This window comes from Capsicum annuum, unplaced genomic scaffold (assembly GCF_002878395.1).
Source record: "Capsicum annuum cultivar UCD-10X-F1 unplaced genomic scaffold, UCD10Xv1.1 ctg1715, whole genome shotgun sequence".
Classification (NCBI taxonomy): domain Eukaryota; kingdom Viridiplantae; phylum Streptophyta; class Magnoliopsida; order Solanales; family Solanaceae; genus Capsicum; species Capsicum annuum.
Window position 1 is genome coordinate 1 of NW_025822796.1, and position 72,089 is coordinate 72,089.

Genomic DNA, 72,089 nt, shown 5'->3' on the forward strand with positions numbered 1-72,089 from the left:
ATATTATCCCCTCTCATGAACACTATCTGTACTGAAGGAATAATGAGAAATTATAATGCATATCTAATTCTATCTCAACTGGACAACTCATAAGGATGAGGACATAACTTTCAACTTAAGGGACTTAACACACTAGGGAGCTCCTCACAAGCCCCTTTGTGTGACTTCTGAAGTTTCTGCTACCAAATCTGAGAGCATTACCTGGGAGAAATTAGAACTGGCTAATTATGTTACCTCAAGAATAATACATAGATAAGGAATTTTTAGGTAACATATGAATAGACAGAAGATCCTGAGAAAACAAATTTCCTGCACGATCTAGAGTAGGAAAGAAAGAAAACTTTTCTTAAATGCCTCATAGCCTCTCGAAGAGAAGTACAGACGCCTCTGTACCATCATTTCAAAAGACTCTACTAGACATGGCTTCACAGACACCCTAGGACACTTGAACCTTGTGCTTTGATACCAAGTTTGTAAAGCCCCAAAAATCTTTCCCGAGATGTCACACAGTGCTTTGGACCACAAGTGATCCCAAGCTAACCCTTTTACTAGCATAACTCATAAGCAACTGAATGATATGCATAAAACAACTGAGTTTACTGTGTGGAAATAGAATAATGGTTGAACCTGGACATAAAAACAATATCAATACAACTTTTACATTCTAATAAAGTCTGAAAGAGGGACTAAAAATACATAACTGACTCTAACTGACATCTGTAGAGCTTCTACTATACTGACTATAGATAGCTAGGATGTGACCCCAACTATCAATAATCAATACATGAGAGTAAGGAAGTAAAGTACATAAATAACATCTAACTAAAGTCCCTTAAGTAGGAGGACTCATCATCCGCTGGCTGAAATCTGCAAACTGTCTGAATATGGTATGCGTGTTGCAACTCGTACCTACATTATGAGACAATGTAGCACATAGACATATATATGGATCGGTAATTTGAGGATGTACTGAGTATATGGATGTGAATGCATAAGTAAAACATAATATCAGTCATCATAATTTGTAAAATGATGCATGCTAAATGTAAATGACTCACATAAGATGGAATATCTGAAATACTAAAATATATAACAATAGGAAGCAAAACATACTTTATAAATCTTGTGATCCATAACATTTAGTTCTAAAAATTATACTTGTATTCTCCCTTTAAATCATTCTGACTAAGTGTAGAAGGACTCACTACTGAATCTGAAATCTAAAAGCTGAAATTTGTAGCTATTATCTTTTATGTAAGGTATAATCTGAGTAAAACTTGTGAGCCTTTACACTTAGATTTCTAAAAGCTTTTCTGGTCTTCTTTTACTATTAAGGAGAATACTGTATCTCTTATCTGAAAGGAAATACTTTAAAACTATTCTGAAAACTATTACTTTTATTAGTAGGGAGGTTCTCTTAAGCAACATAAACCATGTGAGCTAACATAGAGTCCAACATTTTGCCCTCCTAAGAAAGAAACCTCACGTTGAAGAGAGGTGTCATACTCTTGTCAGGGAGTATGTGATCGATCACAAGCTAAATCTGTCATCCATATAAATGGGAATAATCTGAATCTGTACCTACGTTGGCTACGTAGTTCTGTGGAAGTAGGATGCGCTAAACCTACACTTCCCTCTCGGTGCTAAATACTACTCTCTTTTTATTTGCTACGCTCATTCTGTTAGAAATCCATTTTAAAACTAGCATAAGGGTTTATCTAAAACGAATTATGCAATCATCTGAGTAGATCTTTAAAGAAAGCTATATTGAGTTCTATAATCTGTAATAATCTGTAAAGTGGATTTCATAGCTAATATGATGATTGAAAGATCAAAGTTTTACTAAAAATCTATGAAATAATCTGATAATAGGAAGTTTAAAGCAACATTTTTTTTCAAAATCTCAACATATAATCTTGGGACTTAAAACCCACATAGCAAAGTCATGTCAAAATATCATAGTAATCATGCTTGATAATAATGTCAATGATAATTCATCTCAAATCTGGAAATTTCTGAATTAAGCATGAAAATATGAACATAAACATGTAATTCAACTTTTAAATCATGGGAAATCTCATAATCTTGCAAATAATGATAATGGGTATAAACCCTAACTTGAAAATCATGGGAAATCAAATAAATTGCAGTAAATTTGTAATAAAAAAAAAGTTTTGGGCACAAGGATGAAAGATTTATACTTTTTCAAACCCCACATACCTTGTTGGATGAACTAGATGCTAGAACTTGAATCTTGGATCCCTATTGATGCTTTGGAGATGAATTATTGGAGTTCTTGACTTGGCGATTCCAAATCTTGAGTTTCCTTGAAAGGTTAATGGAGGAATTTGAGTTTCTTAGGGAGAAAGCTTGATGATCTAGGGTTTTGTTTGAGAGAAATTTGATGAAAATTGAACGTAAGGTGCTTTGGAGGGGTTTAATTCAATGTTTAAGACAGACTAGGGGCTGGGAGGATGACCAAAATACCCTCATTAAACCCCCAAACAAAACTAAAAAATTCAACATTTTGCAAAATGGGTGGCCACCGCGACACGCTACTATTGCGATGGCTCACTGGAAATCGACAAACGGGAACTAGGCAGACTCCGCAATACGGAGCCATCACGGTGCCCCTTTGGAATGCCATTTTGGCACATGGCACAATGCGCCATTATCACGTAGGTCCACTGGAAATTGACAATCGTCATTTAAATCTTCTCCGCGACGCGCTAGTGACCGAAATGACGGTGTTTTACGACTAGAACTTAAAATAGCCATAACTCCTTCACCGAGTGTCAGATTTAGGTAAATTTGGTATCGATGGAAATCTTATTCAATTTTCCACACAATAAAAAGTCAAAATCTTGAAAATACCGCATAAAATAAATAGTATTCATTTTTGAAGAAATATTTTGACATTCTGGGGATGATTTTAAGCTAGGAAAAGTATGGGGTATTATAATATCTCTATTTTGGGAACATTCATCCTCGAATGTGGCTAATTAGACTGAAATTACTGAGGAATCATAGGTTATAAGCTATCATGCACAATTGAAATAAACTATGTGACTGAATCTCAACGTAGTGGGCTACTAAACTGATCTGTGAGTGTATGAACTTTCATGAAAATAGCTATATGGCTTAGATCGAAGCGATAGAGTAAACTTAGGGATAACAATTTCTTTAGGCTAGATCTGATTTTGTCAGAAAAGAATGAGAGATTTATGACATGTAAACTTCATGAAACTCGGGGCATCACATTATCTTGGGATCACTTGTGGTTCCAAGCATCGTGTGACGACTTGGGGGTAGTCTCGGATCGTTACAAGAATTTTTCTCAACCATTTATCACGAATAACGTTCAAGAGACAAATTCAGATTTTTGACTTTATGAGCTTTGAATTTTAGAACTGTAACTTCAAGTTCTAATAACTTTATTTTAAAATTCATATATAAGAACATTGAATGAATTTATTAAAAATACACTAATTGAGAAATTGATACACAAATTTGGAATTCTACCTCTATCCTCGATCAATTTCTTGAAAAGGATAATTCATCACCTTGAGGTTTTTTAACTTTGCTACTTATGCTTCTGCTTTTTTGTGTCTAGCACTGTTATTCCGTTTGCTATTTCTAATATTCTATCTATAACCACATGTCAACACTTCTTTGATACTATGAAATCTTTACCAACACGTCCTGACGGTCACAGTGAGGTATGGTTGTCTACATAAAGTTGTTGGAAGTCATAGGTTAACACATTGTTGCTGCAACATTTCTTAAGTGTTTCTCTCACAAAAAGCTAAGGTTTTAATCTGATGCTGAATCACCGATGGAAAAGTAGAGACTATGATTAAGAGTAAAAAAAATACTAGAATTCTATTGAATTGGCTAAACTTCTCATAGTCCTTATTTACAATAATTGTACTCCTTGAATAGAATTTTGTTAAGAAAAAAATAGGATAGTGGCCCACTAACTTCTACTATCACTCAACTAGATAATAAATTCAAAAATTCTACTACTTTCATTCAACAAACTACTTACTTGATAAAATTTGATTAACTAAAATGCTAACAACTGAAATATAAAAATAATAAAACACAACATTGATTACAAGTATCGTAGCGAGTAAAAATTAATCATATATTGCATTCAATAATTATTTTTCAAGCTTTTGCCTCTTTTAGCATGTATCAACTGAAAATTCATTACAAGCTGAAAAAATTAACAACACCAACATTGTCATATATATGAAAGGATTTTAAAAGAAGATTGTTCAACTTTTTATCACGATAATCTCAAGTGACTACATACAAAAAATATTCAAGGAGGAGAAGTTTTGTTCAACTTTTATCATAGTAGAGACAACATAAGTAACACTGTATTTAGTGGACATTTTCTTACTAATATTTTTTCGATGCAGCACGACTATTGTAATTAATATAAAGGCTATGATAGGAGTTCTTGAGTTCATTGCATATCCATCAAGGATGTTGGTCTTAAAAATCTTTAAAGCACCCTGCGATAGCGAGCTTTTAAATAAAAATATCTTTTATCCTAAAGTATGATTTTACCCTCATTTTGATTTCAAAATTCATTGTATCTATCCCAAATTAATCAATCAATTCTGATTAAAAAATTTAGATTAATTAATCATATCAGTTATGAATTTCACACCTATATTTATTTCGTGCGACACAAATGCGGCACTCGACATGAAAATTTTTTGCAACTTAAAATAGTACTATAGCAGACCTTAATTCTTTTAATATTATTCTTACTTCATTGTTAAGTTGCAATTTAAATAGAATTATTAATAAAGTTCTTATATCAGAATAGTATCCTATCAAAGAATATGCTTATGGTTATTAGTAAATTTATCTGCTATGATTTTCACCCTCACACTCTTTGTTCTAATTCTATTTGAAAGCACAACGTTCCCTTAAAAGAATACTTAAAAAGAACTAAAATATCCATATCATTACTTTGAGTGTTAAAGACACCAAATACTATGATCAAATAATTATCTGATAGAAATATGTAAAAGGAAAAACAGATAAAAAAAAAATCTTCAAGAAGATGTTCTGTAAAGATACATGAAACATATGCAAACTCTTATTCTATAATTAACAAATTAAAGAAACATAAAAATATCTAAGGTGAAATCCTTACTAATCATTAACTATAACATTATCATTTGATTGAGCTTCTGCAACCTCTATTCTTGATGTGTTCTTGGTTCGTTTTGTACAAGAGGACAAACTAGGCAACTAATGTGGACGTTTGATGCACTATTGAAACAAAACTTAGGAATAATTGTATATCTAATCGATTCATTCTCTAAATTGTATATCGTGAAAGTTGATCTGGTCACAATTAATATTTCACCTTTATTTTATACGCATAATGTTGGAGAAAAATAGAAGTAAACGAACTCTCCTCAAGACCAACAGGATATTTAATGGTATACATTTATGTCTAAGATATTTTAACCTCATAATCTTTTATAACCAACTTATTTGCATGAATTTTTTGGTAATTCGAGAACACAAAAAGGATCACCTTCCAACACTCCCGCCAATGAAAGATTACTTTTTTATATCGGAGTATCTTCATCTTTTCTAATTTTTTATTAGTCAAATAGAAAAAATAATGTAGCTGTCATCGCATGTATTAAGATTATCAGCAATAGCAAGCCAATAAAATTTTTCATTCACAAACTTATCTCTGAAATTCTGAACAGCCCCTAAATTGGGCAACTATTAATACATTTTCAAAACTCACTATTTAAACTATATAGGTGAATCTCGACTTGATCTAAACTTGTAGTATTTAAAATATACACTACGTTATAATTATCATGAAATTCATCATATTAAAATTAATTATGTGCAAATCCAGCCTCACTGATATAGGTCTAGGAATAAAAAATTTCTTGAACTTTCTAATTAATGAATTTCATGTAACATGTTAGTGGATGCAATAGCAAGATAAATCAACACATTTATTGAGTCACTAATCAAACATGTGTGCAGGCATTATTCAAAGGATAATCCAAGTTATATCCCTCATAACAAAGTTATTGAATAAGGTACTAACAGAATAATTCGTAAGAAAGTATTGATATACATTACTAGATAAGTAGTTGTGTTTGACAAACACAAGAATATGGTGTGTGTTATCTTTATTATCAGTATTTACACAATGAAGATTCTTGATAAATTCAAGACTAGAAATTAAAGTAAGTTAATATTTTGATACATAATTAAATCTCAAGAGGGGTATCAGTATTTGACAAACACAAAAATATGGTGTGCATTATCTTTATTATCAGCACTTACACAATGACGATTATAGATAAATTCAAGACTAGAAATCAAAGTAAGTTAAGATAGTGATACATAACTAAATCTCAAGAGGGGTATCACTCAAAGCCTTAAAAGAATTTCTCTGATAATTTTTTATGACAGAACAGGAATTTTCAATATTGAATTTGCTGATAGAATTTGAGCATGGATAATGAATTTACTTTATTTTAAGTGCTGATGAAAAATTTGAACTTCCTCAAATTTTATTTTGACAGTATAAAGTTGAGCACTTTAAGGCAACTTCAGCTATGGAGGCAACAATATTACCACAGTTGAATTTAAAGGATGACAGTAATAATTTGGGCCTTCTGGTCCTGAATTCTTGTTTGATGTCTGTACAACTAAATATTTTACAAATTAGACAATTTATCCATATGTTAGTGTTGTTTTTAAATTCAAGGCTATATTTGAATCCATATTTCAAAGCTATATATCAAAATCATGTGAAAATATAAATAAATTAGCTAATTTATAAAATATATACCAGCAAAGACATCAAACAAGAAATCATGATTAAAAGATCCAAATAATATTGCTCCCCTTTAAATTAAATTTTGGTAAAATTGTTGCCTCCATAACAGAATTTACATCAAAAATTCAACTTTGTGTTGTCAAAATTTAATGTGAGGAAGCTCAAGTCTTCCATAAACAGCTAAAACAAAGTAAATTCACTGCTCATTCTCAAATTCCATCAATAGATTCAATCTTGAAATATCTACTTTGCCATCAAAACTTGTCACTGAAATAAGGCTTTCGGTGGAATCTCTCTTAAAATTTAGATAGGTATAGAAACCTTGACTTACTTTGATATCTAGCCTTGAATTTATCAAGAATCATCTTTACGTAACTATTGATAATACATATTACACACCATAGTCTTGTGTTTGCCCAAGACATGACTTATTTGATTATGAATATCAATAATTTTTAAAAAATCTTCTGCTAGTTCCTTATCCAATAACTTTGTTATAGAGAAATATTGCTTGGATTATCCTTGAATGATGTCCATACACATGTTTGAATTGTAGGTTCAATTAATGAATTGATTTATCTTGAAAATGAATCTACTAACATGATTATACGAATTACATCAAAAGGAAGTCTAAGAAATTACCTAATCCTAGATCTACATTAGTGAAGCTTGATTTGCACATAATTGATTTTGAATTTGATGAATTCCACTATAATTATAAAATAGTGTGCATTTCAATACTAGAAATTCAAATCAAGTTGAGATCCACTTATATAGTTAAACAATGATTCTTGAAAAAGGTGTTGATGGTAAGAGGCAATTAAGTATTTCAGGTAAGTTTGTGAATGAAAAGCTTTATTGACCTGCTATTGTTAATGGTCTTAATACATATGAGGGCTCGTACAAAAAAAAAAATTAATTGGGCTAATGAAAAAAAGGAAAAATAGAGATGTTCTACTATGAAAAAGGTAGTCTTTCACTGGTGCGATTGTTGAAAATATTCTTTTTGCATTTTTTATTTGTCAAAAAGTCATACAAATGTGTGGATTATAAAACATATAGGGTTAAAACTTCATAGACAAAAATATATAATCATCAAATATCCTATTGATCTTGAGGTTGGTTCATTTACTTCTGCTATTTCTCCAACACAATGCATGTCAAATAAATTAAAGGTGAAATATTGATTATAGCTAGATCAACTTTTATAATACACAACCCAGAAGATGAATTGATCAGATATACAGCAGTTCCTAAGTTTCATTTTAATATTGCATCAAACATCTACATTAAAACTCAATTTGTTCTATTTTACAAAATAAATCAAGAACACATCAAGAATAAAAGTTGCAGAAACTCAATCAAATGCTAATATTATAACTAATGACCTGTAAAAACTACGGCTTAAATACTTTTAAGTTTCTTTAGTTTGTTAATTATAGAATAAGACTATTCATATGTTACATGCATCTTTACATTATATCAGTTCGGAGATCTTCTTTATCTTTTTTGTTTTTGCAATTTTTCATGAGACAACTATTTGATTATAGTGCTTGGTGTCTTCAACACCCTAAGTGAATAACATTGATAGTTTATCTATGTTTTAGCATTATTTTAAGAGGACATTACACCTCTAGATTGAATTTGAATAAAAAATGTAAAGGACATGAAAATTATAGGTGATAAATGTGCTAATAACATTAGGTATATCTGTTGGTAGGATTGTTGTTTGATACAAGGCTTTCATGAATAATTTACTTCAAATTGAAACTTAATAAGGAAATATGAATAATGTTAATAGAGTTAAGGTCTAATATAATACTATCCTAAGTTGGTCGACTCTTTATATATGGTGATGTACCAGTGTTAACATAACATATGTGTAGATGTAGAATTTGTGTATGGTTATGATTTAATCAATTTGAATACTTAGACCAAAATTGATCCAGAATTCAAGACAAATAATATGATTTTTGGAATCAAACTAAAAGCTAGGGTGAATTCATAATTTAGGCCTATGCTTTTTATTAATAAAAGATATTTATTTTAAAAAGTCTACCACTAGAAGTTTCTTTAAGGATATTTAAAGATCAACATCACTACTAAACGTGCAATGAACTTAAGAAGCCAATCATGACCTTTATATTATTTACAATTGTCATGTTGCTCCAAAAAAGTAGTAAGGAGATGTATTTGTACTTAGTTACAGATCCTTTAGCAATGTAGCCACTAATGAATCTACGATAATAGTTAGCAAATCCAAGAAAATATCTAAACTTAGTCACCTTCATGGATGCCTCCTATTCTTAAATAGCCCGCACCTTGTCCTCGTTCAGACGTAATCACACCTGGCTAATGACATGACCCAAGGAGGGTACCTCATGTTGGGAAAACGCACATTTCTCTCATTTAATGTAAAGCTCATTCTCTCACAAAACCTGAAAACCCTTTTTTCAAGTGCTCAATATTCTCCTCCAAGCCCTTTTTGTAGAAAACTATGTCCTCTAGGTACACTACCATGAACTGGTCTAAATAGGGATGAAAAACCTTGCTCACTAGTGTGAAAGAGGTAGTGGGTGCATTGGTTAAGCCGAAGGGCACCACCAATCACTCGTAGGCTCCATATTTTATTATAGATGTTGTCTTTGATTCATTCCCTTTTGTTATACATACTTTGTAGTAACCCTTTTCAAGATCCATCTTGGTAAAGTATTTAGCACATCTAAGTCTATCAAATAGGCGATCAATAAGCAGTATAAGGCGTTTGTTCTTCATTCTTACTTTGTTGAGTTCCCTATAGTCTATGTATAGTCCCATCCTTCTTTTTTTGAAATAAGACTTGCGTTGTATAGGGGATTTTGATGGCTGAATTTGACCATCTTTGCACAACTCTTTCACTTGTTTTCTTAGTTCATCCAACTTAGGTAGAGCCATATAAAATGTTCCTAGCTTCGATCGTACCTCGAGCATAACATCATTATTCTCTGGTGGCATTTCTTATTGGGCATTATTGTCTTTACCCAATCTTGCAATAGTGACTATAACATCGACCCCCCCTTCTTAAGGCCCTTCATAAGCTGCACGACCGATAATTTTACTTGTCCTTCCATTTTTGAAAGCTTAAACATGGGTGACATATAAGATCGTTCTCACTGCATAACCAAGAGTTGTAGGGGGTATGAATAGATCATAGTATGACTTCTTTGGAAGAAATCCTATTTAAGAATTATGTCAAAGATATCTATAGAAGTGACGGTGAAGTTGGTTTTGCCTTGTCACTTGCTCAATATGATGCATACTCATTTAGAAACTTTGTACACTAGAGTTAGTGGTACATTGACTGTATTGAGGTGACCATTGCTTGGATTTGAACTCAACCACAACTATGTTGTTGTTGCCTTGGTCATGATCTTGGCTTCCGCACCTAAGTCGATCATAGCCCGAGCAGATAGATCATCGATGGTGATGTCCACACATTGGATGTTGTATTCTTTCGGCCTTTATAAATGCTTTGAGATATTGTCACATAGCCCACTCGAGCCTAATTGTATAGTTCCCCACCTTGTTTTTGGTGTTGTGCATCTTTTTATTTTCGTTTAAGTAATATGACACCAAAGGTCTTTATTTTGGGTCACCTTGCATAGCCATGCAGCACACCGCATATGTGGCTGGCATTTTTCTTCATTATATGTACCTTTCTCTTGGTATAGTTTTGACATCCAAACATCTTGCCATCACCATTGATGTCGTGATTCTTGGGGTACGGTTGTTTCTCCTTGTTTTTGCCATGATCTTCTCCATCTTTGTTATGACTTCTTCTTGTTTCCTTGTCTGTACCTTTGTTATATTTGTCATGCTTAAAGTTTGTCAAAGATTCAGTATGATGGCTTCATTAGTAGTATTAATATGTCGACTTTCTACTCTGCCTTGGCCTAATTTTGTAGCCCAACTATGAAGTGGAACAACATATCTCATCTATAAGGGTAAGAATTTTAAGTGTGAGAGCGGTGCACTCCTTTACGTATGATTGTATGTTGTCAGTCTATTTCAACTTTGAAAACTTGCGCTTCACCTCATAAGGCATTATTGGGTAAGAAAGTCATTCTGAACTCACTCAAAATTATTCCCATATATAGATGGTGCAAAGCTCTTTCTCCATCTCAGGTTCCTTTTGTTTTCACCATAGCATGGCCATCTCCAAGCTTTTTTCTCATCACTCTTAACCTTGTTGAACTTTAAATAATTCTCCAAATCACAGAAATTTCTCTACCTCTTGTGCATCATGAGCGCCTTTGAACATGGGTGGCTTTACAGCCTCAACCATGGCCTCTCTCTCTTTGTTGTATATCGCGAACCCTCCAGCTTCAATTGGCCAATTGAGTGCCTCTATGTTGGCCTTCATGGTCTCAATAGTGCTTAATGCTTCCATGAGCTCTCACTCCAAGGTAGTGATAGTTTCTCGCATCTCTAATTCTGAATTTTTGTGCCTCCCTCCAATTCTTTTCAGATGTTTTCATTCTCCTTAAAGAGTCTTGAGTTGGTTGTCGATCTTGTTTAGAAATTGTTTAGAAATCTCCACAGTCTTCCTCGTTGTATCAACCCTTATGATCCACTTTAATCCCAACGTGACGTCTTGGGACACCTCCTCTTTTTTGTCCTTACTCGCTTAGCGGTCGAATGTGAGTAAGATGTTAGCGCTTCACTTGGTGTAGGGTCAAACAATAGTTTCTTACTCTTCATATGATTATTTCTCCCTTTTTGGTGCTTCTCCACAGTATTCTGTTTAACATTGGTGGTGCTAGCAGCATTAATGTCTCCCCTTTTTTTCATTTTCCTAGTATTAATATTTGCTTTGATACCACGTTGTCACGGACATAGACCCCTACTAAGTATCTCTTTGATACTTGAAAACTTGCTTACGAATTTTTCACGATCTTACAAACTCCAGTAAGACTTTTTGACACTAAATCGCTAAGAGAATGCTAATTTCAAGAAAGATACAAGAGAATTTCTGAAGGAAGCTTTTATATTACTCAAGAATTGAAAGACTTTTGCTTGATGGTTTTACAAATGAATATCCCTCTATTTATGCTGTCAAGAATTGGAAGACTTTTGCTTGATGGTTTTATAAATGAATATCTCTCTATTTATGCTATTTACCTAATGACTAAAATGCAAATAATAATTATCCTACAAGTCGCTCATGTTTATAAAATAGTCCTCTCTCTAGAGTTTTCTACAATGCTACAAAATTTCAAGAACTTTTCATGCAAATCTAAGGAATTCTAGAATTTTTCATGGAAAATTTTCATATTTTTCTAGAGTATACCATTAAGGGACTAGCTTTCTTTCCATGTAAGCTTTCCACATAAGCATCTTTATGCCATGTGGCACCTACATGACATGAATGTAGTGGGTCATCACAATTGGCTTTTAATAGAAGTGATAAAGTAGTTACAAAAGCTATATATTTAAACATAGCAAATCAACTTAGGACTATAAACTGAGTAATGAATGTTGGGTTTAACAGATCTCATAATTTTTCATGGTGATCACCTAATTGTCACTAGTTATGTATAAAGTTTTCTGCACTTAAGTGAATTAAAAATTTTATGTAACAAAATTTAGAGTCCTTGAGAAGCAAGCAATCATATCAAGAATATTATGAATATACTGTTGGGACTAATTTTAGAGATAAATCTTTTCCCAAAATCAATTAATGCCGATTTATCAAAAATATAATGCTAGATGCGGAAGCATACCTGAGTTTATAAGCGCCATAGCGATTCTTCATTTGGTGGTTATCGATCTTCCAAATTAAGACATGAGCCGCCACTCTCATTTTAACAATGGCTATCATAAACAAAACCTACTTTTTGATTTGGGACAATAACTTTATTTTTATAAAAAAGTAGGTTTAAGTAATTCTAATTTAGTCCATAATTAATTTAAAAATTACATCCGGATATTTATACATAAGACCCCATACTTAATGAGGGATTCCTTTAGGCCCATTAAGTTTAAACCTTAATATAACTTTAATTTTTGTCAGTCGTTTACTGATATACAGCAGTCAACATACAATTTTTCTCCATATATGCAGGTCCATAAAAGTTCTAACATATCCAAATTAATACAAAGTAGTTGTAAAAGTTTTGAAATCTTACCCATTCAAAAAGAACAATTATATAAGCCGTCTAATATACTTGGAGAAGTAGAAAGTCAGCTTGATATTCAGAGAAAAGCGAGAGAGCAAGATGAATTTTGAATGAGGAAAAAAAAAAAATAAGACTTGTAAGCAAAGTCTATAAGATAAATAGTCATGATATTTACAAAAAAAAAAAAAAAAAAATTAAACCTCATTTATACAAAGAAATGAAGCCTAAATAGAATTCTAGCCTTCTTTAATTACTGATTATCCAAGGTTTTAGTCATTGAATATGGAGTCTTTTTATGGTACTCATTCCAAGTCGCATAAATAAGTAATCTATGCAGAGAAGTTGACAAAAGTTTCTCAATGCATCACTTTTTTTCCATAAAGACTTTTGACTACCAATAACATGTGTTTAATAAAAACCAAAATCTCCAATTTCATAGAACAACTACTGTATTAGGCAGTATTTCAAGATATAATATTAGGTTTGGATTAAACAGAACATTTCTAACAAATGGTTGAAAAAAAAAAAGACAATAATTTCCATAAAAGCATATGGAATCATTCTATAACTCCTCCAACTCTAAGCAAGGATCAAAATGTGGTTTGTATCCCTCATCTTTCATTAGCTTACTTAACTTCCATAACTCTTTGCGTACATGTATGATTTGTGGATGCAACTGATCTCCAACAACAAATACATGAAACTGACTCTTCAGCTCAATCCAGCTACATCCAGGCTCTTTGCTTACTCCACGGAGATTCATCAATCTTCTCACGCGTTCAACATCCTCCAATCTTCCCAGAGCTGAATAAATACTAGAGAGTAGCACATACGCTGAGGACTCTTGTGAACCCAATTCTATTAACTTCTCTCCAGCGTATGCACCTAATTCATAGTTTCTATAGTTCCTGCAAGCACTTAGCAAGATACGCCACAAACACAGACCATGGTCAACTTGACTTGCTGCTGATACGATAAATTCCTTTGCTTCGTAGAGTTTTCCAGCACGACCAAACATATCTACCATACACGCAAAATGCTCTAGCCTAGGTTCTATCCCAAACTCATTAGACATCATCTTGAAAATACTCCACCCTCTCTCAACCAAACCTATGTGGCTACAAGCGGAGAGAATATTTACAAAAGTAACATAATCTGGTTTTGTTCCCTCAAGAAGCATTTCCTCGAAAAGTTCAAGGGCATCAGTGCCGCAGCCATTCTGAGAAAGACCTGACATCATTGAGTTCCATGACACTAAGTCCCTAGCAGGCATCCGTCTAAAGACTAGATTACCGTCATGGAGGCTTCCAGATTTTGCATACATAGTTGACAGAGCACTTCCAATTGGAACTTCAAGACGAAACCCATGCTTCACTATATGAGCATGAATCTGCTTCCCCTGTTCCAAAGCAGCAAGGCTAGAACAAGCTTTTAACACGCTCGCCATTGTCAACTCATTGGGTATAACACCCTCCTTCAACATTCTACAATACATACCCATAGCATTTTCGTTATCCCCATTCTTTACATATCCTGCTATCATGGAAGTCCATAAGACTATATCGGGTTCTTTCAAATAATCAAAACCACTTCTGGCATCACTTATATTACCACATTTAGCATACATGTCTACTAAGGCAGTCAGAATATACATTTGAGGCTCAAATCCTAACTTCAATAGATATCCATGCACCTGTTTTCCTTCTCTAAGTGCATCAAAATCACTACACGCATTAAGCACCCCAACCAGAGTGTACTCACTCGGATTCATCCCACTGTAATGCATCTCAGAGAACAACTTCAACGCCTTCTCGCAATCCCCATTCTGCGCGTAACCTGTAATTAACGCAGACCAGGTTATCGAATTCTTTTCAGAGGAGAGCTCAAACGCCGAACATGCATCATCCAAACTCCCACACTTCGCATACATAGTAACAGTAGCATTAGCAACAGAAACAGTCCACAAATATCCATTCTTCAACGAAAGACAATGAATTTGCTTTCCTACATTAATAAACTCGGGCAATGCAATCGCACTAAGAACACTAGTGAAGACAAACTCATTCGCATCATCCCCTCGCTCCCATAACATCACCCTAAACACCCCCACTGCCTCCTTGACCAGCCTCTGCCACGCATACCCAGATATCATCGTAGTCCAAGAAACAGAATTTCTCTCAGGCATTTCATCAAACATCTTGCGCGCCTCCACAATATGATTCCTCCCAGCTTTACAATACACATTCAACAAAGAACTCCCGACAAATACATCAGATAGATAACCGAGTTTGAAAGCAAGACAATGTTCTTGCTTCCCAGTAAACCCGGCATCCCCTAAAGACGAAACAGCAGAAAAAATCCCAGCAAAGGTGTGCGGATTTGGGAGCGCATTTTCCTGTCTCATTTGCTTGAACAATTTGAGCACGGAAATGGAAGAATCTCGACGACCCGATTGAGAATACCCATTGATGAGACAGTTCCATGAGACAACATCTTTGTTCTGTATTTCTTGAAATGCTAAATGAGCGTCGGACAAGCGGTGGCATTTGGCGTACAAGTTGACAATGCTGTTGGATAGGTAAATGCAAGAAGAGGAAGAACCGATTTTAATAAGATGAGCGTGAAGAGATTGGCCTTTCGGAAGGTTAGTGGATTGAGTGTAATGGAGTATTTTGGTGAAAAGGGAGGAAGAGGATTCAATTGCCACAGATATTGGGCCATAACTCATGTCATAAGTGAACTTTCACTCATTCGCTTCTCGGCGGCGCCGCTATTTAAATTAGGCTGTTTTCTTTAGAGGGAAAGTTCAAATTTTTGTGTACTTTGATTTTACATTACTTTGTGATTTCGACCATCCTAATAGTACCATGAAGATGAGATATTTTACAATAACATAATATATTTCCATGTACTGAAGTATGGAAGGGGTAAAGAGGAGTGGCGGATTCAGAAATTTTACCAAGGTCACAAGTAAAAGTATGAATTAATCGAAGAAGGTTCGATATTTACTATATATACATAAAAAATAATGTTAATCATATATATAAAGTATAATTTTTCGTCAAAAAGGATTCGAATAAACACCCTACCATACATGTAGTTCCACCCCTGATAAAGAGTATGCAGTCTGTACCACTACCTCAAAGAGGAGATTGAGGCTATTTTCGAAATTAGGGTAACAAATGACAGTAAGGAGCAATATCAAAACATATAGTAACTGAACAATACTATCACATACAACAATATTACAAGCGAACCCGAAACAACATATATCGATGCGAAGATGAGATATTTTAACTTTTTTCTTGGTTTGTGCTTATAAATCTCATAGACATAACAAGATATCCAACTTTAAAATTCAATCATAGCATAAATGATAGATTAAGGTTGGAATTTATTATATGTATATTTAATAAATTTGTACGTAACATAAGATTCAAACTAAAGTTAGTGTATTTGAATAACGGTAAGTATTGTCTTATTGTAAAGTCTTGAAATTTTTTTATTTTTTTTTGGCTAAGCAAGAGGCATGATCAAATCGGGCATATGGAGCAAACATTTACGACTTTTTGACCGCTATACAGTGAAGGAGCCACGGCCAACGAAGGGTGGTCAGATAAACATTCTTCGTCGAAAAAAAATTTCGATTATATAGGTTAAATATAGATATTTATAGTTATATACATGTTGTTGCACACCCTTGGCAAGCTTGAGAAGCATAGTCCAGTGGTCAAGAGTGTGCATTTCCGCATCAACAACCCGGATTTAAACCTTGTCAGGTGCAGCAGTGCTTTATTTTCTTTGTTTTTTAAACAGTTCTTTGCCGAAGGGAAAATATGAACATCCTTAACCAAAAGTCTGGCTCCGCCACTGCCGCTATACTCACTGAAGGATGAACATCGTTTAAGTGATAACAATCTGTCTGATTGTTTTGAGTATTTGGATTCTTTTTACATAGTAAATGGCACTTCCTTAAGCTTAAAATGGGAATATGATTAAAATGGGACTATGATTGGATTCGTTCCGCATCCTGACAAGTAAATCATTAATTTTTTTAATAGAATTTTTTGCATTTACAGGTTTATTCGTTCCCATCACTTCTTACTTATTACTTAAGGTCATTTGATTGAGTGTATTAAAAATATAATGCATACATTATATTTTGTATTTTAGTAATATCATGTTTGGTATTCTTTTTTAGATTATACATAACTAATACTTGTACTAGTGTATTGAGCTGTGTATTAGTAATGCACATCATTTTTCATATATTAATAATAGAGATAATGCATCAAAAATCCCTAAACTTGTCACTCCAACTTACTTTATCAGTTAAACTTAAAATGCATTTATTTACCCCCTTAATATCTTTAAAATGAATTAATTTAAACCCTAAATCTGATGTGGCATTTTTAAAAAAAAAGAAAAAAAATGTGTGATTTAATTTAAAAAAATAAATGGTCCCACTTTTATATAATATATATATCCAAATCATACTCTTTCTTCTTCTATATACCCAAATTACACTCTTTCTTATTCTATATATCCAAATCACACCCTTTCTTCTCCAAAGCCACCCACCCCCTCACCCTCACCCCACACCCCCGCACCCTTGTATCCCTTTCTTTTATTTTTTTTCTTACACCTCCACCACTACCCCGACTCCACACCCCTTTCTTTTATTTTTTTCTTACACCTTCACCTCTAATCCACCCCACCCCCACGCCCGCCCCTGGCATCCCGCACCCCCACACAATTCCCTTTCTCCTTCTTCAAATCCATCATCTCCATTTTTATTAGATTTCTTCAATTTTACAAGAAAAAAATATGTATAAAAATTTAATTGTTAGATGCAAGTTTAATTTGAATAAACAAACAAATTTGGATGTTTGGATGTTTATAATTCATAATCCATAAAGATAAATTTGAATGTTTGATTTAATCCACAAATTTTAATTTTGTACCTAAATTTGGATGTTTGATTTGAATTTGATAAGCTTTGTTTCGTAATTCATCATTATGGATTTTGGGGTGGGGGTGCGGGCTGCCGGGGGCGGGGGCGAGGGTGGGGGTGGGGGTGGAAGAAGAAAGGGGGTGATGGGGCTTGAAGAAGAAAGAATCGGGGCGGGGTGGGCGGAAGGGGGAGAGATTTTTCTTTTCTTTTTTTTAATATTGTATTATAAATAAATTAGTGGGGTCACTTTTTTAAAAATAAATTTTGATGTGGCGTTGATGTAGCGCTGACGAGGCGCAAGTGTAATACGCAGTGAGAGTGGTGGTGTTTTTTTAAGGTGGTATATAATTACTTCAAAGAGATTTAGGGGGTAAATAATTATCCGTAAATTTTAAGTATTAAAGTAAGTTGCCGGGACAAGTTCAGGGATTTTGATGTATTATCTCTTAATAATACAAATTTTCAATACATGTATTAACTTATTAAGTGACATTATTACCCTTTAAATTATTCTCCCGCTTTCTTTTCCCACCATATTTCATTCCTGTTCCTTTTCCACCGTATTAAAAATTTGTTCTCTCTGTTTTGGTACTTTGCCATGAAATAGAGAGTGTCATATTCTCCACATCTCCATCCTTCTAATTAATCATATTGTTTGCTTTTCTCCACAAGGTTTGTAACTCTATCAAACCTTTATTTTTTTTCATTGTTTGTTTTTTCTACCCCTATTTGGGTATAGTTTATTGTATACCAAAATCAACGATTTAGAGTGTGACAATCATTTTGGAATGCAGTCTTTCAAAGTCAATGAATTTGATGATGAAATGTAGGTTTAGCAATGTTCTTTTTGTTTGAGTTTATCTGTTTCACTCTTTATATGGTTGTTCATAGATTTATTTCAAAATTTTATATGTATTTGCTCTTTTTATTTTGATGGCATATTTAGGTGTTATTATGGATCATCAACCACTATCAGGTACTGAATATATTAATCTTGAGGAGATAATGTTTCAACAATTTCTTGTTGTCCTTATTTGCCTATTCATGGCTAGTCAGGGTCATTCTCTAAGAAGACAATGTCAAAACAGGGGTGAGCTTAAGTACTGTATGGGTGTTCGAGTTTCAAAAATTATTTCTCACTTGAATTGTATCAAAAACAATAGTGATAGTGTATGTATCGATAAGTTAAGAATTGATAGAAACCTCTTTCACACTTTAGTTCTCTTAACTAAGAATATTAGAGGTTTGGCCGACAGTAAAAGTATCAAGTATGTCAAGCAGTGAAAAGTTAACAATATTTTTAAATATCTTGGCTCGTCACGAGAAGAATAGATCTATCAAAGTTGATTATATTAGATTGGGATGAAGTGTAAGTCAGGCTTTCAATGAATGTTTGTCTGCTATTCTCAAACTAACTCTATTTTTACTTGTTAATCCTAAACCAATACTTGAGGATGAGACTGAAGATCGATGGAAATGGTTTGAGGTAGGTGAAATTACAGTTTAACACTTCTAGTTTAAGTACAAAACTTTTATACTTTGAGGTAACACTATAATTTACCTTATAGGGTTGTTTAGGTGGACTAGACGGTACTTACATTCCTATTAAAGTTCCAACTCAATACAAACCAAGATACAGACAAGAAAAGGAGAAATAGAAACTAATGTTATGGGAGTTTGTGATAGAAACCTCAATTTTAGGTATGCGTTACCTGGTTGGTAAGGATCAGCTGTCAATGGCTATGTTTTACGACATGCTATTGTATGAAGAAATGAATTAAAAATCTCCGAGGGTAGGTCATGTATATGCTTTCAAGTTACGTCATGGATTGAATATTATATAGAAGTAACTAAATTATATGTTTATATTATAGGTAATTATTATTTGTGTGATGGAGGATATACAAATGGAAAAAGTTTTCTGTCACCTTATCGAGGATATAGATATTGGTTAAAGGATTGGCGAGGTGAAAATCCATCACCTCTATGTAAAGAATATTTTTTCAACATGAGGCATTGTAGGGCTCGCAATGTTATTGAAAGGGCATTCGGTCTGCTGAAAGGACTTAGGGAATTCTTAGTAGCCCTTCGTGATACTCAGTTAAGATTCATAACAGGAAAATTAGTACTTGTTGCTTGATTCATAACTTTATTCATAGAGAGATGGAAGTGGATTAGACAATGATATGGAAGAACAAACGGAATATCAACACGAAAATATTAACGTTGTTGAATTATCGGAGGAGTGGAGCAGTTGGAGGGATGAATTGGCTCAACGAATGTGGAATGAAATATCTAATAATTGATTTGTTGCCACTTTTGAGACTATATTACTACCTGTTAGCTATAGAATACTTTTACACTTTATTAGCTCTTTAGAATTGGTCTTGTATGTGTTGTATAGCTGCCAGGAACTTTTTACTTTTGTGAGCTTAATAGCACATCCTTATGTACTCTTTATAGCCCTGATTGTTGTATGCTATAATTTATAGTACTGGTTAGTTGACTCAGTTGTGAGCTTAACTACAGGTTATTCTTTGATTGTAAAGTGTATAATTTAAAAATATATTTTTGATATTTTAGCAACTTTCTAAAGTTATTGTGATGTTCTATTTTTCATATTTTTTATAATCTATTACACAATATTTACAGGTGAAATGAATAGTCAAACATCATCAACCAAGTCATCCAAAAAGCCAAGCTACTCAACTCCTTTGCCATGAAGGATGTGGATTCTAGAGAAAGAACAAACTTTTTAGATGGATTGAAAGAGTTGTGTGCTAATGATTGAAGAGGTGATAATGGAACCTTTAGACTAGGCCACTTGATAGATTTAGAATGTTATATTCACAAACATCATCCAAAGAGTGCATTAAAAGGTGAACCACACATAAAAAATAAAATGCGATATTGAAAAAAATGTTATGAAATTATAGCTCTCCTAAAGAGTCAAAGTGGTTTGGGCTTTCAATATAGTGATGGAGCTATATTACTTAACGATCCAACATTTTGTGATAAATTTATGAAGGTAATTAATATGATCCTACTTTCTATTCTAATAGTTTCTGTGAGTTTTTTCACTTTCCGTATTAAGTATATGTCATTTATGAAAGTCATTTATGTCATTTTTGATAATCTATTACACAACATTTATGGAAGTCAAGTGGCATCCTATCGAAATGAGTGTTAATGCTAGTAAACATCTTGATTTTCTGAAGTTTTTTGCTATCTGAAGGAATAAGATCTAGATTTATTGAAGTTTGTTGCTCTTAAATTCTTTCAGAATTGATTAATATCACATTGCGCTATATTTTAATTAGTTTTTTGTAGGATGAACCAAAAGCCAAGAATATGAATACTAAAAAATGGTCAATGTTTGAGGATTAAGAGGAAATCTTTAGCAAGGATAGAGCAACTGGAGAGTTCGCAAAAGCACCGCTAGATGCTACTGAGGAAATTCAAAATAGTCGAACTCCACAACTTTGTAATGACATGAGTTTGGGATTTCTTATTGATGTTGCTGATGATGAAGAAGATGATGTTTACCATAGTTCTAAAGTAGGTACCGGAGAAGCTAAAAATATTGCTGGACATAGTGCATTTACTACAGCTAAATATGCCACTGAACCTAGTTCATTTAGTGGAGCTGAAAATGCCACTGGACCTAATGTGTTTACTGAAGGAGAGAATGTCATTGGAGCTAGTGCTGGAACATCTGAAAATGAAAATATTGGATCTCGACAGACTCATAAACAAGGTGAGTATGCTAGAAGATACTTTTCTAATATTAATGAAAAAAAGAAAAATAAGAAAAGAAAAAAAAATAGTGGAGGATGATAATAAGACATTTCTTGAGGGTATAATGGAAGTTGAAAATTTTTACTGAAAGTTAAGACAAAAGAATGGGTGCCTTGATTGAAAAACTTGGGAGTGTGACCGATCTGATGTTCATGGTCAAGTTTATTTTATCCTTAAATCCCCTATATTTTTGGAATTGTACACTGTAGAACAGCGTATCAAAGCTGCAATGGTTCTCTATAAAAATGATAAAAAATATAATTATTTTTAAGTATGGGTGAAGATGAGCACGACACAATGGTGTGGATAGCTGTACATGATGAACTTTGAAGTATCGAAAACTTATGGATATAAGTGGCGGCAATAGTTTGATCGTTTTTTCTTGATTAACAACTTTAAAGTATGACAATAGTGCCATTTTTTGACACCTCTAGTTATTGTGTAACTAATGTTTGTTAAATATCTCAACTCTAGAAAAAATGTTAAGTGCATATGTAATTTTATAGCTGTTGCGATAGTTATTTAAGTTCTCTTTGTAGTCGATTAATTTTGATATTCTATGTTGCAATTACGTAGATACTACGACACTTAGCGGGGAAGTATAACCATTTTCTTTTTATCTGCTGCGATAGTTATATGTTGCTTCATGCTGTGCGTCCTCCCTTTCCTTGATTGACTAGTTATAACTCTAACTTCCAAGAAACTCTTCTGTTTTTGGAATTCAACTTTCTGATCAGTGTATAAGTTTTATTTGATGGTTGTGCAACAAGTTTACTTCAAAGAATATTGCCACCATAAATTAGTGTAGAAGTGCATGGCTAAATTGTTTTCTAAATTTTAATAGCTGAAGCTCAAGTTTTCTTGGGTTCATCAAGTAAAATAATGCTAGACTCTGGAATCTTGTCTGAGCTGAACCTAGGCCTTCTAATATGTGATAGGTTTTCTAAATTATGTTGTGTACCAGAAAACCAAGGCTTTGTTTGGAAAAATTTCAGTTCATGACAAGTTTAATGCTAAGTTCAGATGGGTGAAAACATGCTTGTACTTGTTAGTGAAAGAATAAATTTCTTGATGAATATAGTTTACAATACAATTATATATATAGTTGCACATCTATAAATGAGAAGATAAAGCTAAACTTCTAACTATAGTTATCCTCTTATGTACAATAATAATCCATAAAAATTTAAATAATTAATTGTCATTTGTCACTCCCCCTCAAGCGATGCACAATCTTGAAGAATGCAGAGCTTGTCACGTAGGAACAACAATCTTAGTGAAGAAAATGCCTTGGTCAATAAATCAGCAAGTTGATCTTGAGTAGGGACGTATTGAACCTGAAGAACACCTGCGGCAACCTTTTCACGAACAAAGTGAATATCAATTTCAATATGCTTGGTACGAGCATACTGAACAGGATTGAGTGCCAGATAAATACTGTTAATATTGTCACAAAAAATTGTAGAGGAAGAAGGAGAAATATGAAGTTCGCAGATAAGCGAATGTAACCACGTTATTTCAGTAGTTGCATGAGCAACTGCTCTGTATTCAACCTCGGCACTTGATCGAGAAACAACATTTTATTTCTTAAAAGACCAAGAAATAAGATTTTGACCAAGAAAAATGCAGTAAGCTGAAGTAGATCGATGAGTGGCAGGGCAACCAGCCCAGTATGTATCACTGTAACATTGTAAGCTATTAGTAGATCCACCAGGAATAAATAACCCATGATCCACAGAACATTGCAAATATTGCAGAATTCTTTTGACGGCAGTATAATGAATGACCAAAGGAGAATGCATAAATTGAGACACTTGATTAACAGCAAAAGCGATGTCTGGACGAGTAAAAGTTAAGTAATGGAGACCACCAAAAAGGCTTAGGTAAAGTGTTGGATCAGAAAAGGGAGGAAAATCTTCGGAATGAACTAGAGACTTAGGAGAAAGAGGAGTTGAAACCGATTTTGAAGACAACAAATTTACACGACTAAGGAGGTCTTTTACATACTTGGACTGACAAAGAAAATAACCTCCATTGCGAGCAACTATAGAAATACCAAGAAAATAAGTAACTAAACCTAAATCATTCATGGAAAATTCAGATTTAAGAGTTTGAATTAAAGACTTAAGTAAAGAATTAGAAGAAGCAGTAAGGAGAATATCATCAACATAGAGAAGAAGGAAGCAATTTATGAATTATGTTTGTAAACGAAAAGAGATGGATCAGACATACTATTTTTAAATCCATTTCATAAAATAAAGGAAGTGAACCTATGAAACCATGCTCGAGGAGCTTGTTTTAAGCCATAAAGGGCTTTGTTCAACCGACAAACATGATGAGGGAATTGTGGATGAACAAAGCCAGTAGGCTGCTTCATGTATACCAGTTCGTCAAGATTGCCATGTAAAAAGGCATTCTTAACGTCTAATTGATGGACAAACCATCTCTTAGATGCGGCAAGGGCTAGAATAGTGCGAATGGTGATTGGTTTCACCACTGGACTAAACGTTTAATCATAGTCAAGTCCTTGTTGTTTTTTGTAGCCTTGGGCTACAAGACGAGCCTTAAACGCTCTAGAGAACCATCAGATTTTTTTATACGATATACCCAACGACAACCAATAATATTGGAATACGGAGGAGGTGGAACTAATGTCCAGGTGCGATTAGCCATAAGAGCATTGTATTCATCGGCCATAGCACGTCTCCAATTAGGACACTTAAAAGCTTCCGTAAAATATGAAGGTTCAGATGGAAGTGTGAAGAAATGAGAAAAAAGAGAAGCAAGGAATCGAGGCTTGAGAGACCCAGTTTGCTTACGGGTAATCATGGGATGAGTCTTTGAATTAGACGGTAAGGTTGGTATTTGATCTTGAGAAGTAGAATTAAGAGGTAAATAAGTGTGAGGACTAACATTTGGAGAGGAATATGGGATGTCTTATTGACCAGCTATTGATGTGGAGGTTGGAGTTTAGTGTCCAGTAGGTGGAGGAAAATTAGAATGAATTTAAGGTGGCTGATGAGATATAGGAGAAGAATTTTCAGCATTATTAGGAGATAAAAAAACGTACACTTCTTTGAAAATTAATGTCCTTAAAATTAGGAGATGCTGTTGAAAATAAAGGAGGAGCAAAATTAATCGAAGAGGGAAGTTTAAATAGACTAGAAGGGCTAGCTTGCAATGAAGTTGAGCTGAGAAGATAAGGATAAAGAAAGAAATCCTCGTTGAACCGAACATGCCTAGAGATAAATACTTTGTTAGTTGTAGGATCAAAACATCTATATCCTTTGTAGTTGGAAGGATAACCAAGAAAAACGCAATGTTTTGAACGAGGACTCAACTTATTAGAAGAATATTCACGTAAATTGAGATAACATGAACAACCAAAAGCACGTAGATGATCGTAGGTAGGAACCTTTGCAAAGAGAGCTTCAAACGACGTTTTAAATTGAAGTTTAGACGATGGAAGGATATTTAAAAGATGGACAGTTGTGTTTAATGCTTTAACCCAAAATTGAAAGGGAAGAGATGCTTGAAATAATAATGAACGGACCATATTTAAAATTGTACGATGCATTTGTTCAGCTTTACTATTTTGTAGATGAGTGTGAGGACAAGAAATGCGAAGCAAAACACCATTATCATTAAGAAATGAACGAAAGGCCTGGAGTTTAACAAACTCTGCAGCCCTATCATATTGAAGAGCCTTTAATTTTGTAAAAAATTGGGTCAAGACATAGGCATAAAATTGCTTAAACATAGAAAAAGTATTGGATTTACGCTTGAGAGGAAATATCCAAGAAAACTTTGTGAAGTCATTATGGAATAAAAGATAATATCTAAAACCAGCAAAAGATGCAATAGGGGAAGTCCAAATATCACTATGAATTAATTTAAATGGAGATGAAGAAAAAGAGCAAGAATCCATAAACGGCAACTTCTGGTGCTTGCCAAGTTGACAAGCAGTACATAAATTCTCTAAAATTTTGAATGAAGAACAAAGTAATTTATTGGCCCTAACTAAACTAGCTAAAATAGCAGAGCTTGGATGTCCTAGAAGACGATGCCAAAGGTTTGGAGAAACAAGAGTAGCAGCAAGAGCAGAATGAAAAGTCGTAGCAGAATCACCGCAATGAGAAGAAATTGCATAGAGTGGTCCAGAACTATTGCACCGAAGTAGGGGCTTCTTTGTCATGAGTTCCTTAATGGAAAAAACAAAAGGATCAAAATCCATGGAACAATTATTGTCCGTAACAAATTTATGAACACTTAGTAAATTAGTGGAAAGACGAGGAACAACTAAAATATCTTTAAGCGTAAAAAGATTATTAAAGGAAACAAGAGTACCATGTCTAGTGTAAGAGATAAGGAGTTGAGTGTCATTACCCACAACTACGTGATCTGATCCATTGAATGGAGTAACAGAGGATAAATTAGAAGCATTAGGAGTCATGTGAGAAGAGGCTCCAGTATCAGCATACCACGAAGCATCACCAGGTGATGATGCTGAGTAATTGGAATTAACATCTGACACAAAGGCCTTAGAATGCAGAGATGGACAATCACGAGCACTATTATTTTGCTGATAGCAAAGTTGACAGTATATAGTTACATTGATGGGTTGAGATAGAATGTAAAAAGCCGGATAGAAAAAGGGAGGAGGACCTAGGATAGAAGAAAGACGAGGACGATGAGTGAATTGTTGAGACACCCCATTAAAGAATCTGCCATTCCCTTGATTTTGATGACCACAACCACGACCGCTATTGAAATGGCGGCCACCATTGGAATGGCGACCACGTCCCCGACCATAAGAGGGAAAAGATTATCGCTTGGCCGCAAAGGTATTGGTAGCATTATTCGTAGACGATTTGGAGAAACTGGTCAATTGAGATTCATGGAGAAAGAGTAAGGAGCGTGCCTCAACAAAAGATAGAATAGGAATACGAGTAGAAATAGATGTGCTCATGGACATATATTCAGAAGGTAAGCTAGAGAGTATTTGGAGGACAAGATTAGAATCAGATATAGGATTTCCAATAGAGGTCAAGGCATCAGCTATGGACTTCATACGATGGACATATTCATTAATCGAGAGATTACCTTTCTTAAGATTATGAAACTGGACTTTGAGTTGAAGTGTTCGAGAACTAACTTGATCGCGAAATAAACGCTCAATTTGAAGCCATGCATCTCTAGAAGTGAGCGAATGATTAGGCTTGATTATTACTTGAAGAATCTCTTGAGAAATAGTTGCTTGAATCCATGAAAGAACAATGGAATCAAGTTGAATCCATTTTTGGAAGGAAGGATTAGGGACAGAGGTACGATCATCACTCAGAGTAGTAGGCTCAGGACAAGGGAAACTTCCATCAATAAATCTGTAAACACCATGACCTTTGAAAACAGGTAGGAAAAGTTCTCTCCACAACATATAATTTGTATAGTCAAGAATAGTGGGAACCAAATTTTTAATGTTAGAGACAGAAATTGCAGAGGGAGAGGACGAAAAAAGGGAGGAAGCTTCAGTGAGGGAGGCCAATGAAAAAGAAACTAATTGAGTAGAGGTGTTGGAAGTCATTATTCAATAACAGAGAAAACCTAGACATCTGATACCATGAAAGAATATATTTCTTGATGAATATAATTTACAATACAATTATATATATAGTTGTACATCTATAAATAAGAAGATAAGGCTAAACTTCTAACTGTAGTTATCCTCTTATGTACAATAATAATCCATGAGAATTTAAATAATTGATTGGCACTTATCAGTTAGTAGTATATATAAAATTGAAGGTTTCCCTCATAGTACCGTAATAATTGAACTTTCTTCATGATACTATTTATAAATACATATATTGATCATAATAATCTTTCACCACAAATTTAATTGTCTTGGCACCACAGAGCACTCATATAACTTATATGAAAAATTTTCTCCTTGAGAGACAAAATCCATCCACCAAGACTTGAACAGATGGGAACCCAACTAGTATTTTTTTTACCTATGTTGTCCATTTACAACAGTTTGGATCCAAAAATTGGCAAATGAGACGGCAATGGCGACAAAGACCACGATAGTTAAGATCTATTTTTGGCATTTAGCTCTAGCAAACAAGCCTCTGAACAAGTACATATAAATGACCAAATACAGTTTACCTCCTAATATTATTATAATAAGTAGCTTCAGTTTAAGCCTATATTCCTTGGAAAGGTTCTACATGATACTCCCCGACTTTAAAGTCTTGGTTTACTTCTACTAACGTCCAATTTGAAATGTTCATATCATAATGTTGAAAGTCTTGGTTTAGCACAACCTTGTTTGCTCTAGCAACTTTGAAATTTTAATACCAAGTCTTATTTGTCATCATGTTCAAACGAGTTTGGATGATTGTTTCAGTATTTACATTTTTATTTCTTGTAATTATCACTTTGAAACAGGGATCTGATTGAGCTTTGTTGCTTCATGTTGTGCAGCCTCACACATTTTTCCTGCACACTAGTCCATACTTCAAGAAGATCTTCTCTCGACAACTACTAAAAAAGTAATGTTCCAAGTGAGGGTAAATGTTGTTGTTCTCTAGGTAACTGGATGTGGAATGTATCTTATCTATGATCCTACTAAGGTGATCACAGTAACATATTAGACTATTAGACTATTGTATGTCATGTAAAAATTTTGGTTGATGCCTCTTTGTAAGTTGGTTTTTTGCTAAAACCTTCGGATATGTAAGATTATAGGGGATGATGATGATATCTGACTTATCTAAATTTAGTTCCTGTTTTGTGTTACTGGTTATTCACAAAATATGTTCAATGGGTTGAACAATGTGTAATCTTTTTCTATAATTTTCATGTTTGCTATTTGGTGTATTGAACGTCGAGGAAAGTTGTTTTACTTATCTGGTGTACTTAACGTCAAGGAATTTGGTCAAAGAGGAAGCAAACCACTAGTGGGAATATTGGACATCAACGTGAAGCATGCATAGGATATTATGACAACAAAAATATAGAGTATTTCCAGTGACATTGATAGGCATCAACTTGCTTGAATTGAGTTGTAGTTGTAAATATACAATAATTGCAATACAAATATGATAAATGCAGGTTAATGTACTATTAGTATAATAGATACAAGAAGTGACATTGATAGACCTAAACTTGCTTGAAATTGAGGTATAGTTGTAGTAACTAACTAAAAGCACGTTAAACAAACCACACTCAACCATACAACGGATGCCAATTCAAATATATAGAGGATGACATATTTATTTATTTTGGTCATTGTAAAACATAAGTGGCCAAATCCTCCTCTGTCCTCCTTTTGTCCAAGAAAAGCCAACAGCATACTCTCATAATCTCCTCTTGTATCTTTGGCAGTGGCTCAACCCAAAGGAAGGTTATCTCTCTTCTGGTACTCATTAGTGATTATCTTTAGATCGACCTTAGCTCTTGTTGCAATAACTCTGGTCAGATGATCTTCTTTTGTCCCTCTCTAGTTAATTGCATCACGAAGAACCTCCACAAAATAGTTCTCGAGCTTTAGAGTGATTTTGACTGCTTTAGCTAAGCGTAAGTTCACCTCATCTCCTCCATATTGGTAGGAGCTCACAAGAGGTACCAAAAGCTGAAAGAAGTTGGAAACTTTAGTGATCAATCCACAAATTTAATTCACTATCACTATTCATCCAAGCAAGCACATAGTTTCATGAATATTAGACGCCTTACATTGCAAAGTCATATCCCCTGATGCATAGACTAAGATATTTTTGTCTTGACAACATGTTACAATGACGAACTATAGAATAAAAAAAATTATACATTGTCAGTTATCTGTCCTTTTCAATTTCCAAAAAATATAGAATACAAAGGTATTGTTGGTTGTGTCCTCTGCTTGGTTGGCTCAGTTAGTATCGTCTTACATGCTCCTTTGGAAAGGAAAATTGAATCCTTCATGGAGGTTTGGCACCTAGCAACCGAACCAGTATTGATTGTATACGCGTGTGTAGTCATTGTTTTAGTACTTGTCCTTATTTTATGGTATGTGCCTAAATTCGGGTAGAGGTATATGGTAATTTACATTAGAATTTGTTCTCTCACGGGGTCTCTCACGGTCATGGGTGTGAAAGCAGTCGGAATCGCTCTTAACCTCTCATTTAAAGAAAGGAATCAATTCAAATATTTCAAGACATGGTTATTTACTATGTTTGTTATCGTCTTTTGCCTTTTGCAATTGAACTATTTGAACAAGGTACTTGATATATTTAACACTAATGTGGTTTAACTAGTTTACTATGTCATTTTTACAACACTAACCATTCTTGCCAGCATGATAATGTTTAAGGACTGGGACCATCAGACAGTAACACGGATAATAACAAAACTATGTGGCTTTACAACTATCCTTTCTAGTACTTTTCTCCTTAACAAAAAAAGGATGCGGGAAATAATCCATCAACAAATGCCATTCTCCTTCCAAAAAACAGCAAGGTCATAAAAAGTAGTAAGCCGACGAACGAGAACCTGAAAGAAATTTTTGAGGTTTGAAGAGATTTCACAAGGGTTGTGAAATTGTTGAGGTTTGAAGAGATTTCACAAGGGTTGTGTGGAAGATAGGAGCATTACTTGTTGAAGAAAACAATAGAATTGTACTTGAAGCTGGCCAAAAAAGGCAATGTTTTTTGATAGTTTATTGGGGTTGCTTCTTCCTTTATGTTATTTTGACTTCATCAAATCATTTAAACTTTGGATCTCAGAGTGGCAAGTAATCTTTAAAAAATCCACATTCATCTCCTTCAGAACTCTCTCTCACTTCATCATCATCTTGTCGTCCTCATCATCCCAATATAGAAGAAGACTCCCTATTGTCAACAATATCACAAGATATAATTCCTTTAGTCTTAAATGATTCTTCAAAATTCACTAAAAATCTATGTTGCTCGGACGCTACAAAAATGTAAATGACTGCGTTCAGATTATCCAAAAGTAGCATAAAAATATCAACAGTTGCATACCAAATTCTCCAAAATAAATATATATTTGGAGAATCCAATACGTAGTGTAAAAATGTCAATGGGTGCGCATTGGATTCTCCAAAAGCAGTGTATTTTTGGAAAATTCAACACAAGTGTGGCATCAAATGTCATGAGTATGTGCAATTTAACTAAAAACAACAATTACAATCAAAAGTATAAAGTGGGGTACCTCCAGCATTAGACCTCCTAATACCTAACTCCTCTTCCATGTATAGAGTAAACCCATCTACCTTTTTCTTCCTTGATCGATACGGTGGATTTAATAAAGCTCCATCTTTCGGAATCCTACCGAATTTATTTCAACTTTTTCGGCTTTGTAATGGCTTCTCCGCTTGATTATTCTTGTTTACTGAGTTCTTCCTCTTTCTAGCTATAATTTCATCGATTTCATTGCCAAGATTTTTGGATTCAGAGAAAACATGAAAATCAAGCCAAAAGAAGGAGATTTATTAGGATTTTTGTTCTAATTTTCTTACCAAAATTAAGTTTTACTTTTTCTCAGAAAGAAAAATAAAAGTAATATCATAATTAAACATAAATTTTTATAGTTGACAAACCACTTTAGGAAAGGTTTTGGAACATCTATAAATAGAAGACATCTTCTCATACCATAACACAATAGCATTCACATTGTAGTCATTAAAGAGTTTTGTTTAGGGGGGAGATTTCTCCAAGAGGTTTAATTTTTTTATGTAGGCCGATTGACCAAAACATGTAATAATTTAATATTTTTTAGTATTATTTTCTTTGTCCTCTGATTTATTGTCTATAGATTTGCAAACTTTAAGCATCCGAATGACGTCCTCTTGATTTTTAACCCAATACTAACAATCCTAAAACATGTTTCCAACTGGAGTGTCTCATATGTCCCGTTTAAAGCTAAGAGAGTTACAAATAATAAAGTATCAGACATTGAGTGTGTCACATACTCATACCTGATAATGCAGTATTTTTTAGTCATTCAACTTCAAAGCAATAATCTCTTTTTTTTGGTCTACAAAACAATAACAATTAAAACAAGCAAGACTTTCAACAATATAGGAAAGAGAAATAGCAGAAGCAACTACACTGAACCCCCTTCATCATTTTCTTCTCACAATCACAATGTTCTCATTGAATGGTACCACTTTTACGGTAATTATATTTCATGTCTCTTTCTTAAATCTCTCTTAACCATATGCAATATAAGACTGTGTACAAAACACTCTTGCGGTGCCGTGCATGGTGGAAGCTTTGGTGCACCGGGGTGGCCTTTATTGAATTCTTGATCATGTTGTTGGGAACATGAATTTATTTTATTCTTCCATTTTCCGACCACATTTATGAAGAAAATGAGGAACATCCAGATTAGTCTTGAAAATGTTTTTGTTGTTTGCAGAACAATTCGTTAGGTGGGATTTCAAAATGTTTGACTTAGTCAAAGAAAATGGTGTCAGTTCCTATGGTGGTCGTGAGCTCAAATGGAAGAGGTGCAGATGGGATGTAAGTGTTTTAATGGAGAATAATTTGAAGGAAATAAAGGAAAGTGTTGCAGTAATAGACAAAGATTCTAAATCTACGGTCACTGGTGGAGTTGGGGATGTGTACGGCGAGGAAAGTGCCTCTGAAGATCAAGCCATTACCCCTTGGACCTTCTCTGTTGCTAGGTTCAAAAATTGTTTTTTTTTTTTTGTTTCCAATTTGTGTTGATTTTCTGAATTAAGTATTACAATCTGTTAAAGAATGTTTTTTCTTTTTGTCCTGGTTGGTTCTTGTTTGTTTTATTTTTTAAAAACTATTGACACATGATGATAGTACTTTTTTGTAAAAAAATATTTTTGTGTATATATGGTAGATGTTAAACCCCTCTTTGGCTTCTTCTCGTATTTACTTTTCAGATCTTGAAATCGTGAAAATCTTGGCTCCGCCACTTGCGGGGTGGGGGCTGGGAGAAGTCGAATTGTATCCTTCCAGTTAAGCTCATCTGTAAATGTTGTAATAGAATGGAATGCTTGTTCATCTCCTAAACTTTTTGATGTTCAAAAAGATAGACATCATTGGTGAACCTGAGAAGTGTTCTTCATTTGTATGAATTATGAGAATGATTCTCTTCTTTGGTGAGCAGCGGATACTCATTGTTGCGTGATCCACACTGCAACAAAGGGCTCGCTGTCAGTGAGAAAGAGAGGGATTCCCACTATTTAAGTGGTCTTCTTCCGCCTGTGGTTGTCGATCAGGAGCTTCAGGTCATCCATGTTACTTCTTGCATATCCTTAATTATAACTCTCCCCATCTTCCTCTTCCTGACCAAACAGAAGGTCTCTGTGCTTAACTGCAAACTTGTGTCACTTCTTCTGTCAGGTTAAGAAAGTGATAAACATTCTGCGTCAGTATGATGTACCACTGCAAAGGTACATGGCCATGATGGATCTTCAAGTAGTAGCACAAATGATTTTAATATCTTTGTGTGATGCTCGTGATTAGTTGCTGCTCTCTGTTAATATATATTACGTTGAGCATTAACCAAATAGATCTTGCTTGGATCAAGTCTTCTACATCTTTATGCCCATTTTTATTAGCATCATAATACGAAAAATTCCTGTCATATGTATCCTGGTGTAGGAGAGAAATAAGTGGCTATTCTACAAGCTTCTTATGGAAAACGTAGAAGAGCTGCTCCCGGTAGTTATACTCCAACAGTAGGCGAAGCATGCCAGAAGTATGGTAGCATGTTCAAATGTCCTCAAGGTTTTTTTATCAGCTTGAAAGAAAAGCATGTGTTTGGAATTCAACAGATAATTCTCAAATTTAGTGGCCCGTGGGTTTCCTTATTACATTTAGATCTGAAATGTGATAGCCATTTGAAGAGGCAAAATTCTTGAGGTTTTAAAGAATTGGCGTGAGAAGAAAATTCAAGTTATTGTTGTAACTGATGGTGAACGAATATTGGGCCTTTGCGATCTAGGTTGCCAGGTATGTTTTGTATGAACTTGGGTGTGTGTCAGATCCTTCAAAAATAGTGTATTTTTGAAGGATCCGATACGGGTGCGGCAACATTTCTGGAGAGTTCGAGCAACTTAGCTTGTGAATGCTTGCCAGTAACCATTGATGTGGGTACAAACAGAGATGTGTAAATGGAATCACTGAACATGAGGAAGAAATAATTGAGGATATGCATCCTACCTTACAGGTTAACGCTCAGAAACATAACATCTCCACAAACAAAACTGATTCTAGCTTCGACTCCCAAGAAGTGGAAGGAAAGTAGAATGCCAGTAGTCTTGAGAGTCAAATTGATGCTGCGAATCAAGCTCAATTAGCAAGATTATATTGTTGATTTTAAAGGCGGTGTTGTAAATTACAATGCCAACAGCAATGATGTTAGCAAATATACCTGGCACAAGAGGTGGATTAGTGTCTAAGTTAATGGTGCTCATGACTCGTGATCTACTAAAGGCAACATGGGATGTCTCTAAAGCCAACAAATCTATTTATATTTCTCTCTTTTTTGGGCATCTTTTTGTTTCCTTGCATTTTTTCTTTCATTTGTGCATTTAATTGGCCATTAACTTCTGAATATTTAAATTCTATATCATCAATTACAAATTGATTACGTTAATCACTATAACTATCACAGTATCAATAATAAGGCTTAGTAATCTATAAATTAGTAACAGAAATCATGAAGCAAATTATTGGCATAACAAAATCTTTTTTGGTTTACTTTGCCTCTTCATTATATTCATCATATCAAATAAAAACACACACTGTCAAGAAGAAGAATCGAAGGGTGAAATGAGAAAAATGTGATGTCCAAATTGAACGAGGTGCATAAGAAGAGAGCAACATTAATTTCAGAGAGCAATAAAACATGACAACACTCAATCATTGATGTACAAAGTTTTTTCTTCTGTTTCAATTTTCTTAGAAGTTATTATAATAATCACTTGGCAATTTACTTTTGTATTGTCTTGCTAATAGAAAAAAAAAAAGAGATGGTTCTTATAATTTCTATGTTTTGGTGGTTATATGTTATGTATCATGTAATTTTATGTATATCTAGGATTAAAGATAGAGTACAACATCATATTTTATGTATTCTGACAAAGTTGGATTTGAAGAGAGCAGAATGTACGCATATTGTATCTTTACATTAGAGATGAGGTAAATAGGTTATTTCCGGATCCCTTGCTCAAGAAAAAAATATATTTTAATGTCTTTTCGATCTTAAAAAATTTTACGTTCCATTACTTTTAGTGTTCAAGTAATATTAAAGATTTTTCATAAACTTAATAAATATTTTATGATCACGCGAAGCGCGATCAAGTTACCTAGTTTAAATATAACGGATAATAATCGCACTCGGGATTTATTGTGTATTTGAATCATTAGAGCTACTAATCATCAACATGCTCATATATGTGACATTATTGTCGTTGTGATCAAAGACACAGTATTAAATATATCCGTCGAAAGATAAAAATTAGTCAGAGATCACTACAAAAAACTGTTAAGCTATGGTGGTTTATTTATAGGGGTCATAAGAAATCCTCACTACACATTCAATTTGTGGCATTTGTGTCAACCCTTGCAAAATAATTTATTTTGTGGCAGTTTGATTGTGGAGGTTGTAAAAAAACCCCACTATACATTAAGTTTGTGGCGTGTGCTTCAACCACCCCAAAATTATTTCATTTGTGATAATTTTCTTGTGCAGGTTTTTATAGTTACACTATAAAAGAACGGAATGATCTTCACGATTTATTTTAAGTAAACAAGCCATTTATAATCATCATAATAAGCTTAAATGGCGTGTTTCGGTGCCACCACAATCCTTTCGCTATTAGTACTAATAGGCATTTTCAAAAAACTCATAATAAATGTGTGCACTTGATAATGGCTTATATAATTTCAAACCGTCATAAAATGCACATTTTATATAGAAAAAATTTCAGACATAGCTAATATTTAGGCAACAAATGAGGTGATATAACTAAAGTTTGCCTAATTACAGGACATAGCTATACTTTCCTAGTTAAATATACAAATTAGAGATTGTATTACGTCTACACAAATACAAATTCACTTAGAGATTTGAATGATCTCTAAAATTTGCTTTATATGCAAATATAAAATTTTAGAGATTTGTATGTAATCCCTGAAAACTAGAGAAAGCCCTCTCTCACCCCCCTCCTCCCACCCTCCACCACACCTTCAAAAAAATTAGAAATTTGTATATGAGCCCCGAAGTATACAAATATACAAGTACAACAGAAATATATATTTAGTTATTTAATCCAAATCTTAATTGCAAGTGATAATTATTTTAAAGATTATCTACAGCTTGTAACTATGACTTATTTTCTATTTCACGTAATTTTTTCTTTTATATATTCTATTATAATTGTATAATATAATAATTTAGCAGTTTCACCATAAGCAATTAACAATTTTGTGATACCAAATTTTAGTTCCTATTTTGCACCTTTTTGAAATCAATCATGATTCATAATAATTATTTAACATTTGAAAGGATTAAATGAGTAAAATATTCAATATCTGAAACATAGGTATCCCAAAAATTACATTGATATTCAAGTTAGAGTTTCAATAGAAAAAAAAACATAGTTTGGATCCTAGTAACGAAAAAAACATAGTAGTTTGGATCCTAGTAATGATTATTAATTGACACTCGCTCTATTTCCATCGTTATTTTCATTGAGGGATATTTTTGATCCAATTGGTGGATAAGTAACCCATCTTTAGAATGAATATTCGATTTCGACCATAGAGCTCGAGTCTTACTCTTTGATTCGGGTATTTTGATGTCCATATGGACATTGTTTGATTTACCTAACCTTCTAAGTACACTTTTAAATAGATCGAACATATTTGAAAGCTTGATGAAAATGACCAGAGTGCAACGTTGAATTGGTTAATGTCAATTAAGTTATGAATAATTAAATCTTTTGAGAGTCAATAATCATATGTGCTTTCTTAACTCCAATTGCAGAGATCTAAAACTATCTATCAAAAAAAGGAATGAGGGACGGGGCGAAGGGGGAGGGGGTTAACTTAGATAGCTACCATGTTCTATGATCCCAAGTAAGTTTTCTTTCTTGGATAATGCCTTGAAATCTCATGATTTATTTAGTCATGTACGACTAAAATAAGTGGAGTTTCGAAATAAATTTGTTTTAAAATATCCTATAAAGTCCGCTCTTTCCCACAATCGTACTATCTAATTTTTTATTGAATTACTCATAATTTTACTACCAGCCTATGAAAACAAAATTGTTCATCTATGCTCCTCAACAATATTCATCATCCAATCTAGGAGAACCAATACAAGAATCTCTATGTGTCTCTGTGTTATTTCAATAATTATTTACTTAATTATCACGCATCTAGTTATTGTGTTATCGTCCATTCATATTATCAGAGGATTAACTCAATTTGAATTAATTATATTGTTTGTAACCTAATTCAAATAATTTTGACTTACTGACCTAATCATCACATTTTAGATTAAATAATTAAAAATTTTAAAATTTTGTAATTTTATCTAATTTATGATATTTTTCAATTTAAATATCAAAAGAATTATTTTAACAAATTTTGTTAGTTTGTCCTTTATTATTTATTTGGATTTTTTTCATTGGTTTCCATATTTTAGAGAATATATATATATATATATATATATATATATTGATTATGTTTAAGAAGCAGTATTTTACTATATAATAAAAGGCAAAATGAATGAGAAGCAGGCAGCAAGGCGTTAACATGCCTGCTCAGCTGCCTGCTTCAGTTTCTTGCTCTGTAATTATATTATATCATCTTTATTTAATTATTATAAGTTATTTATGTATTAAAAAATTAATAATATTTAATCAAAAATAAAATAGACACTTATGGCATGTCTGCTTCAGCTGCTTCAATAATAATTTTACTAAATAACACCTCTAATTAATCATTATAAATCATCCAAGTATTAAAAAAAATATTTAATAAAAAAGGTAAAATAGAAATGAAACGATAAATAACTTTTGATGGATTAAATTAACTTGACGTCTTATATGAGACCCACTTAAATTTTTTTCACAAGTATTTTTTGTAGTAATTTTGTATATTACTTCTAATTAGTTGTTGTGAGTCATTTAAGACATGTCTGCCTCGTTGCTTCAATCGTGATTTTATTATATCGCTCCTAATTAATTATTATCGTCATCTAAGTATTATGTCACATAAATTGGAATAGAAAAAAATATTATAAATCACAATAATTTAAAACTTACATTATTTAAAAAAAGATTGACTATCAATGCCACATAAGTTTGGACAAGGAGAGTAAGATATATTATTGGAGAATTTATATAAATTATAATCGTTAACAAATTAAAATATCTAAAATAATAATTTATTATATATTTTAAAAAATACATAAAAATATTATAAATCAAAATAATTAATAATTTAAAAGATTAAAAATATATAAAATATTTGGTTGACTCTCGAAATTATATCAATGTCACTTAAATTAGAATAGAAGAAAAAGTATAAATTTTAAAAAAACTTAAATTATTTTTAAGATATAATTGATTATCAACCAGAGGCGGATCCAGGATTCAGACTCTCTGAGTGCCAAGCAAACTTATCAATTAAATTAATCAGATTATTCATTTTTATCTATAGAACAATTAACCAACCAATTAATAAAAAAGAACAATAATAAAATGACAAAACTTAATCTTTCAATAATATTACTAATAGCATAATATAATATCCATAATTCATTACAATTGTCCACGACGAGTTTTCATATTCTGAAAACGATCAATGATGACATCATTACTTATATTTGCAAATACATCACGCTCTTGTAACATACTAAACAATCATTTAAATATTGATCACCAATACTATTTCGCACTTTATTTTTTATGCAATTCATGGAAGAGAATTCTCTTTCCACAGTTGCCGTAGCAATGGGTAAAATTAGAGCTAACTTCACAAGTAAATAAACAAGTGAATAAGTCTCCACAAGATTTGCCTCAACTAATGCCTTTGCCAAGTCACGAATTCCTTGCAAGTTGGAGAATTTGGAATTACCACCTCGCATATGAATTATGAAAGTATCAAGTTAGTAACTCAAATCTCGAAGCTTTCCATCATCAAACTTATTTGAATAACACTTCGCTAAAGTCATGATTCTATCTTTGTCAAAGTTAGAGAAAGAATTGACAGGATTCAAGCTGCCCATCCCAAGATGCAAATCACTACTCACTACATCAAAACGATCATTAAGCTCTTGAAGTTGCACATCAATGAAAGCACAAAAGATTTCAACACGCAAATGGTGACAATAACAAACATCCAAACACTTACGCTTTGACTTTTCAGGAAAATAAGGCTCATCTAATTTGGGAATTAAGATACCATGTGAATCACAAAATGAAGAAACATCATCCAACAAAGATTTCCACCCATTTTCTCTCATATATTGCAATCCTTTCTTTGAGATGCTAAGAAATTCCACGGCATTAACAATATCTTGATCTTTTTTTGTAAAATCTTGCTCAACTCATTTGACATGGCCAACATTTTCAACATCAAGTGAAGTATAAAAATAAATTTGAATGTTTTAACCTTTGTCAAAAGATATTACGATTTATTTCTATCACTTGAGGTAGAACCTTCAATTTCAATCACTTCAAGCACATGAACAGTAGATGAGAAAATAACAAGAAAGTTATTCAATGTTTTGAAATGTGATCCCCAACGAGTATCAGCCGGTCTTTGAAGCCCATGTTCTTGATGTAATCCTTGTCCGGATGAGCTTTACCGGACTTAAGTAATTGCTTCAAATTTTTGGCTTGGTGATGATGAAGTAAATCTCTACGCTTAAAAGATCCTCCAACAACATTCAACACATTAGTAACATGATCAAAAAAGTCTCCAACTTCCAAATATTTTTTAGCAATAACAACAAGTGTTAGATGCAATTGATGTGCAAAACAATGAATATAATATGCCAAAGTACTATCTTTCATAATTAAAGTTTTGAGACCATTTATCTTTCCTTTCATATTACTAGCTACATCATAACCTTATCCACGTATTTTGGATGGACTTAGTGAGTGATCGGAAAGCAAAGAATAAATTTCTTTTTTCAATGAGCATGCCGATGTATCTCTAACATGGACAAGACCGATAAATCATTCTACAACTTCACCATTCTTATCAATATACCTCAAAACTAGAGCCATTTGTTCTTTGTGTGAGATGTCTTTGGATTCATCAACTAATATCCCAAAGTAATCTCCATTTAAGTCCTCAATTATAACTTTCAATGTTTCTTTCGCACAAGCATTGACAATATCCTTTTAGATCATAGGACAAGTCAAAGTATCATTTTGTGGAGCTTTTTCTAATATCACTTTTCCCACATTCGGATGTTTGTCTCCATGCCATTGCAAAAATCCTAAGAAGTAGCCTTGATTAGTTGAAGATTCACTTTCATCATGACCTAGAAAAGGCAATTCATGGTACAAAAGAAGTCTTGCCACATCAATTGAAGCTTCCAAACGAATTCGGTACTCACTTTTTGCCTTTTGAGAATGCTTGTCAAGAACAACTTGAATTGATTGACGATGATTTGACAAATCTAGCATCTTATTGTAACATTTTTTGTGAACACAATTAACTTTACCGACATGTAAACGAAATCTTTCAAGAACCTTATTCCAAACCCTAAAATCCTTTGACGCATAAAAATCACCCTTAGTTTCATGAACAAATTAATTTTTGAACAAAGACAATATGTGGCATCTTTTTCCACACTATACTCCAACCAAATCGAATGTGAACGTTTAAATCAACTTGAAGCAAATTGATGCATTCTACCTCTTATTTCACTTGAAGGATATGGTTTCAAGGCAGGTTGACAAAACCCTTTTTCAATATAATATTTTCTCACTTCATCTCGTATTCGAAGATCATAATCAGAAATATGTATCCTTTCTCCTGGATCGGCTTTAAGTGAACCCAAATCAAGGTCAGTTATAAGACAAGAACGATTGACATTGACATGACTAGAACTTGATTGAGAATAATTAACCTTCTTGAAAAAAAATTTCATCTCAATTCACAAAATTAGAACACTTTCTCCTAAATCAAGATAATTTCAAATTTGGATTGCTAGGCTCAAGAAAGAGAAACAAAATAATTTTTAAAATAACTTACAAAGAGAGAAAGCATCAAGCAAAGAGAGAGAGCAAGCAGCAGCAGCCAATAGCAGCAAACCTCAAGAACAAGAGTCGATGTTTTGATTTTGTCCTTTGAAAATAGAGTTTTTTTTTTAATTTTAATAAGAGATATTTGATTATACCTTTTAAATAATTAAATTTTAAAAAAAAGTCAATAATGTTACTTTTATACAAAAGTCAACTAAGTAATACGTTTGTCCCCTGTTTTAATGAAAACTATTGAGTGAAGTAAGCCTGTTGGCTGTTGCTTTGTTTTAATGAAACAGTTAATAGTAAAAATGATTTAAAAAATCAAATACTGCTAGCTAGGATCGAACACACGACCCTGGAGCTATAAAAGCAGCACTTTGTCATCTGCACTAGGTAGTGCTCTGTTATTGCGGGTGGCATAATTAATATTTAACTATATCTGTATATATATACAACTATATATCTAGAGTTTCCGTCGAAGTTTGCGGGTGGCATGCCACCCCCACGGGCACTACAAAAAAAACTGTGTTTAGCGATAAAATTTACTGACAGACCAAATTTCGTCACTATATAGCAACGGATATTTCAATTTGGTCACAGACATAGCAGTCCAATTTTTTGATATGTTATTAGCAACGAATCAGTGACGTAATTGTAATTCTGTCACTAAATAATAACGGAAAAAATTGGCACCTAAATTTAATGACGAATTAGCAATGAAATGTTGGTCGCTATGTTAATTATTTCGTAGCAACGGATTTAGCAACTTTCGTCGGTGCCCTTCATTTTAAAAAAAAAGTATTTTATTTAGAGACCAATGAAGCCGTCGTAAAATATTAATTTTTATTTTTTAATTAATTATTTTTAGTATAGAAAAGGGGGGAATAGGGTTAGGGTATTAATATTATTCTTGATTTCTTTCACATTCATGCCTCTCAATCTTTCTTAGTCACATCTCCATCTCCAATCTCACATCTCCATCTCCGATCTCACGCTCTCTCAGTGCCGAAGTTCTCACATCTACGATCTTCTATCTTCTATCTCACATCTCCATCTCCGATCGAAAATTAAAGGTCAAAACTCAAAAAATTTCAGGTAATCCTTTTTCTCCATCTCATTTGCATGTTCAATTTCTGTTGTTGTTGATAGTATTCTAGTTTCTACTTCATCTTCACTTTCTGTCTAATTTCGATCTTATCAAATGTCACTGGTATTGCCTCTTAAAAGTTGAATAGCTGTTGTTGGTCCATTCTTTATTATCCTACGCATCAAAACTTGTCCCATTTTTCCTCACATACACTCTTCCTTACAAACACTGTGAATAAAGCAAGAGATGAGCCATTTTCATCACTTACAACTTTAATTTCTGCTAGTCTTATTCTTTCTCTGAACAGCAGAAGGTTTTCACTTTCTGGGGTTCCTCAATAGCCTAAATAAAAGATTTTTTTTTGTGTGTGATTAAGTTAGCATGTGGCTCTAGTGTACAAATGATTCTGCTTTTTGAAATTTCATAAAGAAATAAAGAATTTGGTAATCAAAGATTCAGTCAATATACTTTTCTTTTCTTTCCCTTTTTAGCTTACTAGAGTGTACTGTAACTAGTTCTAGCTGTTTTCCTGAACAGTAGTTCATTCCGTGTAAGTTGAAGACATTTTGGGTATTGTTATTTGTGTTTTCTCTGAAATAATTTCTTTTGTTGCCTTCAAATTGTACAGCTTGTTTGGTTTGTTTAGAGAGGATGGAGTATCATGCTCGTAGTATAAGACTTGATTAATAATTAGTATTATTACTATGTTTAAAATTTGAACTTAATTTTTAAATGTGTGACTGTTACTTTGGTTGGATTTTTCTATTTTATTTGTGCTAGACCAGTAGCTATTTGCAAGGCATAGTTATACTTATATGCTTTTGTATGATTTGCTTATGTTTGGAAAATATTTGAATGTTAACGGTTTAACCCGATAACCGAACCGATAACAATCAATAACCAATAAACGGATAACCGATAAGCCGATATCTTAATGGTTCTTAATGATTTAGATTTATTACAAATCAATAATAAATATGTCAAACCGATAAACTTTAAAATCGAACCGAACTGCCCCATATGCAGCCCTAGAGGGTTGCTTAAATTTAGTATTCCATAATACTTCTATATCTCACGAAAGCTCTGAAATATATGAGAGAAATAGTTTTAAATTTTAATAAATAGTAGTAACGATATAAAGAAATTGTGGTCAACGATTTATGCTCCCACGGTACATCTGAATGTATCACATAAATTGAATGACTTGACACTGATGCATCATATACTCATGTAATGCTATCATTCTTTTTGTTGATCATTTATCTAGAATAAAGATAAATGTATTTAAGCGTCTACGTCGATTGCATTGTTTATACTATACTGTTGACAGTTTCCTTTTCAATTCTTTATATTCTTGAGTGAATATAATTGAGTTTATGAAACTAGTACCACTTATTAATAAGGAACAATCCACATACTATAAATAAGAAAAAGTAAGCATCTACACGTTATAGTACTGTTGTTTTAATTTGAAATTAATGCTGCTCCTACACTTTAAGAAAATGTACCTTCAAAACTTAAGGGGTCTTGATCAATAGAAAATTTGGAGAATGAAAAAAATCTAAGAAAGACCTTATGCCTAAGAACTTTAATGTTTAAGTTGAAATACTTATTTGAGTCCCTTATCTTTCAGCTGTCTTTTTACTGGAACTGGTGCAATGAAATTGTAGATTGGTGGTAAAATAAGTGGAGTATTGTATTCAATCAGGTGTGTTTTTAAACTTTGTTTCAAATTTTTTATTTTTCTTGCTAAGCTTGTTGGCTTCTTGATTATGTTTGTAACTTATTTTTGATATTAAGCATGTAGCAATAAATTTGTTGTTAAAATAGAAGTATGTATCACTTTTATCTTATTTTTAAGGTAAACTAGTTTTGTTTTCTACTTTAAGAGCATAAGTTTGAATAATTTAGTGAAACTATTTAAGTGTCAATTGATCAACTTAATTATGCTTTCTTTGCTAACTAGTTCTTTATATAAAGCCTGATCATACATTATCACTAATTAAGATTTCCAACAAGGTTAATTATTAATTAAGACTAATTGTCGTATTTCTTATTAAGCTGGTTAATTAGCACTGATTATTTTTTTTATTTCAACCTTAATAGGAAGATGAATAATCTAGAGCGTAGTTGGATGTATGAGAGGTTAGATGGCCGAGGAGGTTTATACTCTAGATTTGTAACCGGGGTGGATGAATTTATTGAATTTGCATGTTCTCAACCAAATTGTATGAGTGGTGACAAAGTTAGATGTCCATGTGCAAAATGTCAGAACTATAAATTCATTGATGTTGAAACTGTTAAATGACACCTTTATCAATCTGGATTTATTGAGAACTATTTTATTTGGAAGCATCAAGGGGAAAGAGATGATATAAGTGGGACTTCTTATAGTAATGCATTGCATACTGGTGGTCAACCTGCATTCGGAGAGAATCCATACCGACAAATGTTTTGGATGCAGCTGGTCCCAACTTTTCTCAGGGTTCAAGCTGGCAATCCTATAGCAATAGTGAACCCGGGTCATCTCATCCTTTTTAACATTCAATGGAGGAATATCCTAATCCCGTGTCCAAAAAATTTTATGATTTGCTAGATGCTGCTGATGCAGAATTATATCCCGATTCATCCCTCTCTCATCTTGCAGTTGTCTCTCGAATGTTGAATATTAAAATAGAGAACAATATGTCGCAGAGAGGCTATAATCAAATGATGCAATTGCTTAAAGAGTCTTTACCTGAAGATAACATCATGCTTGATAGCTATTATCAGACGAAGAAGTTAGTACGTAGCTTGGGTTTGCCAGTTGAAAAGATTGATTATTGTGAATCAGGATGTATATTGTATTGGGGTGATGATGATGGACACCTTACATCTTGTAAATTTTGTAGCAAGCCAAGGTATAAGCATTGTATTGGCTCTCGTAAGAGAAAATTGGTCCCTTACAAGAGAATGTATTATTTTTCTTTGATTCCGAGATTACAAAGATTTTATGCATCCCATGCTACAGCTGCTGACATGAGATGGCATTATGGGCATAAAAAAAAAGATGGTGTGATGCGCCATCTATCAGATTCTGAGGCTTGGAAGTACTTCAATGAAACTCATCCCTTTTTTGCCGTTGAATCAAGAAATGTCAAGTTGGGGTTATGTACAAATGGTTTTCAATCATTCAATCAGTCTGGAAGAAAATATTCTTCGTGGCCAGTGATTGTCACTCCATACAATTTACCTCTAGGAATGTGCATGAAAGAGGCTTATATGTTCTTAATAATCATTGTTCCAGGTCCCAGCAATTCAAAACATAAAATTAATGTTTATTTGCAACCCCTAATAAAGGAATTGACCTTGTTGTGGGAGGCAGGTGTGGAAGCATTTGACATCTCAAAAAGGAAAAACTTTCAATTAAGGGCAGCTTTGATGTAGACAATTAGTGACTTTCCGGCTTATTCTATGTTATCAGGATGGAGTACTGCGGGTAAATTAGCATGTCCTTATTGTATGGAGAACACAATATTTTAGATTGTAGCATGGAAGAAAACAATCCTGGTTTGATTGCCACAGAATGTTCCTTGACCAACATCACTCATTTAGGAGAGATCGAAAGAACTTTCTTAAAGGCCAGGCTGTCAAAAGACCTCCCCCAACAAATAGAACAGGAAAGGAAATTTTGGACCATATTTGTAATTTAGGGATAAGAAATATTACAGAGTTAGATGCAGAACAAGTTAATAAAATAATATGTAAGACATGTGGGTGGAAAAAGCAAAGCATTTTTTGGGATTTGCTATATTGGAGTTGTAACATGATTCGACATAATCTTGATATGATGCATATTGAGAAAAACTTCTTTGATAATGTATTTAACACTGTTCTTAATTTTGATGAAAAAACCAAAGATAATCCACAGTCACGGTTAGATACGGCAAAGTATTGTGATCGACCTCAATTGGGAAAGAATAGTAATATACAATATCCAAAAGCTGTCTATGCATTAGACAAGGAAGCAAGAGCGATCTTGTTTAATTGGGTGAAAGACTTAAAGTTTTCAGATGGGTATGTTTCAAATTTGGGTAGGTTGCCAGACACAAATACAAAAAGTTTCCAGATGGATATGTTAAATGATTTATGATAAGAGCAAGCTTTTACTTACGTCAAGAGTTACATGATTTTCTTCTTGTTGGTCTTTACCACTTGTCGAGTATTGTTGACAGCTATATTTTTTTTAAGGCTGAAGGAGCTACGGTTAGTTAAGCTTTGATTTTTAAATAGAACCATAAGAATAAGTAGCTTGTTTGTGTTGATTCTGAGTTGTTGCAATAATTGTTACTGGAAATTTTTGCTGCTGCTGAATATTTTCTTTTGTTGGAGCTGCTGCTAATTTTTTGCTTTGTTTCCAGCAAGCAACTGTAATGACAGTTATGTTAGTTTTTCTTTTTGGGGGCTAAAAGAGCCACACATAGATTAATTATAGAAAATAACCAATCCATATACATTCTCAAACGAGAACTGTGAGTATTTCAGTGTCAAGCATACAAGAAATTGAGTCTTTACTTGTGTTGTTCAGATTCCAAGTTTGATATTTCTATTTCTTTCTTCCTTTCCCTTGTCATACAGAAACTCTAAAGAATGAATAATGTAGTTGAGACTCTATCATTCCTTATTGCAATATCCCTCTTCTCATCTTTATTGAAAGGTGTTGTATTATGTTCCATGTCTGAAGTTGAAATTTTGATTCTGTAATTTCTTTACTGTGATGTTTGGAAGGTTGTTTTTATCCATTATGAGAAATTTCCTTGCCTGCCTTTGGTAGTGCCTGAAAGGAATGGAAATTTAGTAGCTGTGTACCTGCAAAACAATAAATATGATTAGCTAAAAAATCTGCCTGTAAGTTTTCTTCTCTGTAGGTATGAGCCACACCTTTATTTTTCTTATCTCCATCGCAATGGTCCATGTCACTTCCCAAACGCCACGAATAATTTTGCTGACAGTAAGGGAATCTGTCTCAATCATCAGAGATGTTAACCTATTATTAAGACATTGTTGTAGTGCATAACTTGTTTGTTACTATAATTGTTGCTGAAAATTGTTGTTGCTGCTGAATGTTTTTTGTTATTGCAACTGCTGCTAGTTTTATGTTATTTTTTCAGTAAGCAGTTGCTGCTATTTTTCATGCAAACAGCTGCTACTATGCCACTTTGTTTTACAGCTATATTTCCTGATAGTTTCTCTTATTTTTTTTCTTTGTTTTGTTGCTATGCCAAGATGTTTGGTGATATTTTTTTTCCTTAGAATAGGGTAAAGAAACTTGGTGGTGTGTCATGATTCTCTTTTAGTTTACTGCTAATGTACGTTGGTCTCATTCTAAATACTTGAAAATTCTGTATAGGCTCTTAAAATAGATCGAGATCCAACTCCAAGTGAGTTAAATTTGCATGTCCATACACATAATCATGATAGAAAATCTTTTATTGGTGAGCGTTCCCGACTTCTAAATGTAAGTCCATAACTTACATCTAACTATATGATACTCATCTCTTATTTTTCTTTTGTGTTGACATAAACTTGAGTCTATTTTAATTACTTCACTTGTTACAGGAAAGGTATGAAGAAATTGTACAGAAAAAAGTACAATGTGAATCCGAATTGACCAATTAGAGACATATTTTGAAGCTGCGGGAGGAGCAAAGAAGAAAAGACTATTTGGTCTTGGATCTGAAGCTGCCAGTTACTTTGAAAAAAAACTTTGTACCTGCAATGCTTCCACATCATCAGTAGCACCTTCGATTTCTATACCGACAACAAATATGGAGGAATTTGTGAAGCAATTGGTTCCGGCCCTTATTACTCATTTTCTTCCGATAGTTATTGAGCGTGTTGGTGGTATTAGGGTAAAAGAAGGGGTCGTGCTTGATCCTCCTACTAATGATGATGATGACGACGTTGATTCGTTGCTTCATATTATTTGTAGTCCATGATCGTTGCACATATTTTTGATAGACTATTTTACATTAGTTTATGTTTGACAAAATACTTGAAATTGTGGGTGTTGGACACAATTGTTGTGAATTTTTCTATCTATTTGAATGTTGGATATTTAATCATTTTATAATTTACGTGTTTCAACTATTTTCTTATAAAATTATTAGCGACAAAAAATTAGTGACTAACTTTTGTCGTTGCGACTGAAAAACTTTAGGGACGGATTAATTTAGTTGCTAAAGATGGTTGCAATTAGCGACAAAAAATAAGTGACTAACATCAATCGTAGCTACTGAAAAACTTTAACGATGGATAAATTTGGTTGCTAAATATGGCTACTCAGTCGACCAAATTATGTTGCAACGGATCAACGACAAAATATTCTGTCGTAAATTAAGCCACGACCAAAATGAATTTTGGGAATAGCAACGCTATAGCAACGAAAATGTACGTTAGTAATATCAACAACCAAACTATTTCGTCGCTACTTGGTCACAAATTTTACGACGGAATTTAAATTTTTGGCACTATGAGGTTAGCAACGAGCAATATAGCGACATAACATTTTCCATTGCTATTCCGTCGCTATTTCTATTTAGCGACGGATTTTCATACAATAGCGACGAATATGTCGTGTCGCTAAATGCTGTTTTTTTGTAGTGGGGCCTTAATAGATCCACCCCTGTTATCAACGCCACAAGAGTTTGGACAGGGAAAGTAATGTATATTATTTGAAAACTACATAAAAAAATATTATAACTTACAATAGTGAACAACTTATAATATCTAAAAATATATTAAAAATATGATTAATTATCTAAATACTATTTGTGTTGTATAAGTTGAGACAAAAAAATAACATATACTGAGCCCGTGTTATCTGAAAAACAGTAATATAGACTCATTGAATTTTGCTTTCACATTCTTTACTAATGTACACATTTATCGAGTTTAATTTTGATCTGAATTAAATTTTTTTAAAAAAATTATATATTTGAATAATAAATCACAATAATTGATAATTTAAACTATTTTAAGAATGTATGCAAAAATTAATCTAAAAAATAAATTTATTACATTTTAAAATTTAAAAGATATCACATTAATTGATATGATTATTTAGGATAAATGTTGGGTCCGTACTTTACACGGGTTTCTCGTATTATAAGTTAGTTCCATTTCAAAAAAAAAAATAATCCTTTATTTAAATCTATATCTATAATCTATATATATATCTATAATCTATAATCTATAGCTATAATATATTAAAAGTGTGAAGACCCTTAGAAAAGTGATTTGAACTTTTTGCCCTTCATTAAAAGTCTTTAGTTTAGACAAAATCATCTTTTTACCTTTTTAATAATTAATTAATTAAAAATTAAAGTATCCTAAAATATATGATAAGAGAAAATTTATGGTAAATAAATATTGATAGATTTTCTTTTTCCTTGTGTACATGAAAAGGGAGTCTTAAAATAGATGTTAAGAAAAAAAGAGAAAAGTATATTTAAAAAGTGATATATGGTAATAAAAAAATAAATGAAAACAATTATTAGGAGAATTAATAATTGAGTTGTACTAAAATATATGATAGGAGGATAAAAATATAATTAATGCTCATGGCAAAATGTTAAAAAATAAGAACACGTTAATATCTCTTTTGTTAGGATTTGAAGGTGTTCATGTAAATTTGGGATATCTCTTTTTGCTTTAAAAGTTTGGAGGGCCAAAATTGTCATTTAACGATTTTTTCTCGAATTATTATTTAACCATTAAAATGAAGAATACAAAAATATATGATAAAAATAATTATATGGTAAGGGTCTAAGAGATAGTAGGAAAATTAATGTAGACTACCTAAAATATATGAAAATAAAATTTAAAAAGACTCCTAATTCCACCAGAGGTTTTCCTAAATCCTAAATTAATACACTACGTGAAAGTTGTGAAACATGGAAAATAGTAAAATTCAATAATTAAGAAAATTAAATACTACCATAAATAGTTTTTTATTAAAAAAAAAAAAAAAAAAGCAGAACACTACTTAAAATAATTTGATAACATAGTTGATTTTTATTTTAGGTAAAATTTTAATTACTTTTAGATGTAGGAGTCTCTCTCTTTCTCTCTCTCTATATGAAATTTTGTTACTTCTTCAACTCCGTTATTATATTAATTTTATTTTTTTAAAATTTCATGTTTTAATAGTTGTTTGTTTTCATACATATTGTGTTCAATAAAATTAACACTATATTAATATTGAACTTTTGTCTACTGAATTCATAGAATAGTATAAGAAATTAGTTTTTTCCATGTCTGATTGAATTTCTTGTAATTATTAGAGGTCAATATATGACTTGACTTTATTAATGTATCTTTGTTATTCATCTTGATTATGCAAGAACTATATTTTCTTCATGGACATAATTTATATATAAAGTAAGTGTTCTCCATAAAAGCTTTATAACAATATATTTTTTTGGAACATAATTTATACTTAAAGTAAGTATTCTTCGTAAAAGTTCTATACGTATTTAGATATCTTATAACATATCTATCCATATCATCTTATTGTTCTTTGTAAAGTTTGATCCATGACATTTGTTTGCGTTTTGATCTCCTTTACAGATGAGTTATGGAACTTCTTAAAACTAGCTTTTCAAACAATTATATGATAAAGCGAAGTTTTATTGTTTGCTTTTTATTCCACCATGTATTCAAAGTGGAAAGAAAAGTTAATTCTCCGAGAATTAAAGTTACACGAATACTATTATTTTTTTAGCTAAATAATATATTTATTGTCTTGGTAAAATTATTATACGTTCTTTAATCAAAATATGAATAAATATACAATATAAATTATTATTGATAATAGTATTCAGGGGTTCATATGTACGTTAGTACTTATATTTAAGCCTAAAAAATTGCGTGGAGAGTTTCATCAACCACTTGAAACTTTTGGTGGTAAAATATATATGTGCTTACATTAAAATACATATTTATGTTTACATTATTATATTAATTTGTGAAAATCTTTGAAAAGTGATTTAAACATTTACACTTCATTAAAAATCTCCGCAATAGGTAAAATCATTTAATTTTAAATAATCAAACGTTAGACATGTAAGGCACTGCGGTTAAACTAGTACTAAAATAAAAGAGAAGAATAGGAAAAAGAATTAGAATGTTGTAAAATACAAAAATGTACACAATCTTTCTAGATTTTAATGTTTTCATTAGGAGGGTAATTAGTAAATTAGACTAAAAATTATGCACGAAAAAATTCCCCTCTTCCCTCGCCTTTTCCTTTTTCAAAGGGTACGATTTCCCTTATCCACAATTCTCATTCAACTTGCGCTTTTCATCGTCCTCTTCACATCAGGGCAAAAGTGCAATCGGGACAACGAAGGTTCATACTTCGTCATACTCTTTCACTTTTTATGTGATTTATTTGTTCTTTGTTTACTTTCTGCTATAAAATTTATATCTGAGTTCAGTATGTTGTTCAATCTATATTTTCTTACATGTATTAGGTTAGTTTTGTTCGATACCCTTGTTTTTGAGGTCTGATTACAAAGTCTGTCCTTTTAAGAATTATTGTTATGGGTAACATAAGTGATTGCAAAATTTCTTTGATAGATCTTTGTATTTTTCAGTAAACTGGGATTTCTGTATTTGGGCTATTGTATGGGTTGTCTTTCAGATCGTAAACTATAAAGAACAACTTAATGCATATTTTTATTTGTCGAACTAGTTTAGTTACTAGCAAGTTTTTGTTCTGATCTTTGCATTATTTTCAAGTTGGTCTCAAGTAACCTTTAATACACTATTGAGTTAGCCCAACGTGCTCACTTGACATTGCTAATTGGAACATTGAAAGTACAAACTATAAGGTAGAGTTATGAATTAGTTTATAAGTAAAATTTTATAATGAAAGAGGATCATGTATTAAACAATTGATAGTAGGATAATATTAAGTACATTAAACAATTGATAGGAGGATAATTTAATTCAAGACCTTAAGGTGTTTGGCTGGGCCACTTTGAACTGGCATTGGTTGAATGAACACGAATTGAGATATCCATCAGTTATTTTGTTGTACTCGATGTACATGAATGTTTTCTTGGATACAAGTTCATAATAAAGAGCACCCAAAGCTATTCTGATGGAGGGGGTTGACCTGTTTTCAAACATGTTCAAGCTCTAAGATTCTATGGTTGGAGCGACATACGTGAAACAATAATAGGTGAATGGTTAGAAGAGATTCCCCAAAATTGGGTAAATTTTATTTTTTGGGATTGTAAACAACTTGAGCCTTGTATGTCAAAGTTTGCAGTGGGTTCTGATCCTATTCTTGTGTTTCCCTTAGATTCATAAATTATTAAAAGGTCTTTCTTCTATCCGATCATCGGTAGTTGTTGGTTCTAATGCAACAAAGTTGGTATGCCTTCCTATACAGAGTTATAAGAAGGACCATAAATTGCTGAAGGAATGCAAAAAGATAATAATAATGAATTATATCTTATATTTCTTACATCCCTAGAGAATACATATAGTGGAGGGAAATAAAATTCCCTTTAGTATACTTGGTGAATCTTGAACTGATTAGATTCTTCCTGATTCTGGAGTGCTTGTTTATAGAAACTTAAACTTTGTAATTTTTTATGCTGGTAAAATATTTACATTCTGGTAAAAAAATTGATTCTTCCCATTCTTAGATAATTTTCCAAAGTCATGTAATTATGGTCTCTGGAGTGAGTCTGTTACTGAGGTTATCTTAGAAGATTTGTGGGGTAGGAGTGTTGTATTTTCTGAGCAGTTAGGCTTGTAGGTATATCATTGTATTAGCCATAGTATTATATTCATTGCTTATGATATATTTCATATTCCATGTTGAAATTCACTAACAACTTATAAGAGATCGAGGCCATCCCCAGCTATAGTTACACCACTTTTGGCTTCACTTTCAGGAATAGACACAAGACACATACTCCAATCTTATTTACTTGATTATTAGCTTATTAGCTTGCTTGCTTATTTATCTACTTGTGTATGCATTTAGATGCTTTGCAAGACAAATATAGAATGAAAATCTAGTTTAAGTAAAATGATTTAGAGTATCAACTAGTTTCAGTACTTCTTTTTTCCTTAATGATGTTAGATCCATATGCATTACTAAAATGTAGTGTCAAATACGATAACCTCCCGCACTTTTGTACTAATATTAAACCGTCTTTCCTACGTTTATGAACCCGGACCGTATTACCCCGTACCATTTATAGCTTAATTTAGTTTTTAGTTGCATGCTTAAGGGGCTTATGGCCCGAAATTTTTCTAAGTGTTGAAAGACTTAGTCATATTTTAAGCCCTTAACTTCAATGATTTTTAATTGGTCTTTCCGACCCCGAGAAGTAGATTTATGAGTTATTTCATGTTCAGGAGTGTAAAGGGCATGTCTTGAAAAAGTTTTAGATTTTTCGGATGAGGTTTGGGCCGTGTTTGGATCACGAAAATAGTAGGTCACCGTGATTGCATCGCGTCACGGTGCCTATGGCGATGATCCCTCAGGCGCGATGCGATGGACTCCAAAATTGGGATTTCAGTTACGAAGTTAATTTCCAAAAGGCAGTCTTATCTTTTTCCCATAGCCCCAAGTCGTAATAACATGAAATTAAGTAGTCATTAAGACATTATATGCCAAAGATTACTCAATTTCTATCCCAACTAAACCCTAACTCCTCCCCCAAAGATCAAGAGTTCAACCTCTAAGTTCAAGATTCTCAAGAAAGTGTCAAGATTAGGGTTCCATTCTTCAAACTAAGTAACCAAAGGTACGTGAGGCTGTCCTAATCTCATGGGCATGTGTTTTATAAATTTGAACAAGCTTTAAAGTTACTCAAGTATATATATGTAGTAAGATTGGGAGTTCATTTTAAAAAAGGCTTGCAGTGTGAAAACAATTTGAGAAAAACACGGAATAATCATGGGGTTTCTTTTCATAATCTTGATTTATAATTTTGTATAGATGCATTTTAAACTCGAAGGATGGTTTCGAAAATGAATTGTGGATCCTTATATCCCATGATAATGTTTATGTACTTTGTATGTCATGTATTGTAAACTATTTGAGAGTATGATTTAAGAACCCCTTTTTGATCATAAGAGCTATGTTTAACCAATGTTGGGCTAGTTTATAAATGATGACAATTCCTTGAGCATTAAAGTTTTGATAATCAATATACATGTGTTGAATGAATGAAATCCTTTTGATGGTCATGTAAATGGTTTGAATGAGAAGGGCGGTGTATAGATACAATACGAATGACTTGGAAGTCTGGGTATGACGATACCATTGCCCTTAATAGAATAAGAAAAGAATAGATTGTAAGCATGATGCATGTTTTCTTATAAGATATTAAAACTGGGCTTAAAGAGGGTTAGATGGTCAACCGAAGAAAGCACGAGTTGGAAGATTCTATGCTAAAATCGTGATTTGCTCACACGAGGTTATGGTGCCATGCTTTCTGATCTTGCACACTTTGATTCATGTCCTCCCGAACTGGGACTATGGTTAGGTGACCTGTTTTGTGATCTTGTGCACCTCCAAGATATGTTAATTTGATTGGAAATTATGGCCCCATGATTTGTGATCTTTTGTGTCCCCCCTTCCCGCCTTTTTATACTCCAACCCTTGTGGCAAACTTAGGTTGGGGGCTTAGCCGCTGAGTTAAGGGCGGATTCCATGTAGCCCGTGAAAGTATGGACTTGTAGGGTGTACCATGTAGCTCATAAATGCAGAAATGAATTGAAGCACAATTGAAAGAACTATTTTTAAGGCTCATCATATTATGCCCATGTGTTTTCAAAGGTTTTATGTCAACATGTTTTATAAAGTGCTCTCACTTATGTTTTATAAAGCATATTTTGTTTTTGGACTATTCTACGTACCGGTACATTTGTATTGACCCCCTATATTTCAGGATCTAAGATGGAATCCCAAGGTCTCGCTAAGCAGTAGATCATTTTATCAGATGATCGAAGTTGGTGAGCCTTTCTTGTTCTGGAAGGTCTTGGTATATGCTATATTTGTATTTGGTTTTAGTTCATGGTCCAACCGGGGGCCTTATTCCAGTTTCAAACAGATATTTTTTTCGTATTATTAGAGATTTTGCGGACTAGTGTTAGATGTTCTTAAATGTCATATTTGTGTTGTTCAGTTGAAATAAGAGGATGACCATGTTTCCATTTTGCTATGTTTTTTCGCATTTCTTTATAGTATATGAATTAAGCATATGATTTCTAGTTAAGAGGAATCTCGGACCTTCATGGTTTGAGATTCTCATCGCGGCCAGGGCCTCAGTTTGGATCGTAATAAACTTGGTATCATATCAAGGTTCATGGTCCCAAGGTATTTGCAAAGTCGTGTTGGGTAGATTTCTTTTTATGGGTATGTAGCGCGCCACACTTATAAGGAGGAAGATACAAGGCATTTAGGAATGTTTCACTTTTCTTCATGTTCTAGATCGTGCCATTGTGTTGTCCATTTCGAATTTATCCATATTCCTTCTTTACTCTAATTTTATTAACTATGTCTCATTTCCAAGTTGATTCAAGTGTAGAATCTTAGAGTCTAAATGAGGTGGCTCCTTCAAATTGAGTCATAAAAGATTATGAAATTGCACAGGGATTTGAGAGGAGTCCATAAGTGCTTTAAAGTGTATTGATTTAAGCTTATATCCCTATCTACATCAGTCGTGCGTTTGAGCCTGAGGTATGAAATGTATTTAGTCCCTTTCAAATTTTTTATTGCAGATGTCATGCTTAAGGATAGTGATATACGTCAGAGTGTTGGAATAATATTTCCACCTGAGTAGTAATACGTGTTAAGGTGTCATACCCTATTGGTAGTAAGATGATCCCAAAGTTAGTGATATGAAGTCACAAGGTTAGAAGTCAGAGTGAGGGTGACTTTTGTATAAATAAGTAGTTTGAGTTGTATAACCCTTAACTGAGGGGTGGGTTGCTCTTTAATGGTGATCGGCCAATATTGTAACAAAATTTTTAGAGTGTATGGTAGTCTATAGAGAAAGTGTTTGGCTATGATTATTATTTTTTCAAAATAGGGAAGTATCTCAGAATGGATAGCTATGGTGGTCGTAGAAATTATTTAAAGGTTGTGAATGGAAAGTGGTAGATTAGTCAATAAGTTATGGGTAGCAACTCATTGGTGTAAGTGGAATTTGAGGGTAGTCTAAGTGTATACTTGGGTAAGTAAGTATGATGTGAGAAAGTAGAATATGTAGATAAGATCGTAATGGGTTATAATATAAGATTAAGGTCGACTATGTCTATTATGTTACCTTACCCCCTTGACTTTATTTTCTTTAGTAGTTGTAAACTTGTACTACATGTGAGGAGGTGAGTAGTGGATTTTGAGGTGTAGTAGTAATGTCATGGAAGGGATGTGATTATAGGTAGTAGTTAAGTGAAATAAGGTATTTGGGTTGATTTCCCAATTCGATGGACTAGTATAATATTTGGCATGCTTCATCACATGATAGATGCTAGACTATAGGCTTGAACTTTAGACGTGGATGGTGGTGATAAAAAAATATATAGTAGCTTAAGATTAATGATGCATGTTTGTGGGAGTAAGTGGTAGGCTTGGTTTGATGTATGTAATAGCCTAGATTGGCAACTTGTGGAATAATGAGTGGACAATTGTGATGTATATATATACACATGAGAACAAGAGTAAAATGATGAATTATGTAGAATTATTAAATGGATAAGATCGTGAGTATATAATGATAAGTTGAACCCCAGGCATCATGTTGTTAGATAAGGTTCTATATGTATGAATGTCATGTGTACCTAGTTCACGTTCTTAAATTTTGTAGTATGGAGAAGTCTAGAGAGTTCAGCGTTTATGTGTATGGTGATACCCCATTGTGTGGAGGGTTGTATTTGTCGACTTAATGAGAAGATATGTCCTCAAGTCTAGGATTGTGACTTTGATCTAAGGGGGAAATGATGAATTAAGGTAGTTCCCGAATTCTCTTGATGTGTCAAGTTTTAAGAAAAAGTCGTGATAAAATATATTCCTATTCAAGAAAGCTCCTCCTACTTTAATTTAATGAGTACATTCTACCAATGTCTTATGTATTGAAGTCATGTCTATGCCTAAGGCCCGAGTTTGTATGTAACTTATGTTATGATCTGACCTCCAAACTAGAAGCAGTAATGTCTCAGTAACCCAATCTTTCTAGTATTCAAGCCCTATGTTATGTTGTACATGATCCATAAAAATCCATGTCTTACATCATGCTTGGACCTAAGAAATTATGTTTCTATATATCGCCGAATCATTCTATGTCGAATTTAGCCAAAGTGATAAAGATTATGCAAAATCATCACTATCTTAGCTCTAAAAATAAGAAACAATAGCTTTAAGTGGCAATCTTTGTCTCAGGAGTTGACCCCTTGAGTTCCACCTTCATATTATACCGCTCATGATATATGCCCACATGTTTCTCACTGTGCCCAGTCCTAAGAACTTATGTTGTGTAGGTTTTTGTCCGAACGACTCTCTGATTAGGATCTAGATACTTGATATATGGAGCACTTCGTGTCTATTGTATTATATCTTCATCTCATATCCCATATTAAGTAGTGCAATAAGTATATGGTATAATCAAATAGTGTTGCTCCCTTTCTTAATGCGTATGCTTGGGTCCCTCAATGACCCTCCGATGATAGTAGTTATGGAAGAGTAGTAGCGACTTAGGAAGGGGGATTAGATGTTCTTGAATGTAAAAATTTTGATATAATTTCTTTATTAAGGTTATAGGTGATGGAGGAAAAAAGGAGATGAACTTTCGGTATGTGCAAAAAATATTTATGAGAGTGACTGAGATTGTTGGTTTTGGTAGGAGATCCATGAAGTGGGTGTAGTAATGATAGGCTTGAATGTTGTGGTTGATGAAAACACAAACCAATGTGCTATATGGTTAGTACTCCCTAAATAAAAACTCGAGTGTGTTTGATGGTAGTGATAAGGTAAAATAATATTCTTAATGGGATATAGAGTACAGGGTCCTGTAGCTTAAGCTAGCACCTTTTTTCTCTGAGCTAGGCTTCAACATAGAAGTACCATGCAGTGGGACTCAAACTCTTATGGTTAGATGTGTGATGGTAGAAATATAATATGGAAAGGACAAAGTATGTTATCTAATGTTAGGGGATAGCGAGTAGTGTCCTTAAGTTTAAGTCTATTCGTTGTATCATGTAAGGTAGAGAATGTTTCTATCCCTATCTCCCATGAAATCTCATCTCATGATTGTACCACTGTAAATAAGGCCTATTATCACCAAATTAACTCATGCCTTATGTTGTGATGATTATAATTCATAGAACTCATGTGCAAGATCATCCCTACGTAAAGTTTCATTACCTCATGCTTCGTGCTTACGCGTTTCACAAAGGGTTATCATGAAGCTCTGTTGATGCCTTTGCATATTTGGTTGAGGAAAAATATTCAGTGAAAGGTTACGTTCTTTATTCAATACATTTAGAGCTTCAACAAATTCCTACCCATCATTCGGGGATGAATGATCCCAAGGGGAAGATAATGTAACACCCCGTACTTTTGGACTAAAGTTAAACCATATTTCCTACGTTTATGGACCCGAACTTTATTACCCCGTACTTTCTTAGCTTAATTCAGCTTTTAGTTACATGCTTAAGGGGCTTACGGCTCGAAATTTTATAAGTGTTGAAAGACTTAGTCATATTTTAAGCCCTTAACTTCAATGACTTCTAAATTGGTCTTTCCGACCCCAAGACGTAGATTAATGAGTTATTTCATGTTTGGGAGTGTAAAGGGCATGTCTCAGGAAAGTTTTGGATTTTTTAGACGAGGTTTGAGCCATGTTTGGATCACGAAAATAGTAGGTCATTGCGATTACACCACGTCGCAGTGCCTAAGGCGATGAGCCCTCTGGCGTGACGCGCTAGACTCCCAAATCGGGATTTTAGTTACGAAGTTAATTTTCAAAAGGCAGTTTCGTCTTTTCCCCATAGCTCCAAGTCGTAATAATATGAAATTAAGTCGTCATTAGGGCATTACATGCCAAATATTTCTCAATTTCTCTTCCAACTAAACCTTAACTCGTTCCCCAAAGATCAAGAGTTCAACCTCTAAGTTCAAGATTCTTAAGAAAGTGTCAAAATTAGGGTTTCATTCTTCAAACTAAGTAACCTAAGGCACGTGGGGTTGTCCTAATCTTATGGGCATGCGTTTTATAAATTTGAACAAGCTTTAAAGTTACTCAAGTATGTGTATGTAGTAAGATTGGGAGTTCGTTTTAAAAAGAGCTTGCATTGTGAAAACAATTGAGAAGAACACTGAATGATCATGGGTTTTTTTTTCATAATCTTGGATTGTAATTTGTATAGATGTATTTTAAACTCGAAAGATGGTTTTGAATATGAATTGTGAATCCTTTCATCCCATGATAATATTTATGTACTTTGCATGTCATGTATTGTAAACTATTTGAGAGCATGATTTAAGAACCCCTTTTTGATCATAAGAGCTATGTTTAACCAATGTTGGGCTAGTTTATAAATGATGATAATTCCTTGAGCATTAAAGTTTTGATAAGCAATATGCATGCATTGAATGAATGAAATCCTTTTGATGGTCATGTAAATGGTTTGAATGAGAAGGGCACTGTGTAGATACAATACGAATGACTTACAAGTCTGGGGTATGATGATACCCTATTGTGAATTGCCCTTAATAGAATAACAAAAGAATGGTTTGTAAGCACGATGCATGTTTTCTTAGAAGAGATTAAAACAAAGCTTAAAGAGGGCTAGATGGTTACCCATAGAAAGCACGAGTTGGAAGACTCTATGTTGAAACCGTGATTTGCCGACACGGGGTTATGGTGCCATGCTTTGTGATCTTGCGCACTTTGATTCATTTCCTCCCGAACTGGGACTATGGTTAGGTTTCCTTCTTTGTGATTTTGCACACTACCATGACATGTTAATTTGATTGATAATTATGGCACCATGCTTTATGATCTTCTGTGTCCCCCCCCTTCTCCCCCCATTATTAATACTCTAATCCTTGCGGTAGACTTGGGTTGGGAGCCTGGTCATTGAGTTAAGGGCAGATTTAATATAGTCAATGGAAGTATGAACTTGTAGGGTATACCATCTAGCTCAAAAATGTAGAAATGAATTATAGCACAATTGAAAGAATTATTTATAAAGCTCATCATATTATGTCCATGTGTTTTAAAAGGTTTATGTCAACATGTTTTATAAAGTGCTCTTACCTATGTTATATAAAAGTATATTTCCTTTTTGAACTGTTCTGCGTACCAAACTATTTATATTTACCCCCTATAATTTAGGATCTAAGGCACAGACCTAGGGTTCCGCTAAGCAGTAGATCAGTTTATCAGACGATCGAAGTTGGTGAGCCTTCCTTGTTCCGGAAGGTCTTGGTCTATGCTATATTTGAATTTGGTTATAGTTCATGGTCCGATCGGGGGACTTGTCCCGTTTTCAGATAGATGTTGTTTTCGTATTGTTACAGATTTCGCAGACTGGTGTTAGATGTTCTTGAATATTTATGAACTCATATTCGTATTGTTTAGTTGAAATAAGAGGATGACCATGTTTCCGTTTTGCTATGTTTTTCTGCATTTCTTTTTAGTATATGAATTATGTATATGATTGCCTGTTAGGAGGGCTCTTGGAATTTCATGGTCGAGATGCTCATCGTGGTCAGGGCCTCAGTTCGGATCGTGACAAATACACATAATAAGTGCTCGAGGTACATCTTTTATTTGAAAAATGACTTTAGTTTTATATAAGATCGTTAGTTTGTTTAATCACATTCTCTAAATAAATATTTTTCTACTAACTTCAATTCACTGCATTGTTATACCAAGTGACAAACTTATCAGTTAGAAGATTTGGAGTTTTTGTTTGTTGATGTAGCTACATTTGTTCTCATCTATAAAATTCTAGTCATCATACAATTTTCATTAACTATTTATCCTTCATTGTTTCAGCACAACAATATGGAGCGTGAGACGCGTGGATACAACCACATTATCAAGTGATATTAATACAAAGCAATAAGCAACTACTTAACACTTTTGTATATTTGCTTAATTATCACGGAGCTACCTACTATATTATGTAATGTTTTAAGTCATCATATATGTAGTTATATAACTTTAGTTTGATGGGGATCTGAATTGGTAATATTTACTTTTATGGATATTGATATTGAAGTTTAATTCATGTCATATGAGTAATCTAGTAAAATTATTTATTCAACTTCAGAATTAAAAATTTCAAATAGAAAAAGATGATTTTCAATAAAAAAATAATGACAGTTATAAACTGTCACTATTATATTTTTTTAAAAAATGATTTGATAAAATTAAGGGGGTCATAAATCCCCACAAATTATTATTTTTAACGTATTAGGATTATATTGTGGGGATCAAAAATTGTCATTAATTGCTTTACAAATTTTCACAAATTAAAATTTTATTTTGTGGTGGACATCGTTGCAGTTTAAAAAAAACTGCCACAAAATCGCTTGTGGCAAGGCATAATGTAGCATTTTTTGAAACCGTTATAATTTATTTTGTGGGGATCCGAGCCTGCCACAAATCGACAAATTAATTTCCACAAAATGAATCTTTTTTTGTAGTGGATGTAATTGTACGTATCTGTGAAGAACTCAAATGGGACAACAGGATAATGATATAATATGATGACAATGTTGCAGTTATTATTGACGAAGAAGAAAATTCAATAGGAACTCAAACTTTTGGTGCTATTGTCTGACCGGGACAAGAAGCATTGGGGCCGAGACAATCGAATATGTGTCAGAGAAGCAAACAAAATAAAAAATATTAAATACTACTTAGTAGTTATTTGGACATGTGATTTCATCTCGTCATTTGAAATCATGAGATAGAGTTAGCATTTGGACATGTAATTTAGCGCTGACTTCATCTCATAATTTTATATAATGAGATGAAATTTCAAATTTTTCAAAAATCTTAATTTGAGATTTCATATCATGATTTGAAAACTTTCAAATACAAAAATTGATCCACAAGTTTATAGTTTGCGAAAAAAAAAAAAAGATCCATCTATTTATATCTGTCAACCATATTTTATTTCATATGCAAATAAAATCTATAATTCATATTATTACTCTTTAAACCTTTATATCTCATATAATCATACTCGCACCATCATAAAATTTATTATTACTTCAAACCTATTCTACTTTACCATTAATTATTCACCAAATTCATAATTTAAAAATTATCTCTTAGAATAAACATTATTTATTTACACAAAGCTATCTCATTTCCGTCACATGCTTTATTTAGTTATCCTTCAAAAAAAAATTTGTTGGTAGATAATTATTATGTTGTTAATGCTGATTTTTAGAAGACGAAAAGATTTTTAGCTCCATATAAAGGACTGGATATCATTTGCAAGATTACATAGAAAGTGAAAGAGAGTTTCAAAACACTAAAGAACTGTTTAACTTTAGGCATTCATTTTGCGCAATGTGATTGAACAAACTTTTGAAGCTTTAAAAAAATAGATTCAGAAAGCTGAAACAAGGCATGAATCATTATGATGTTGATAGACAAGTGACAAATGTCATAACTTGTATTATGTTATATAATTTTTTTTCTAAAATATCAAAGAAGTGATGAAATATTCAGGGTATATGAACATGAAGATTTAGTTACTAGTAATATTAACCAACAAACGGCTTAAAGTAACAATGTTGATTTATCTTCTCGGTCATTTGATTGAGAAATACAAGCTCAATATGAGGAGAATGTCCGTACTATGTGGGACAATTATATTAAAGAGCAGTACAAGACAACTCGTGTTCAACTCAAGTTTGATCAATAAATGTTATATTTTTTTAGAATAGCTTTGTGATAGTATATCATGCTTTTGTGATAAACTCTTGCTTGTTTGGTAAGATTGTATAAAGAATTGGGGCAATTTTTATAGTTTTCACGACTTCTAGAATTTCATGTTTATGAGAAAACATACAACGTAAAAAGTCTGAATTGTATTTTCAAATAAAACCTCAACTTCATCTCATGATTTCAAATCATGATTCTATCATATTTTATCACACACGGTGAACGGACCTTAAGTAAAACAAAATAAAAAGTTTCAAAGTCAACATTTGGGCAAACGAGCTCGAAATCGATGTCTGAAAGTTCTTATCGGTCCATATGATAATAAAGCACTCTTAAATGAACAATATGGAATTGTTCTGAGGGTTTCCAAAGTGATTTAGACAGTTAAGTTGCATACTTGTCATTTAGAAGATTAAGAGCTGACCACGATCAAATATATGTCTAGACGACCTTGGATCGCTGATTTGGAAGTTTCAATAGGTGCATACTTTGAAGGTTATTTTAAGCGTGATTTACATATTTAATTTATATCCCAAGGAGTTCAGATGAGTTTCAATCGCTAAAACAGAATAAGGGAGGGTACCTCACACAACTTATACTCCCTCTATCTTAATTTATATGTAGTTTGATTAAGCATAGAGTTTAAGAAATAATGAAAGACTTGAAATTTGTGGTCGAAAATAATAAGCCATAGGTGATTGTGTGGCTATATATCATCTCATTAAGGGTGACATTGACATTTTAAAATTAAACTGGTACTAAATATAGAAATATTTTATTCTTTTCAAAATTGACTAAAACGAAAGTGTGTGATATAAATTGAGATAGAGGTAATAACATTTTCAAAATCAAAATTCCTTATTCCAAGTATATTTTCGAGACCTCGACTTTTGATTAAGTAGATTTTGGATGAGAGGTTGAGATTCATCACACGAGTAAGAATGTAATATCTTTTTCTTAATTATTCACGATTTCTTATGTTTTTAGCAATTCAATTCATGAATTTAGTTGGAATTTAGAGTTTTTAACCAAAATTCAAGTGAAGGAGAATGGGGATTTTAGAGGGGTTTATGGGCCAGTTTTGCATGAAAATTGAGATAAAAGACCCTTGGGTTATGAATAACCTAAATAGGAATAAAATTTCTATTTTTACCTTGAAGGTTTGGGGTTTATATTTTATTGACTATTTGACTCGATTGATTATATGTCAATATGGATATTAGCCTTAGTCTGCTTCTTGTTTAGATACATCACCTACTTCATTGGAAGATTTCTATTCCCCAAAGGGATCAAGGAAGGACTGGTTAAGCCCCTTCTATTTCATTCTTTGTAGTAGTGCATTGGGCATGCTTAGTCTATCCTTGTCGAATCATATGGATATCATAGTCTCGTATACTCATTAGAACTAGTATTTGAATACATTAACAGTATTCAGGAGGCACTAAGAAGTAAGAAAATGCAAGGTAATTTCATGAGTTCATTGTTGTGCTGCACAACAAGGTAAATTAAGAGTTGACTCTGGTTAAATGAATACTTTTCGTAAATGTATAATAATAAGGGTTAAGGATAAAGTGGTACTACATATGTAATGAACCGATTAATACAAGTTTGGAGCCATGCTGATGCTTCTCCTTGCTAGAAGCGGATTGTGTCATCACAGTCCATATCACTGGTAGTGGTGAAACCTCATGTTACCGGATGTACCCCATAATTCTACAGATTAAAAACCATTTTGATAATGCTGAGATTCTAAACTCTAGCGATTTTTTAGATGATTAAGCGTGGATATTCTCACACTCGTAACAAGGTTTACATAAACAATGTTTGGACTTTAGATTAATTAATGGATCGTCTCACTTAGCTAGCATAAATCATGGATTTATTAGGCCCGAAGTTATTTCTTTTGTGTAAACAACATAAACCCCAAGTGTTTCCTACATAATTACCATCTCTCCCAACTTTTTTATAAATTACTGAAAATCTCATATATGATACATTACTCGATTATATGATACATTGTGATATGATACATAATTAACATATTTAATGTGGTTAAATATGAAATAAGAGGTAATTAAGCATTATCCTGTTTAATGAAATCCCATAAAAATAGGAAGTGTCATTTTTAATACATTATTAGCATAACAACAGAATTTTTTTAAAATTTGAATGTAGCATTCATATTTGTTTCATCATATTACTTCAAAAAATAATTTGTTGTCCAAACTTCCATACTATTTTATGTCATGAATATTTTAATTTTGCTGAGACATTTTGAAATTTGGCAAAACGAAATTATTTATGAAAATTACAAAAGTGATGGAATTGTAGTTAGCGAAAGTGTTTCGTATTTCAGGTTGATTTCTGCTCTTGCATCAGAACTTGGCATAGATCAAGCAAAAAAAATATAGATGTTCGTTATATTGTTGACGGAAATACGGCTCCTATGGTTATTAGAAACGACAATGGTGTTAAGGTTAACGTTGAGTTAAAAAATATTTACATCTTTTGTAATGTATCCGTTATGCATTACTACAACCAATAAATCGACAGAAGATAGAGAATTTGATGTTGAAACTGGTGCAATGATGTGCGTCGAAGGAATAGAATCAGATCCAGTTGCACTTACCGTTGTTGAGTTGAATAATCAGTACTCTTTGTATGTACCAAAAATTAAAACTAGAAAATTCATCACCAATTGTCAAAACACTGAAGTTAAAGTCAAGCAGTTGTAAAAGGATAAGAAAACTCTTAAAGTTGTAATAGAAAAGTATGCGTTAGATCACAGTTTTAATTTTTGAGCTATAAGATCTGATAAAAAAAGGTATTTCAACCTGTGTTTTTTTTGTGTATGTCTTTGGTGTTTATATTCTTCGTATGCTAGATTATAAAATATTTTCTGGTCGTGTTATTCTTAGACAATATCATATAAGAACGTGCGGTGGATGTTATCGTAGATGTGTCAAAATGCTGTGTTAAGAATTGATTAGAGTAGTGCAATTGTTTAGAATTGTTTACTGCCCGATACATAACTTTTTATTTCAAAAAAATTATTTTTTCTTTTATAAAAAACTTATGATTATTTATTAATATATGCAGTTATTGGTTAGAATGTCGTAATGAAAATTACAGTTGGTACATGAAGACATCTTGCTTGATTGATTCGGATCTTTTTCAAATTCGGAGATTCAATGATGAACATGCATGTTTAATGAGTGATAGGGTGTTAAAGCAGCTGCAAGCTACAGTTACCTTTGTTAGTAACTTTACAAAGCCAAAATTAGTAAACTACAAGAGGAAACACACTTCAACAGACATTATTAAAGAAATGAAAGTTGTGTATGGTGTGACAGTAATTATATGAAAGCATGGCGTTCCAAGAAGCGTGCTATAGAAATGCTTAGGGGTGGAGCTGCTGACGGATATAGACAAATACCGAGATACATTCATATACTAAACTCTGTGTATCCGGGATCACGCAACAGGATGTATAAAGCTGTAGATAATGAATTCAAATATTTGTTTATAGCTTTACAGCCAATGATGCATGGTTTCCACCATTGCAGACCAATTGTTGTGGTGAACGGTTCTCATTTAAGTGAACCGTACCAAGAGACTTTCCTTTCTATTAGCACTCTTGATGATGCAGGTAAGACTAATCATGTGGAAAATTCTTTATTAGCTATTATGATACATTACCAAACTTATATGATTTACTATGATACATAACTGTACAATTTATGATACATCACTAACCGTTATGATTAATTTAACGTATTCTTTATAGGTTGCATAAAATTTTTTATAATACCATTCTGTATCAATTCATCATTTATTATTCTTTATAGATTGTATTTTACCAATTTCTTATGGTGTTGTTGACTCAAAAAATGATTCCTCATGGACATGGTTTTTCGAACAGTTTAAGCATGCTTTTGAGGAGCGTGAGAACATGCGTGTTGTATCAGATCGTAATGAAACAATAATTAAAAGTGTCAGTAATGTGTATCCAAAAGTTCCTCACTGTAATACCCCGCAAAATTCTAAACTTAACTCAGTCCGTTAAAGCTTGAAAAGAGGTCCTGGACTTAGAAATTTCAGCTAAGTGTCTATACTTAGAATTTCTTTTAGCCTTCATAAGTTGGAGATCCTATTTTATGACCCTTATAACCTTAAAATATCAATCCTTGGATTGAATCATGATCAGGTGTGTCAGTAGGACACTTCGGGTGAGAATCGAATTTTTCGGACCTCGTTTGAATCATATTCAGGTGACCAAAATAGTGTGTCGACGCGATCTCAATGCGTTGCGTTGCCCATCGCGTCGACAGATAATTTTTTCCCATCTTTCAGTGCAATTCCATTGAAACAACACGAACTTGATGCGGCACGATGGTCATCGCGTTGATGCCATCGACGCGGCGTGTCGCTGGACACACTTTTCAGTAATTAAATCAGTGTCCAGAGGGGTATTTAGGATATTTTTCCCACTTCTATTCAGCCTTAAAACACTAGATTAAACCCCTCAATAGGCAAAATACTCTCATTATTCACTAAGATCCTCTCAAGAACAAACCCTAGTCCATCAAGTCAAGATCAAGACCAAGAAATTCACCATTAATCTTTACGAATTCAAGTAGCAAGGTATGTTAGGTGTTCATCCAAGGGTTTCCTTCCACCCTTGGAGTTCAAGAATCCTTTTTAGATTACAAGTTGATTTCTTTCACGAACTTCATATTGAATTTGATTATATTCATGATTGTGATATAGTTGGGTTTATAACCCATGATTAATCGCAAGTTTCTTGAGAAACAAATAGCATGTGTGTGTGGTTATATGGTTTCATGTTAAAAGCCCTTGAATTTGTGAGTTTGGGATTTTGATCATAATACTTGCATGTTATATTATTGTCATGTGTATAAATTATGCTTCTCAACTGCTTGATGAATTGCTCATGTGGGTATAATAACGAAATCATATCATGTTAGCATGTATAAAAGTTCATGCCATGCAAATATTTTCTAAAATGCCTCAATGAATGAATTATGACAAAGTGTCTAGCTATCATGCTTTCAAGATTGTGCTATGTTTTACAATTTACGCAATTAAGTCTTGGGGGTATTTAATACCCGACAATCTAGCTGTTTACCTAGATTTATAGTAGTTTCAGAATAGTCTTAGTGATGTCATGTACACTAGTACTCAGTCAGATAATAGAACTCACTATATTCAGCCAGTTAACAGAACTCAGTGTATTCAGTCAGTTATAAAAACTCAATGAACTCAGTCTAGCTCAGATAGGTAGCATGATCAATAACAGTTCAGTTAAGCCTAGTATAGTCTAGAATTAGTTCAATATTTATTCAGTTGGGAGTAGGAAACAATACCAAGTGAACCCAGGGATGGGGGCATTCCTGTCAATAAAGGGTTTGACCCTTAGTAGCAGTCCCTGCATTATAGAAATACGTAGCCAGCATAGGTTGAGATGTCTTCCTGACAGTCTAGGGTTGATACATGTCGTATGAGTTTTCCAACCAGCGAGGGTTGATGAAAGGGCTTCCTTTCAGAGAGGGCTAACTTATAACCATTATTAGTATCCCTAGGCAAGGTGCTAACACCCTTCCAACTGGGGTCATGGATTGGACCCCAACTCAGTTCATAATCGGGGTATATCGGTTAGATGAACACTCCCACATTTTAGTTTCAGACTCAGTATAAAACCTCTATTCGGTTTCAAAATTAGGACTGTCAGATACAGTCACCCAGCTCAGTATATAACTCAGTTCAGTTCTATAGAATCAGGACTGTAAAAAACAGTCATTAGTTAGCAGTAATACAGTATCAGTAAGCTCAGATATCAGTCATTCAGTTTTAGAACTCATTATCCAGTGCTAATGAAATCTCTGTTACAGTATACGTAGTTATGCGCATAGCATTGCATAATCAGTAGCTACATCAGTTTCAGATATACATGTACTCTCATTCAGTTATATTTATGCTATGCAGTCAGTTATTATTCATGCATATGAACCCATGCATTCAACCTTACCTTACCTAGCATACCAGTACATTCAAAGTACTGACGTATACCTTTCTTTTGCGCCATAATGTCTTATATCATAGGTTTAGATGCACGGGCTCCTGACCGTACCTAGCAGTATAGATTATTAGTAGCAAATTTAGTGGTGAGTCCTCATAGTTTGAGGACAGAGTATTATTTTCAGTTATTAGTACTTCAGTTTGGAGTTAGTTGGGGACTTATCCCATTAACTCCACTTTCAGACAGTTCAGTTATAGGTTTTTCAGACTAGATTATTTTAGATAGATGTTCAGTTTACAGTATTGATTTTCAGTATTCAGGATTTGATAATAGTTTTAAACCTTATGGCAATTTTTTGCCAAATTTTTATATTATACAGTATTATTATTCAGTGATCGCAGCAGGTACCAGTAATGGGTTAGTTTGTGGTCCTTCGGGATTATGAGCACCGTGTGACTTCCGGGGTGCAAACTTGGGGCGTTATAAACTTGGCATAAGAGATTAAGGTTCAACAAAGTCCTAGGAAGTCTGAAATTCGCATCTCGTAGAGTATTATGCATGGGTGTGTAGCGCACCACACTTATGAATAAGAGGCTATAAGGCATTTTAGGAAAAGTTTCCCTTCTTTCAGTATTCATATCATCTGAGTGAGCATGACAAGTTACACTCTCAGTCTAATCCTTTTCTTACTTTTGTTTAAAGAATATGCCTCCCAAACAGAATAACGGAAGGAGAACAGAAAATCAGCCAGTAGCTACCTCCGTCCGTTCAGGCAGATCCTTTGAACGAGCATGTTTCCCATGGAGAATTCAGAGCAGCTTTCACCACTCTATCTTATTATATGGCATCCTAGAATGAATGCCCAGCTGCCGTTCTGGCTAACTCAGTGGCCAATACTACTGCAGCTAGAATTTGGGACTTCACCCGAATGAACCCTACAACTTTTACCAGTCTAAGTCAGAGGAGGACCTATAGAAATTCCTTGATCAGGTGCAGAAAGTCACAGATATTATGCGGGTAAAAGCTAGTGAGAGTGCTGAGTTGGACGCATATTATTGGATGTGGATCACTCATGGTTCAAGCAGTGAAAGACAGAAAGGGCCGCTGATGCAGGGCCCATAGAATGGGAGGAGTTTGCCACTGCTTTTCTAGAGGTTTTGGAGTTCATTAATCTGAAGCAGGGCAATATAACAGTGAAAGAGTATTCTCTCAAGTTTACTCAATTAGCCAGATATGCCCCTCATATGGTAGAAGATAGCAGATCTAAGATGAGTAAGTTTGTGTCTGGCGTGTCTAATAGTGTGGTCAAGGAATGTAGGACCTTAATGCTGATTAAGGAGATGGACATATCCAGGCTCATGGTCTATGATCAATATATAGAGGAGGCTAAGAGTAAGAAGAAGGAGAGGGAGAACAAGAGAGCTAAAATAGGTAGCTTTAACTTCACTCAACCTAAGTCAGAGAGTGGGAGTCATTTTCAGTTTCACCCAAAATGTTCAATTCCAGCTTCATCCTCAGCCAGTGCTCTAATGCCAAAATTTAGAGATGACTATAAATATAGGGCACCAGGCCCTAAACCTTAGGGTAGTGTTAGCCGTGCCTGAACGAATCGCTTTTTCTAGAAATGTGGCAGAAACCACCAGAGTGTCTGCAGGGCTAAAAGTGATGTATGTTTTAGATATGGTAAGCCAGGCCATAGGGTCAGAGAGTGTCCTCAGGTGTATTCATAGAGTCGGTATAATCATCCTTCAGCTCAGTCTGATCGCCCAAATTAGTAGGGTACCGCTTCCAGTGCCACCAGTGAGCAACACCCAAATAGAATTTATGCACTTCAGTCCCGACAAGATCAGGAAAGTTCTCCTAATGTGGTCACTAGTATGTTACAAGTTTATCATGTGCACGTTTATGCTTTGCTAGATTTATAAGTTTATTTGTCCTTTGTAATCCTTATATATCTGTTGACTTCGAAGTCAGTCCCGAAATCCTAGTAGAGCCCTTCTCAATCTCTACTCCAGTGGGTAAATCTATCAGAGCCCGATGGGTATACAAAAACTGTCCAATTATAGTATCTCAGAAAGTCACTTCAGCAAACTTAGTAGAATTAGAGATGACCAATTTTGATGTAATTTTTGGCATGGATTGGATTCATTCATGCTATGCTTCAGTTGAATGCAGAGATAGAGTTATCCATTTTCAGTTTCTAAATGAACCTGTCCTTGAGTGGAGGGGTAGTACTTCAGTACTTAGGGGTCAGCTTATTTCCTACCTTAGGGCGAGGAAAATGATATCTAAGGGGTGTGTTTATCATTTCTTTCAAGTTAAAGACTCTAGTTCAGAGACCCTTGACCTTGAGTCAGTTCCAGTAGAATGGGAATTCCCAGATGTATTTCCCAAAGATCTTCTATGAGTCCCTCTCGACCGAGAAATTGAATTCGAAATAGACCTTCTTCCAGATACTCAACCTATCTCTATCCCGTCATACAAAATAGCCCCAACAAAACTCAAAGAGTTAAAAGAACTGTTAAGGATCTCCTAGATATAGGATTCTTCATACCCAACGTATCCCCTTGAGGTGCACCAGTTCTATTCGTGTGTAAGAAAAATGGTTCTTTTAAAATTTGTATAGACTACCGTCAGCTAAATAAAGTCATGATCAAGAATAAGTATCCATGTCCCAGAATCAATGACTTGTTTGACCAACTTCAGGGTTCCAGTTACTTTTCTAAGATAGACCTCAGATCAGGCTATCATCAGCTCAGAGTCAGAGAATGTGACATTCTGAAAATAACTTTCAGAACTTGGTATGGTCACTTCGAATTCCTAGTCATGTCATTTGGTCTTACCAATGCTCCAGCAGCCTTCATGAACTTGATGAATTGCGTGTTCAAGAAGTACTTGGACATGTTCGTCATAGTCTTCATTGATGATATTCTTATCTACTCCCACAGTGAACATGATCATACAGA

General features: G+C 33.4%; 2 protein-coding genes, 2 long non-coding RNA genes and 1 pseudogene across 4 annotated transcripts; 3 read left to right on the forward strand and 2 right to left on the reverse strand.

The window, feature by feature from the left end:
• Positions 1-604: 604 nt before the first annotated feature.
• Positions 605-13,055, reverse strand: LOC124890412. Its single transcript, XR_007049160.1, has 2 exons — positions 12,607-13,055; positions 605-909 (listed from the first exon to the last, which is right to left on the reverse strand). It is a non-coding gene; the product is annotated as an uncharacterized LOC124890412 (long non-coding RNA).
• Positions 13,056-13,409: 354 nt separating this feature from the next.
• On the reverse strand, positions 13,410-15,887 carry LOC124890421 (pentatricopeptide repeat-containing protein At2g33680-like). The gene has a single exon (XM_047402266.1). It carries the CDS (start codon positions 15,728-15,730, stop codon positions 13,565-13,567), a length of 2,166 nt encoding a protein of 721 aa, XP_047258222.1. The 5' UTR covers positions 15,731-15,887; the 3' UTR covers positions 13,410-13,564.
• Positions 15,888-28,854: 12,967 nt separating this feature from the next.
• LOC124890417 lies at positions 28,855-30,307 on the forward strand (annotated as a pseudogene).
• Positions 30,308-31,550: 1,243 nt separating this feature from the next.
• LOC124890410 lies at positions 31,551-32,646 on the forward strand. The gene is made up of 2 exons (XM_047402253.1): positions 31,551-31,929; positions 32,174-32,646. Exons 1-2 carry the CDS (start codon positions 31,737-31,739, stop codon positions 32,482-32,484), a joined length of 504 nt encoding a protein of 167 aa, XP_047258209.1. The 5' UTR covers positions 31,551-31,736; the 3' UTR covers positions 32,485-32,646.
• Positions 32,647-51,336: 18,690 nt separating this feature from the next.
• LOC124890411 lies at positions 51,337-61,403 on the forward strand. The gene is made up of 4 exons (XR_007049159.1): positions 51,337-51,490; positions 55,062-55,125; positions 60,846-60,934; positions 61,176-61,403. It is a non-coding gene; the product is annotated as an uncharacterized LOC124890411 (long non-coding RNA).
• The last annotated feature ends 10,686 nt before the right edge of the window (positions 61,404-72,089 follow it).

Coding starts and splice junctions, on each gene's coding strand:
- LOC124890421 (XM_047402266.1), bottom strand. CDS start 15,730: ATGAGTTATGGCCCAATATCTGTGGCAATTGAATCCTCTTCCTCCCTT.
- LOC124890410 (XM_047402253.1), top strand. CDS start 31,737: ATGCAGTATTTTTTAGTCATTCAACTTCAAAGCAATAATCTCTTTTTT. Junction 31,930..32,173: donor TGAATGGTACCACTTTTACG/GTAATTATATTT, acceptor TGTTGTTTGCAG/AACAATTCGTTAGGTGGGAT.